This window comes from Neoarius graeffei, chromosome 1, assembly GCF_027579695.1.
Source record: "Neoarius graeffei isolate fNeoGra1 chromosome 1, fNeoGra1.pri, whole genome shotgun sequence".
Classification (NCBI taxonomy): Eukaryota; Metazoa; Chordata; class Actinopteri; order Siluriformes; family Ariidae; genus Neoarius; species Neoarius graeffei.
In genome coordinates, this window is record NC_083569.1 from 99818890 (window position 1) to 99879837 (window position 60948).

General features: G+C 42.6%; 1 protein-coding gene across 2 annotated transcripts; it reads right to left on the reverse strand.

Moving 5' to 3' along the window:
- Positions 1–29062: 29062 nt before the first annotated feature.
- On the reverse strand, positions 29063–59088 carry LOC132876766 (tripartite motif-containing protein 16-like). 2 transcript variants are annotated; one of them, XM_060913552.1, is made up of 6 exons: positions 58340–59088; positions 52479–52571; positions 51918–52151; positions 45531–45690; positions 41059–41118; positions 29063–29836 (listed from the first exon to the last, which is right to left on the reverse strand). In XM_060913552.1, the coding sequence occupies exons 1-6, from the start codon at positions 58907–58909 to the stop codon at positions 29292–29294; spliced, it is 1662 nt and encodes a 553-aa protein (XP_060769535.1). In that variant the 5' UTR covers positions 58910–59088; the 3' UTR covers positions 29063–29291. The 2 variants fall into 2 exon arrangements, with proteins under 2 accessions (XP_060769535.1, XP_060769527.1); XM_060913544.1 differs by having other exon boundaries at positions 52479–52574.
- Between the last annotated feature and the right edge of the window lie 1860 nt (positions 59089–60948).

Consider the following 60948-nt stretch of genomic DNA (forward strand, 5'->3'; position numbering starts at 1 on the left):
TCAGAGGGGACGCAAGGAGGAGAGGGATTTTACTGCTCATAGAACTATCATGTAACAGGTGAATTCAAGAACACACACACGCCCGCGCACACACTCATTGCGCAGTGCGCAAGGGCACTTATTTCTGAAAATTACGTCCAAAAGCAGTGTTTTTGAGGGTGCTGAGCTAGGGGGTGCTGAGCTCGTTTTTGGGGGTGCTTGAGCACCCCCAAAAATAGGCTAAACACGCCCCTGATGCATACCATCAATTATTCCATTTAATAATATATATCTACCCTCAGAGTCTGCAAAGTGGGAGACATAAGTGAAATTCAGGCTCCTATTTAACAGTATTGCTACCCCTCGTTTTCTCCCTGATGCATGAGATGAGAAATAGACTTTGTTAGCCCATGTTCTACCAAGTTTGCCATGCTCAGCATCTGAAAGGTGTGTCTCCTGCAGAAATGCTATTCCACAGCTACTTTGTTTCAGTTGATAGAGAATCTTTTTCTTCACAGGACTATGAAGACCATTCACATTATAACTAATTAATTTAACTCCCATCGCAGTGTACCAAAACCACAGAGACACAGCACTTCAACTGGCACCTTGAGAAATAATTGTAGAGCAAATAAAGGGGGGGGGGAGGGGAATGCATCATAATAAAAAAACAAACAACAACAAAAAAGTAATGATTTGCTGATTGTACATAAGTGCCAAAATTGTTTGAGCATAATAACAAAACAAACAAATACCCCAAAGAACCATGAGGTAGTAACAAAAACAACAAGAAGTAACATTTCTTCATGACAACAAATGAAAAGGAATTTCCAGGTAGCCTAAGCACCACCTGGGCCTTCAGCGTTAGATGTTCACCGCTGGGTGGGAGGCTAAATCCCACACTTACCACTATCAAGAGGTGCAAAAACCCTGTCCCATGACCATACCCACAATAAAACTGGAGGCTATATTGTGTAAAGTATGAAAAGTACAAAAGTGTTAGGCTATTAACTCTAATTAAAAAAAAAAAAATTAGGCCTAGGTTATAAGAAGAATGGACAGCTCGGACTCGGAATAAAAAAAAGTGTGTGAAAGAATGGGACTTGGCCATTAAGAGAAAATAATAAAATACAGTAAAGAATAGGCATAGCCAAATAATAATAGCCAATAAACAGAAGATGCTCTAATAAGATCGGACTGAAATCGTCTATATCAATTAACAAAAACAACAGCCCATTGGCCATACATAGCCTGTAGTAAGGTAGCCTGTATAACAACAATCCTAAATGCTGGAATGATAAAATAAGTCCCCTTAGTTCGCCATAACAAGTGCATTACAGAAAAGGAGAGTAAACAAGTTATAGTAACATTAAAGACACTACTGTACTTGTCCCTATTCTAGACTATTTGAAATGGTCTCACCAAGTCCGCCAAGAAATCCTTCCATCACATGAAGTAGTTTACGATCCACACGCACACGATTACTCCTCACGCCAGACACATTCCATCCCAAGCGGTGCAGGTCTTTCTCCAGACGTTCCTCTTCGGATAGCGCTGTGTTGATTCCCAGATGGCGTAGGCCGTCAGACGCTTCCCATGCAGCATTGAACGTTAGAGTTTCTCCGTTCGCGAAGACCTTCAGCATTGCGGGGTAAGGACTCTGGAATTTGATCTGCTTAGCTTTCAACTGTTTTTTGATGTCTGCGTACTCTCTTCTTTTCCTCTGTAGTGAGGGTGAGTAGTCGTGATTCATCGAGATACGCTCTCCTTTGTATGTCAAATTCTTCTCCTGCCATGCCTTCTGAAGTATGAACTGCTTGGTCTTGAAACTATTAAATTTTAGCACAAACGACCTGGGACTTGCAGTTGGATCAGTGGGTTTTCGCTGTAGGGACCCATGTGCTCGTTCTAGTTTTAACTCAAACTCGGCTGGCAATTTCAGGAGTTTGTGGAGAAATCCTTCAATCCACTGAACTGTATCGCCTTCTTCAGATCCTTCTTTAATCCCGTAAATTCTCAGATTGTCCCGTCGTTGCGCATTTTCCAAGGCCTCGCACCTATCTCGATGCAAGAGAAAAGAGACCAGCTGTGCATGCCAGTTGTGCCCATCTTCCAGAGTACTCGCGCGCTCTTCTGCCTCTGATACTCGGCCCCCTAGACCTCGAACAGTCTGGTCTAAACTCGTCATTTGTTCAGAAAGCATGTCAAGTGTTTCGTTAACCTCGTGACGAAATTTTCGAAGTTCAGTGATAATGGTGACACTAATATCACTATTGGGAGTCTGTTCGCTAAGCGGAGCATTGCTAGCATCAGACGAGGCTAATTCCCCCAGAGGAGCTCCACTGTTGTCTTCGAAATACTTGGACTTTTCTTCCTCCTGTGTTCTTGCCTGTCTTGCTCTGCGTTGAGTATGTGCCATGGCGATATTAGAAACTTATTTAGCGAACCAAAGGGGACAATTACTTAGTTTAAGTATATAAAAACGGTCATAAGGCAGGGAGCCACTCTCTCAAGCAGCCATCTGGTTCGTGACGTCACCGGAACTCCAGTCTTCTCTTTATGGTAGATTTGGATATTGATACGCCTACCTCCTGGAGAGTGTTGTTCTCTTGGTTGGCTGTTGTGAAGGGGTTTCTCTTCACCATGGAAATTATTCTGCGATCATCCACCACTGTTGTCTTCTGTGAGTGTCCAGGTCTTTTTGCATTGATGAGTCCACCAGTGCTTTCTTTCTTTCTCAGGATGTACCAAACTGTAGATTTTGCCACTCCTAATATTGTAGCAATTTCTCGGATGGTTTTTTTCTGTTTTTGCAGCTTAAGGATGGCTTGTTTCACCTGCATGGAGAGCTCCTTTGACCGCATGTTTTCTTCACAGCAAAATCTTCCAAATGCAAGCACCACACCTCAGATCAACTCCAGGCCTTTTATCTGCTTAATTGAGAATGACATAACGAAGGAATTTCCCACACCTGCCCATGAGATAGCCTTTGAGTCAATTGTCCAATTACTTTTGGCCCCTTTAAAAACAGGGTGGCACATGTTAAGGAGCTGAAACTCCTAAACCCTCCATCCAATTTTAATGTGGATACCCTCAAATGAAAGCTGAAAGTCGGGACTTTATGCCCATGTCCATTATATAACTATAACTTGAATATGTTTCAGTAAACAGGTAAAAAACCAAAATTTGTGTCAGTGTCCAAATATATATGGACCTATGAGCCTGGGAGATCATAATGGTGTTGGAGGTCTTGGAATGTGCGCAGGGTGCCATTATTGTAAATGTCATCAACTATGTGGATGCCTTTGGATGACCATATAGGGGATGTAAAAGGTTGTTTGCCTGATATTAAACAAGGGTTGTTCCATAAAGGAGAGGACAAAGTCAGTTTAAATGGCCCACCCAGTGTCTTTTCAGCATCACGCCAGGCTTTCAGAGTAGAGGAGATAATAATACCATATCTTAATGTACTTTTCCGTCCTGTCTGTATGAAAGGTATATCTGTGAGATGGTTGGGACAGGTCAACCTAGCTTCTATTGGTCGCCATGGAATCTTTGATTCTGGATCCATCCAAACATGTATAGATCGGATCTGAAAGGCCAGAAAGTAAAGTTTTAAATCAGGGACAGCTAGTCCACCCTCTTCTTTAGGCCGTTGTAATGTTGAGAGACGAATCCTGGCCCGTTTGCCCGCCCAAATAAACTTAGAAAATTGTGAGTGCGTAATTTTAAAAAAAGTTGGAGGTGGTTGCATAGGCAACATAAAAAATAGGAAATTAAAACGTGGTAAAATGTTCATTTTGAGAATAGTGACTCTTGCTTGCATTGAGATTTTTAAAGAGCTCCATCTTAGGAGATCTGCAGTTATTTTTTGTGTGAGATCAGAGTAGTTCTCTCGCAGGATGGTTGACAAGGAACCACTTATTTTAACGCCTAGGTACACAAAAGAAGTCACATTTGAAATAAATGAAGGTAAAGAAAGCTTGTCTTTTGAAGGACCAATTGGCATTAATGCAGATTTTGCCCAGTTTATCTTATAGCCAGACAAATCATGAAATTTATCAAATAATTGTAATACATGAGGGACTGTTTTATTCACATCTGAGAGATAAAGAAGGATGTCGTCAGCAAATAATGAGATGTGGTGAGATGTGCCTAACAATGAGATTGGGGAGATGGACTGGCTTTGCCTGACAGCCTGTGCGAGGGGTTCTAAAGAGAGCGCAAACAGTGAGGGAGAGAGCGGGCACCCCTGCCTCGTACCTCGCTGAAGCTCAAAAGGCTGAGATTTGCAAAAACCTGTCAACACAGAGGCAGTTGGCGAGCAATAGAGAGCTTTAACCATCCCAATGAATGATGCTCCAAAGCCATAGTGCTCCAAAAGTAGCCATAAGTAGTCCCAGCCGAGTCGATCAAATGCCTTGAACGCATCTAGTGAAAACACCGCAGTGGGCTCCTGGGAAGAATCAGCTAGATCAATTACATGCAGTAACCTTCTTAAGTTATCTGATGCCATTCTCCCTTTAATAAAGCCCGTTTGGTCATGATGAACAAGTTTGTTTACTAGGGGTTCAATTCTCGTGACCAATACCTTTGCAAAAATTTTAACATCAGCGTAAATTAGTGAGATGGGCCTGTAGCTGGAGCAATCCAGGGGATCTTTGTTGTTTTTTAATAATAATATGATAATAGCTGATTTCTGGTCTCTGTGAAAAGATCCTTTTTCAATAGCAAAGTTAATGGAGTCAAGTATTAATGGACCAACAATATCCCAGACAGCTAGATATAACTCAGGCGGAATGCCATCCATGCCTGGTGACTTACCCGGCCGAATCCCATTTCACCCCTTGGACCAACCCCTTAGCCCTTCCCCTCCATTTTGCGCGTTCACGTGAAGGGGTAGGGGTATCCCAATCCCAGTTAACGCGGAGGGGTAGGGGAAGGGGTAGGGCTTCTGTACCCCTCCAAACGGAGATTTTCCTGGAGCAGACTCCGAACGAAGGGGTTTGAGTGATTTCCCACAATGCCATGCGGATTTCAGCGAGATTTCATGCGGATTTCAGAAAGATGGCGTTTCCCGCGGCGAAAGATTGTCATAAATGTATTTTCTCCATTATTTACGTGTTTTAAGTTGTTATCCAGAGGAAACACGCCGCTTGATTCGCTTTCGAGCTGAGAATGAGCAGCGATTTCTGAAATCCAAGCTGCTGCTAAAAAGCTTTGGGAGTGAGTATTGTTTTCGGTTGCTTTACTGCGTACGTTTTGTTCTGTTATTCTCGCTTTTATTGTTTACATGAGTGTTCTGACACCTCATTCTGTCGGATGTGGTGCACGAAGCGCCAAAGATATCCCATTCAGTGGTGTTAGTTAACAAATCACACCCTGCCAGCAGAGATTTCTGCCTCTGGCTCTGACTGTAGCGGCTGGTCGCAGCCAATGACGCGTCGCGTTTTGCTAACGTAAACGCTGACGGAGGTACGCGATGACGTATGCGATCGTTGAAGGGCTATCCCAATACGTAAGGGTTGAATTTCAAGCCCTATCCCTTGTAGCTCAGTTTCAAGGGGAAGGGCCAAGGGGAAGGCGGAGGGGTAGGGGTAGAAATTAGAATTGGGATTGGGCCTTACCCCTCTGAAGTGATCTTGCTGCCTCATGCAGCTCATGTAAAGTAATCGATTTGTCCAAACATGCTCTATCTGAGTCATTTAATACAGGTAGATGAAGACCATTCAAAAAAGTCTTGCACAAGGTTTTATCTAGTGTAGACTCTGATGAGTACAGTTTGGCATAAAAAGACTTAAATGTGTTGCTGATTGCTATGGGATCTGTAGTTATATTGCCATCTGCTGTTCGGATTATGTCAATGCAGGATTTGGATTCGATTTCTTTTAGTCTCAGTGCAAGAAAGTGGCTAGGCCTGTCCCCCTGATAATAATATTTTTGTCTGGTCCTATGTACAATAAAAGATGCTTTGGATGAGGAATGTCTATTATATTCACCACGTAAAGCAGACAGAGAAATATCTACATTCTCACTAAAAGATTCAGATTGCTGTTTTTTTAGTGTTTTAATTTCTGATTCTAATTGTGACATCCTTTCAGCATTCTGTGATTTTAATCTAGAAGAGTATGCAATGCAAAAACCTCTTAAGAAACATTTCGTGGTTTCCCACAGTACTTGTGCATTGCAGCACTCAATTTGATTTATACTGACAAATTCTTGTAATTGTGTTTGAAGGTTCTCAATAAATTCACTATTGAATAATAAAGAGTGGTTAAAACGCCAACGGCGGAATTTGGGAGGTGACGTTGATGGCTTGATACGACATTGGAGTGGGGAATGATCAGATATTAATCTTGGTAATATGTCCGCTTCACATATCTGATCTAACAAACTAGAACTAACTAGTATGTAGTCAATACGAGACAGTGATTTATGGCGAGCTGAGTAAAAACTATAGGCTTTGGTGGTGGTGTTTTTTATTCGCCAGACATCTGTCAAATTTAACTCTGTGATAAATTGATTTAGGTCGACAGTGGAGGGAGGGAAACAGTCAGAAGCTGGTGATCTATCTAGTAAAGGGTTAACCGTAGCGTTAAAATCCCCCCCTATAAACAAACTACAATCACCAAAAGAGAGCAGCGTGTTTGATATACCATTGAGAAAATTAGCATCAAAGTCATTTGGGGAGTAAATTGAGGCTAAAAGAATTTTCTTACTACTGACACTGACGATAGCATAGGCAAAGCGTCCAATTGTGTCCTTCCCAGTTATATATATACTGTTAGCTGGACAGATCTTTTAACCAGTATTACAACGCCCTTGGATCTATTATTTGCGCAGGAAGATACTATTATTTTAAATCGCCTATTTTGAAAGCGATGAACATCCTCTTGTTTTAAATGAGATTCTTGAATTAGAGCAATATCGACGTTATTATGGTGCATAAACTGAAGACACCGCGTTCGCTTAATGGGGCTGTTTAGGCCGCGCACGTTCCAACTAAAGACATTCAGATCAACCATAGCGAAGACCCATGTAAAAAGATCGGATTATGCAATGCCACAAAACCAGGTACTTCCATGCCAGAAAAACCCAAAATGATTTAACAACCCATGATGTCCTGCACACAAAACTAAAAAAACAATACATACGATCTGCCATAAAACATAAAAATACAACCAACAAAGAAACTATATACACAAAATGAAAAAACCGCAAGGGAATACAGATCCCTTTGGTTTGGTGATAGGGAATAGCAAGAGACGTGACTCTCACATAGCGATGCGCTGTCCACCTGTGCTTCGTATTTAAGATAACAAACAGCAAACGTATTAAAATAGAGTGGTTGCCTAAAATGAGAACTGGCGGATGAAAAGTCCATAACTTAAAATGTTAAAGAGGTAGGCTAGGAACACAACCATATAGGCCTACGCTGTTTAATTTTCTCAAACGTTGTCTGCGATGATAAGCATTGCTGCGGCTTTGGCATACCTGAATGTCCGTTTACGTCAAGGCAGGAGGGAAAGAGTACGTTTAGGAGGAAAGATCTGGTGAGGTTGGTCGCGAGGATGAAACATCCATAGTGTCTATCAGTGTAGGGCCGTCATCCTAGTCAGGTAAGTCATGCAAGGTGTTGCTGGTGGCGTCTGATGGTCCAATCGGTTGAAGGAACCGTTCAGCCTCCTCTGGGGAGTGGAATTCCAGCTCTCGGCGGCGGTGGGTCACTTTGAGTATGGCTGGAAAGCGTAGGAAACACTGTATTCCCTTATTAATTATTTTCTTCTTAACGTCGGAGAATGCCTTTCTTTTCTTTGAAGTTTCCAGACTGTAATCAGGGTAAAAGCCGATCTTGCTTTCGCCGTGTTTGATAGATTCAGCTTCTCGCGCACCTTGTAGGATTAGCTGCCTGTCCCGGTAGTCCAGGAGTTTGAAGATCAGTGTGCAAGGCTTATCGCTTTTCCCATTGCGTGAGTACACCCGATGTGCCCTCTCTATCCTAATTGACGACTGACTTAGAGATGGGAGCCACTTCGGAATGTTAGTCTCTAGAAAAGAGATGGCATCGCCTCCTTCTGTGCCCTCTGTCAAACCAATGAGGCGGAGATTCGATCGGTGACTTCGGTCCTCCATGTCAGCTAGCTTGGAGGAAAGTTCGGCTAGGGTTGCCTTTAGAGCCCGCACAGTTGCTTTGTCAGAGCGAGCTGAGGCTTGAATGTTGTCACATCTAGCCTCCAGTTGTTTTATGGATTGTTCTTCCTGACCAATCTGATGGCCAATGGATGAGATATTGTCACTGGTCGTCTGAAGTTGAGTTTGCAGTTCAATTATTTGTGGCGTTAAAATGCTTTCAATAGCTTCTCCAACCGAAGTCTTAACTAGCTCATGTAGTTCTAGCCTCTGCTCAAGAAGGGCTAGCTTAGCTGCAGCCAACACAGCCTCGTCGAGTTCTGCCTTCGACATCATCAAGGATTGTTTGAATTTCTTTTTAGTTGGTGAGCGATCTTCCTCCCGCGAATGAAATAATTTCGTCTGCTTCGACATTACAGACAGACTGGCATCATTAATTATTGTTTACTATTGTAAAAATATGATATTAGGCGGATTGCAAGCGGAGCTCAGGTTTTAGCCATGCGTCGCCATCTGTAGGTCACGTGCACTCTCCATAGCCAGTCTCTTTTGTTTTATTTCTTTACTGGCTAGCACTGGCCACGAGGCAGTGTGTATGACTGGTAATTACTAACACTGGCCAGTAGGTGGTGTGTATGACTGGTAATTACTAGCACTGGCCACTAGGCGGTGTGTATGACTGGTAATTACTAACACTGGCCACTAGGTGGTGTGTATGACTGGTAATTACTAGCACTGGCCACTAGGCGGTGTGTATGACTGGTAATTACTAACACTGGCCAGTAGGCGGTGTGTATGACTGGTAATTACTAGCACTGGCCACTAGGTGGTGTGTATGACTGGTAATTACTAGCACTGGCCACTAGGCGGTGTGTATGACTGGTAATTACTAGCACTGGCCACTAGGCGGTGTGTATGACTGGTAATTACTAGCACTGGCCACTAGGCGGTGTGTATGACTGGTAATTACTAGCACTGGCCACTAGGTGGTGTGTATGACTGGTAATTACTAACATTGGCCAGTAGGCGGTGTGTATGACTGGTAATTACTAACACTGGCCACTAGGCGGTGTGTATGACTGGTAATTACTAGCACTGGCCACTAGGCGGTTTGTATGACTGGTAATTACTAGCACTGGCCACTAGGCGGTGTGTATGACTGGTAATTACTAGCACTGGCCACTAGGCGGTGTGTATGACTGGTAATTACTAACACTGGCCAGTAGGTGGTGTGTATGACTGGTAATTACTAGCACTGGCCACTAGGCGGTGTGTATGACTGGTAATTACTAGCACTGGCCACTAGGCGGTGTGTATGACTGGTAATTACTAGCACTGGCCACTAGGCGGTGTGTATGACTGGTAATTACTAGCACTGGCCACTAGGCGGTGTGTATGACTGGTAATTACTAACACTGGCCACTAGGCGGTGTGTATGACTGGTAATTACTAGCACTGGCCACTAGGCGGTGTGTATGACTGGTAATTACTTGCACTGGCCACTAGGCGGTGTGTATGACTGGTAATTACTAGCACTGGGCACTAGGCGGTGTGTATGACTGGTAATTACTAACACTGGCCAGTAGGTGGTGTGTATGACTGGTAATTACTAGCACTGGCCACTAGGCGGTGTGTATGACTGGTAATTACTAGCACTGGCCACTAGGTGGTGTGTATGACTGGTAATTACTAGCACTGGCCACTAGGTGGTGTGTATGACTGGTAATTACTAACACTGGCCAGTAGGTGGTGTGTATGACTGGTAATTACTAGCACTGGCCACTAGGCGGTGTGTATGACTGGTAATTACTAACACTGGCCACTAGGTGGTGTGTATGACTGGTAATTACTAGCACTGGCCACTAGGCGGTGTGTATGACTGGTAATTACTAACACTGGCCAGTAGGCGGTGTGTATGACTGGTAATTACTAGCACTGGCCACTAGGTGGTGTGTATGACTGGTAATTACTAGCACTGGCCACTAGGCGGTGTGTATGACTGGTAATTACTAGCACTGGCCACTAGGCGGTGTGTATGACTGGTAATTACTAGCACTGGCCACTAGGCGGTGTGTATGACTGGTAATTACTAGCACTGGCCACTAGGTGGTGTGTATGACTGGTAATTACTAACATTGGCCAGTAGGCGGTGTGTATGACTGGTAATTACTAACACTGGCCACTAGGCGGTGTGTATGACTGGTAATTACTAGCACTGGCCACTAGGCGGTTTGTATGACTGGTAATTACTAGCACTGGCCACTAGGCGGTGTGTATGACTGGTAATTACTAGCACTGGCCACTAGGCGGTGTGTATGACTGGTAATTACTAACACTGGCCAGTAGGTGGTGTGTATGACTGGTAATTACTAGCACTGGCCACTAGGCGGTGTGTATGACTGGTAATTACTAGCACTGGCCACTAGGCGGTGTGTATGACTGGTAATTACTAGCACTGGCCACTAGGCGGTGTGTATGACTGGTAATTACTAGCACTGGCCACTAGGCGGTGTGTATGACTGGTAATTACTAACACTGGCCACTAGGCGGTGTGTATGACTGGTAATTACTAGCACTGGCCACTAGGCGGTGTGTATGACTGGTAATTACTTGCACTGGCCACTAGGCGGTGTGTATGACTGGTAATTACTAGCACTGGGCACTAGGCGGTGTGTATGACTGGTAATTACTAACACTGGCCAGTAGGTGGTGTGTATGACTGGTAATTACTAGCACTGGCCACTAGGCGGTGTGTATGACTGGTAATTACTAGCACTGGCCACTAGGCGGTGTGTATGACTGGTAATTACTAGCACTGGCCACTAGGCGGTGTGTATGACTGGTAATTACTAACACTGGCCACTAGGCGGTGTGTATGACTGGTAATTACTAGCACTGGCCACTAGGCGGTGTGTATGACTGGTAATTACTAGCACTGGCCACTAGGCGGTGTGTATGACTGGTAATTACTAGCACTGGCCACTAGGCGGTGTGTATGACTGGTAATTACTAACACTGGCCACTAGGCGGTGTGTATGACTGGTAATTACTAGCACTGGCCACTAGGCGGTGTGTATGACTGGTAATTACTAACACTGGCCACTAGGCGGTGTGTATGACTGGTAATTACTAACACTGGCCACTAGGCGGTGTGTATGACTGGTAATTACTAGCACTGGCCACTAGGCGGTGTGTATGACTGGTAATTACTAACACTGGCCACTAGGTGGTGTGTATGACTGGTAATTACTAGCACTGGCCACTAGGCGGTGTGTATGACTGGTAATTACTAGCACTGGCCACTAGGCGGTGTGTATGACTGGTAATTACTAGCACTGGCCACTAGGCGGTGTGTATGACTGGTAATTACTAACACTGGCCACGAGGCGTTCCTCCGGGTGCACTGGTTTCCCCCACAGTCCAAAGACATGCAGGTTAGGTTAACTGGTGACAAAATTGACCGTAGGTGTGAATGCGAGTATGAATGGTTGTGTCTATGTGTCAGCCCTGTGATGACCTGGCGACTTGTCCAGGGTGTACCCCGCCTTTCGCCCGTAGTCAGCTGGGATAGGCTTCAGCTTGCCTGCGACCCTGTAGAACAGGATAAAGCGGCTAGAGATAACGAGATGAGATGAGACCACAAGGCGGTGTGTATGACTGGTAATTACTAACACTGGCCACTAGGCGGTGTGTATGACTGGTGGTACATGTACAAACCACAAAAAAAAAAAATTCGACTCGATGGGTTTACCATTTTTTCTTAGGTATGGTGCTCTGCTCGGAGCTCCGCTATTATTTCTTTGTACAGTTTTGCAAATTAACAACCTGGGACAACTTATAACGAACTTAATAAATGCTCTAGCTTAACTTTGACTTAATTGACCACAATGTCAGATGCTCGTCCAAAACATGAGCCCACAAAGCATCGCAACCTACTGAGCTGCATAGCCCAACCTCTCTCCATGACGCTACTAACACTCTTGATGCTACGTTACTACAATCCATGACTGATTCTCTTAAGAGTGATATATTCAGGAAAATCGACACCCTTTCTACGAATCTGCGTTTTGAAATATTGGCTGATATTTCGAAGAACTGAAGAACTCAACTGAACCACTTCAGCATACAGTGGATGCTCATGAGGTAACTATGCGAGACCTTGAGCTGGCGGCTACAGAACACAGTACTCAGATAAACGAGCTGGAGGCTACGGTTAGCACGCTAACCTTGCAAGTGAAATGTCTGGAGGACAAGTGTGAGGCCCTGGAAGGTAGGTCCAGGAGGAATAACATATGGGTGATTGGTCTACCAGAGGGACTTGAGGGACCCCATGCCACCGATTTTATCACTCAGCTACTGCAGGACTTGTTCGGACTTAACGAGAAGCCCCTACTTGACCATGCCCACCGGACCCTGAGGGAGAAACCTAAAGGGGGGAGACCACATCAGCCCTTTGTGGCAAGGATACACTACTTCCATGTTCGTAACCTGATTCTACAGAGAGCCAGAGAATCCTCAGCCCTCCTTTACAAAGGCAAGAGAATCTCCGTATTCCCCAACTACATGTCCTTTGTTGCCAAGAAACGAGCTGCGTTTGGTATAGTGAAACGCAATCTCCACTCCTACCCAGATATTAAGTTTGGACTTCTCTACCCAGCAACACTCAATCACTATGCCAGATGGGACATCACACAGATTTGAAGATCTGCACAAAACATGGACTGATCCAGTGCAAAATTATACACCGCACTCACCTCACAAAGGTTACTCTCTAAAATCTATAAAGATGTGAATCTAACTTGCAACAGGTGTCGCCAAGCACCAGCAAGTCATGTACATATGTTCTGGTCTTGTCCTGCTTTGCAATCTTACTGGAGAGAAATCTTTAGTTCACTGTCCAAAGTTACCAGAAAACTGATTGTACCTAATGCTATGACTGCAATTGTTTGGTGTTACGTTACCACAGTTCCACTTTCTTCCTTCAGCCTTTATAGCCAGACGCTTGTTACTGATTAAGTGGAAATCTCCATCTCCTCCTTCATATACTTTATGAATAAGGGAGATCCTTAATTTTGTCAAACTGGAAAGAATCAGGTGCATAATGAAGGGATCCCTGAGAAAATTTTATGAGATGTGGGACCCCTTTTTCAACCATGTACAAGAGCTGGACTTTCCAGATATCCCTGAGTGACTGATCAGGCATCTCTGTAACATTTGATTGGGAGATGACCGGCTGCAGACCGACCAGCGAGAATTTTTTTAAATTAGTTTTTTTGTTTTTGTGTTTTATTTTACTGTCATGATCCACATGTTGCTTAATTTCACATTCTCCATTCTAATTTGGGGTTTTGTTTTTGGCTTGTATCATGGTTTTTGTTTCAATCTCATTATTCACAACTTTGTTCTATTACTGCTGTATTGAAGTATTGTCCTTTGTTTTTCTTGTTTAAAAGAAGAGGCCTTGGGTCTGGTCGGATAATAGTCCAATTTCATACAGAAACTGGGCTGGCGGTGAGCCAAACAACGATGGGACCAATAACTGTGTGGAAGTCAATGGAGCAAGTGAAACGAATGCATGGAATGATGCAAGCTGCGAGTGGACGAGCCGTTTTGTCTGCTATAAAAGTGAGTAATGAAACAGAACATTTTAATAGATTTACTGCACAGGTTTAATTCACTCTCTTTCACATCTTTAGCTTTCTGTTTTTATGCACCCAAAACTGCACTCGAGATCAGACAGACAACTCGTGTACATCATTTTACAAGCAGCTAAATACATTTTTATGCACTATATTTTTATAATTTATTTAAATCTTTCCTTTCAAACATTTTTAAAAATTTCTTTTGCTGCTATTTACACATACTGTTTTTCCTTTACAAAATATTTTATATGGTTTATTCTGTTATTTATTCGTATTTGTGATTTTTTTTTTTTGTTGTTTTTATATTTAAATTTATGGTACTTACTTTGAGACTGTTATTAAGAGCAATTTACAGAAAAGCTTCTTAATCTCCATATTATTATTATTGCTGTTTTCACGACACAAATAATGTCCATGTTTGGTTCTTATGATCACTTTTATTGTATTTTCTTGTGAAGCACTTTAATCTGCGTTTGATGTATGAATGGTGTGAAACAAATACCATTTTTTGGAATAACAAATTAATATTTTTATTTAAAAAAATGATCATTGGTATTTTCACACTGATACGAAGCCTCAATTTGGGAAAAATAAATAAATTAAAAGAAATTTAAAAAAGAATGAAAAAACCTACAGATAAAAAGGACACTATAAAAACAATAGATGTGTAATATTTGTAATACTGGAAACCCATAAATATTTAACTATCCAAAATTATTATTAATATTACTACATCTTTTATCTCTCACTGCAGGACGAATTTCACTCATTGTGATTCATGAGAACAAGACGTGGCGAGAAGCCCTTTGGTACTGCAGATTCAAACATTTGGACCTGGTTTCTATTGACTCGCAGGAAATGCAGGACCGGGTAGAAGTAGTCACTAAACATGCCTCCAGTAACATGTGGATTGGCCTGTGTTGCAAATGCAATTGGGGCTTCTGGTACTGGGTGACTGGAAAGATGGTCTCCTACCAAAACTGGGCTCCAGGTAACGGAACCAGAGTGGAAGACTGTGGTGGTGTTGGGAGAAAAGGAGCGCTGCTGGCTGAGAGTAAGAAGTGGGTCTGCCTGCCACAGACTGACAAACTCCCCTTCATCTGTATCGACTTCTAGTGGAGGTCAGAGATCTATATATTTATCACAACTTACAATCATTCACAGAGAAATGAAACTGATTCAAGTTCTTTTTTTCATAGGCTACTAGAAGTGGAGGCATGAAATTCAGCTGGATCCGTTTTCTTTGTCTAAGTAATGTAATATCTGCACACTCATACCGTTAGTCTGTGCACACTTTACTAATTCCAGAGGTAGGTAGGAACGCGTTACTCTAACTCCGTTACTCTAACTCCGTTACTCTAACTCCGTTACTCTAACTCCGTTACATTTACTCCGTTACATTTACTCCGTTACATTTACTTGAGTAACTTTTTGGATGAATTGTACTTGTAAGAGTAGTTTTAATGCAGCTTACTTTTTACTTTTACTTGAATATATTTGTGAAGAAGAAGCGGTACTTTTACTCCGTTACATTGGGCTATATTCTGCTCATTACTCACTATTTTTATTGATCCGTGCAATGCGTGGTCTGTTTGTTTGTCTTGTCGAGACTACCAGCAGAGGCTCTGTCACATGACCGCATCTCACCGATCAAATGTAGCAGCCAGAGCCATAGTGGGAGGAGCTATGGTTTAACTCCGTTTCGCCAATCAAACAGAACCAAGCCGCCACGCTCGCCCGCACGCAAAATTCCCACGGCAAGACCAGTCCAGGTGGAAAAGAGCACGGAAGCAGAAGAAAAATGGCAGAGACAGCGGCCAGCGTTTCTCATCAAGCCGAAGAGGCACACCCCTGGCCACACATACAAACCATGTTCACTCTCCAAACAACAAAAAATAATAGTTATGTTATGCGGTGTCACATGTGTCTCCCCAAACCAGTGGACGTTTCAGCTCATAAAAACTCAACGTCGAATTTGAGGAAACACATTGCGGTAAGGGTTGTTTTACAATCAGGGTACAAAGTTTGTGTCACAGGGGTCCAAAATTAAAAAAAAAAAAAAAAAACGATGAAATCTGCACTTTTGGAAATTAATACACATATGAACATAGGCATGTGTAATAGTTTGTATTATAACAAGATTAAGTGTCGCTTTAAGCAGGGCTGGGAGAAACAAATGAAGTGATTCTCGGAGAGGGCTTTTTTTTTGACAATTCAGAATCCACTACTTCCATAGTGCTTTTAAATATAAGACTGTAAGCTTTGTATTAGTTGTCTCTAATATTTATGTCCCAATATCTTGACCACATTTTAGGATGAAAATAATCATTTTAGATATGTTATTTTATATTGAAAAATTAGCTGTCTCGGAGAGGACTTTTTTTTTGACACAATTACATACTAATTTGATCAAAATAGTCTGAAAACTTACTGGCATTCAACATTAAAACTTAACTATGTTTCCAAAGATATGGAACCAAATGTGTTTTATGGTATAAAGAATGATTTAAGTGCATCCCTTTTGGAGCTACCTGTGGTCAAAAAGCACTTTTTCTAAATGACACGAGTAATTTTGCTAAATATTGCCATACATTCACCAAAAATAATGTTATCACCAATTTTTTTTTTTTTTGCATGGTAAATAGAGCTATCACAGGGCTACAATAAACAACCAAGTTTATTTAGTCAAGCCTTTTGATATTGAAGATAAGTGTTAAATGTGATTTTTAGCTTGTGTACCCTGATTGTCAAACAACCCGTGAGTAGGCTATGTGCTTTTGGCTGTCTTCGTAGGCAGACGTTAGCCCTGTTGTAACCAGGGCTTTGAACCGGTTCAAGGAACGAAAACGAAAACCGGGAACTTTTTCTATTTCACATGGAACAGAAACGAAACCAGAAACTTTATTATTTTTTATGTTCCGGAACAGAAACGCTTATTAAAGATAATGGTAACCGGTTAATACCGGTTTTTATTTCGTTCCTCAAAGTTTCCGTAGCCTACAAATAAAAAAGTCATTCTTCTCCTGCGCAAGTTTCTATGACCCGCTGGGGTTCACTTCCTGTGTGACGTTTGCTGACTGAATGGAGAGAGCGGGAAGGTAGACTACTATCACGTCTCCACGTGATAATAAGTGAGTAAGTGCATTACTGAGTGTCTGAGCAAAGAAGAGCCTGAACATTGCAACCTACCTATTGGCTGTTTGTAAAAATGTATCAATTGTTGCCCTTCCCACGGGAATCATCGTGGGCTCGAGAGACGAGACCTGACGAGTTAGTTCGTTGGTAGCAGAACAAAATGTCTGGACACAAATCGGGTTTTCAGAAAAGGAAAGAAAATAAACGGAGGGTCGAAAATACAAAAAAGGAGGCAGAAAATGCAAAACGAGTTTTAAGGTCGGACAAATGGTTACTTTTTAAGGCAGCCCGCTGTGGCTGCAGGCTTTCAGTTGTCATTGAATGGTTACTTTTCTGAGGCAGCCCGCCGTGGCTGCCTGCAGGCTTATTTATTATAGCCCATTTAGTTAAAATAGTTGATATAAAATGTTTATAGTTATAGTTATGTGATGGTTGTCCTGATTTAGACTGGTGTTTTTTTTTTTTTGGGGGGGGGGTTGCGCGATGTTGCACCCGGGTCCAGATTAGGGCAGAACCGGCCCTGGCTACATTTCAGGTGTAGTTTGTTTTATGTATGTATGTACTTGCATAGATGTGTACTTGGTCTTCCAATATGGCGCCTAACAAAATCTCGCGGCGCGGTGACGTCATGCGGTAGCCCTCTATAGGGCCTGACTAGCCTTTGGTAACACACTAAACGAATTATCTTTCATTTTTGGCACTTTTTCTGTTTGTGTAGATGGGAAGACATACTGAGAATCCAAATCGCCAACATTTGAAATAATAATTGTCACATTCACACACATCACATTATCTCTAGCCGCTTTATCCTTCTACAGGGTCGCAGGCAAGCTGGAGCCTATCCCAGCTGACTACGGGCGAAAGGCGGGGTACACCCTGGACAAGTCGCCAGGTCATCACAGGGCCGACACATAGACACAGACAACCATTCACACTCACATTCACACCTACGGTCAATTTTAGAGTCACCAGTTAACCTAACCTGCATGTCTTTGGACTGTGGGGGAAACCGGAGCACCCGGAGGAAACCCACGCGGACACGGGGAGAACATGCAAACTCCACACAGAAAGGCCCTCGCCGGCCCCGGGGCTCGAACCCAGGACCTTCTTGCTGTGAGGCGACAGCGCTAACCACTACACCACCGTGCCGCCCATAATAATTGTTTTGAATTATTTCTTGTCTTATTTAATGAAGGTTGTAATAGAATTAGCCTACATTTGGCTTAAGCTGGATGAGACAGAGACATAATTTTATAGCCATTTGTTAAACAGCTGACAGGGAACGTAATTAACCGTTCCGGGAACGAAATTTTTTTGTTCTAACCGGTTCGGGAACGTCTATTTAATGGTGGAACCCAAAACCGGAAACGTTAAAATTCCGTTTCTGTTCGGAACGAACCAATAGGAAAAAAATTCTGGTTCAAAGCCCTGGTTGTAACATCATAAATAACTGTAAAATACATTGTTTTGTGGAAATGTATTGACGCACTGCGGCCTCAGACGGCAACACACACACACACACACACACACACACACACACACACACACACACACCAGAGAACCAAGAAATAAAACTACAAAAAAATCTTCCTAACAATCACTTTTTACTGATGTGAAACCAAAAAATGCTCATGAAAATAAGGTTGCTCGCCTAATGTCAGCTCCTCAATAGCGTTACAGTTGTACACAGCTCTGGTCAAAAACTGGGAATGGAAGACTAGTGAAAACTTACTAAATAACAAAACGCCTAACATATCATTTGTGAAATCTCCATTTTTTCAAGCTACTGTATTTGTTGTGGATTAGACTTCAGGCATTTTTTTCTGTGAGATTTGTTTTATTATTTGTCTACAAGTGCTTGTTCACAAAAGGAAGGGCATTAGCTTGTTAGCTTGACCGCTTGCTAGCTTGACTGCCTTTTTCTTCTTTTTCTTTGTAACCTCTACCCATTGTTTTGTTCTCATGTTACTTTGTAAAGATTTAATTAATTAATATTTAATTTATTATTGTTTTCACCTGTTCACGGCTAAAAGGTCACAGCTTCACAGTGCAAAATTGAGAGCCAGCTGCTGTTAAAGCTGAACAGTCACTTCATGGAGTGAACATGCACGTGTATGCACACACACACACACACACACACACACACACACACACACAGTGTTATGGTTTACAGTGGTGCTTGAAAGTTTGTGAACCCTTTAGAATTTTCGATATTTCTGCATAAATATGAGCTAAAACATCATCAGATTTTCACACAAGTCCTAAAAGTAGATAAAGAGAACCCAGTTAAACAAATGAGACAAAAATATTATACTTGGTGATTTATTTATTGAGGAAAATGATCCAATATTACACATCTGTGAGTGGCAAAAGTATGTGAACCTCTCGGATTAGCAGTTAATTTGAAGGTGAAATTAGAGTCAGGTGTTTTCAATCAATGGGATGACAATCAGGTGTGAGTGGGCACCCTGTTTTATTTAAAGAACAGGGATCTATCAAAGTCTGATCTTCACAATACATGTTTGTATTCATGAGTATCATGGCACGAACAAAGGAGGTTTCTGAGGACCTCAGAAAAAGCGTTGTTGATGCTCATCAGGCTGGAAAAAGTTACAAAACCATCTCTAAAGAGTTTGGACTCCACCAATCCACAGTCAGACAGATTGTGTACAAATGGAAGAAATTCAAGACCATTGTTACCCTCCCCAGGAGTGGTCGACCAACAAAGATCACTCCAAGAGCAAGGCGTGTAATAGTCGGCGAGGTGACAAAGGACCCCAGGGTAACTTCTAAGCAACTGAAGGCCTCTCTCACATTGGCTAATGTTAATGTTCATGAGTCCACCATCAGGAGAACACTGAACAACAATGGTGTGCATGGCAGGGTTGCAAGGAGAAAGCCACTGCTCTCCAAAAAGAACATTGCTGCTTGTCTGCAGTTTGCTCAAGATCACGTGGACAAGCCAGAAAGCTATTGGAAAAATGTTTTGTGGATGGATGAGACCAAAATAGAACTTTTTGGTTTAAATGAGAAGTGTTATGTTTGGAGAAAGGAAAACACTGTATTCCAGAATAAGAACCTTATCCCATCTGTGAAACATGTTGGTGGTAGTATCATGGTTTGAGCCTGTTTGGCTGCATCTGGGCCAGGATGGCTTGCCATCATTGATGGAACAATGGATTCTGAATTATACCAGCGAATTCTAAAGGAAAATGTCAGGACATCTGTCCATGAACTGAATCTCAAGAGACATTGGGTCATGCAGCAAGACAACGACCCTAAACACACAAGTCGTTCTACCAAAGAATGGCTAAAGAAGAATAAAGTTCATGTTTTGCAATGGCCAAGTCAAAGTCCTGACCTTAATCCAATCGAAATGTTGTGGAAGGACCTGAAGCGAGCAGTTCATGTGAAGAAACCCACCAACATCCCAGAATTGAAGCTGCTCTGTACAGAGGGATGGGCTAAAATTCCTCCAAGCCGGTGTGCAGGACTGATCAACAGTTACCGGAAACGTTTAGTTGCAGTTATTGCTGCACAAGGGGGGTCACACCAGATACTGAAAGCAAAGGTTCACATACTTTTGCCACTCACAGATATGTAATATTGGATCATTTTCCTCAATAAATAAATGACCAAGTATAATATTTTTGTCTCATTTGTTTAACTGGGTTCTCTTTATCTATTTTTAGGACTTGTGTGAAAATCAGATGATGTTTTAGCTCATATTTATGCAGAAATATCAAAAATTCTAAAGGGTTCACAAATTTTCAAGCACCACTGTATGTGCAGACTGCCTTGAGCTTCTTGTTGTTATTGTCTGTGCTGCCAACTCTCACGCAATGAGTGTGAGACACACGCATTTGACGGTCTTCACACACCATACCTCCGATTTCTCACGCTGAAAAAAATCTTGTTTATCTATTTGATCTCGGCTACCCATTGTGTCGCGCCAACCACTTGCAATCGATCAATTATGCCTTACGTGCGGCTAAACAGGCAGAGAGGTGTTCCCTTCTGTACACACTCCCCTATGATAGGTGGCGCATCTAATGATGATGCACTCGCCGGAAGTTGGATAATTGCGTACCGTCAGTTTAGAGGAAGAGGAGAGAGAAGAAGGTATCCGAGTTGAAGACTGGCGTGCATATGTACAAACCTGTCTGAGACACCCATGTGTGGCGTTACTGGCGTAATTATGAACTTGTATAAAGTTTCTGAATAGTTTTAGCCTATAAGTGTTGTGAGAATATTTAATGCCTTATCGAGAGCTGTGTACTAGGCATGCTAAATCATTATAGGCCTACTGCCGTGCCACAGCCTCTATCTTCCCCAACAAGCAGCACGGGAGAGCACCTCCTTAGCACACGTTTATTAAAGCACATTTTTAGTTTGTTTACTGTATGTTATCATACTTTATGACTTTATTTGAAGCCATACTGGAAATGTTGTAAAATAAAGCAAGTAAGAGATAATATTACAAATGCAAGAAGAGCCATTAGCCACCATACCTATTATTTATTTACAGGGTATTTATTTTTAATTATTTATGATGTATGTAATTGCTCAGTTAAAGCAAATAAAGCATGGTCACCTGTAATATCAAAGAACTTGAACTTGTTGTGAATAATTAATTAAAAAAAAAGACAGAGAACAATATACTGAGGAGACAGGGTTTCAAAGAGGGCAAGACAGGTTTTTAGGTTTATATAAGTATTATTCTTGACCAAGAAGGCAGTAATTTATTAAAATGGTGACAAAATTAAGGATTGGTTCAGTTAAAAATGACCTTCTGTCTCGGCTGGACATTGTTTGGGAACATTTTGTTTATTTTTTGATATGCATGTGTATTCATTCAGAGAGGTGTCTGAAAGATTCACCAAGGTCTGTTTTGGTGTCAGATCGACCCACACACACTCTGAAATGGTAGAATTAAAGTTCATGTTTGTTAATTCATGTTTAGTTAAAACTTAGGTTTATAGCTTCTTAAAAGCTTGAAATGTACTATGGTCGTGATTTGGATCCCGTAATTAATGAATGCATTCCGTGATTAATGTTAGTTTTATAGTTTTAGATTAGTTTCATAATGACATTATAATTATAGTTAAGATCTTATGATTCTAAGCCCATGTTTACATTAGACCGTATCAGCAGATCATCAGATTAACGTTTTTAAAACGATTAGTGTGCACACAGCAACACCAATACACGATTTGCGTGCACACAGCAACACCAATACACGGATACGCTCGGCTCCGCAGGCATCCTGCGCTCCAAATCACTCCGCCCTGAACAGCGAGTGCCCTCTGGAGGGTGCGCACTCCGGCCCTGCGCAGCTCACACAGCGCGCGAGTGAAGCACACTAGCAGTGTTTTCGGGACTGAGCCGCTGTGTGTGTGATCCCAGCGCATATCACTTACCACTTGCAAGTGGAAGGATGGCAAGCCTAAAGACAATCATAACTACACAATGGGCAGTATTTGCATCAGTATTTGCAGTATTTTCATACTTTTATACTCTTTAATGAAAGGTGATACAAGGCGGAAGTCCGCGCCGTTTTTCAGCAGTCGCGTCACATGACCAACGCCAGCGAATCAGGAAGGTGGATGTCACAGTGACGTTGTCCAATGACGACGCCAGCTAGAGCTCAGCACAGCGTATCCGCGTATCTCAATGTTTACACGGCACCGGAGCTGACACGATCTGGATTGAATACGTGGACCCTGGCGGATTCCCGTTTCCAGGCGGTTTAATATAAACGGACAGTGCATCCGCGAAGAAAACGAGACAGATACGGTCTAATGTAAACTTGGCCTAAGGGTTTTTAGTTTAAAAGCATTAACCTAATTTAGTTATGAGTTTAATCCTGTTAGTTGTTTAATTGTTCTCTCTCTTTCAGACATATTCTCATTGTTCTTATGTTTAAGTTGTTCTTATTTTTTATGTTTATTTTCTTATAACATTCTTTGTTTTAGCATTATTAAAGACATATTGTTATTTGTTATTTTGCTTATGTTGATGAAATCAAGATGTAATTTACTGACTTAACACACATTCATGTGTTAAGAAATTATGTTAAATTATTAGATCCTTTCTGTGCAAACTAATGTCTTTGACCTTCTCTGAATAGACTCTGTAGACTAGACATTCTGTGTTTAGACATTCCATGCTCTATGTAATGAATATTAACCATAATATTGATCATAAGCCAAGACTCTGATATCTATCTGTACCTTACTATCATCAGAAATATGTTATTATATTATGATTGATTCAAGATCATTACCCACGTCTACATAGACGCACACCCATTACACACACACACACACACATGAAGACAAAACATAAACACACAGATACTATAAGATGTTTCCAAGAATGTTTCCATTTTGACGAAGTGACTGTGCGAATAAACTGGCATGTGAACTCTCTGGTGTTCCCCTGTCTGTTTCTATCGACCTGTTTCATTCGTCCTCGGATCCGAGGGGGGCCCACGAAGGAATCGGGGTCTCTGACTGGGGTGAACCCCAACACAGGTAGAGAATATTTGTCAGATAACAGGCCCTGACGAATGCTCTATTACTAATTAGAAACATAGATAAGAAATAAATTAATAAGAAATATATTAATATAGCTTATTTAAGTATGACCAAAATTTTTAAGCCCAACTTTGTGTGCACATTCCCACCTATGGCCAAGGTTCAGCTTTTTGTGTTTCAATACTGTTCAGACTTAATCATTTTAATGTTTCTTGTAGCACATGCACATTTTGCTTACGGTTTAAGCATTATATTTGTTCTTTTGCTGTTGATATTTTTCCCCATGCCAATCTTCTGCTGAACCCAGTGGTGAGGAAAGCCCCTAAATGCATAATGAATAGTCAGTGAGGGACAATCTTATTTTTTGCAACAGTTATTAAAAACTTAACATTTAGTTTCAATTCAGAAGGTGTTTAGGCTTAGCTGATGAAATATTTTCAAACATGAACTTGCCTTTAAATCTGAAACACAGGTCTATAGGGCTACAGGAACATTGGCAGTCATCTGTAGTTTTCTAGTGTGGGGGCTTTTAAGCCAAAACTTGGTGCTTTTGTTGGCCACAAGCTGAAGGCCTGGCAAGTCAGGGTGTGTAAGAATGTAGGTATGGCACAGCAGGCCACTCCAAAAATCCACCAGAATGCAGGAACATCTACTAAATCCAAAATCTCAACCCCCCCTTCATTGTCCATCTCCAGCTGGGCGACCCACAGACAAAACACCAGAATGCAGGGGGACAAGTGAATGTCAAACTGAATACAAAATTCCCACTTACGGTGTGGTGTGCGGAAAAATCTTACTCCAAGGAATTTTGAAAAGTTGGCAACCCTGGTTATTGTTAATACACAGAACTACACACACACAGTTTATATGTGTGAAATGTATATGAAATCTCTGCCTATTATGACATCCTGATCAATAAACAAAGAAGTTACTCAGCAGTTAGTACATGAGTAGTTTTTTCACTTAGTACTTTTTACTCTTACTCAAGTAATTAATTGGACGACTACTTTTTACTTGAGTAATATTATTCTAAAGTAACAATACTCTTACTTGAGTACAATTTTTGGCTACTCTACCCACCTCTGACTAATTCATCCTTGCACTTTGCTGTCTATACATATATGGCCCTTTTCCACTACCCTTTTTCAGCTCACTTCAGCCTGACACGGCTCGCGTTTCGACTACCAAAAACCAGCACGACTCAGCTCGTTTCAGCCCTGCTTAGCCCCTAAAACTCGCACCGTTTTGGAGTGGGGCTGAAGCGAGCCAAACCGTGCCGACTGAGGTTGGGGGCGTGAGCAGACACTCCCCTGTGCACTGATTGGTGAGGAGGAGTGTCCTCACATGCCCACACACGCCCCGCGAGCGCGCTGGGATCTGTAAACACCGCAAACCCGGAAGAAGAATAATTATGAATTACGAGAATTTCTGAAGCCTTATGCGCCTCGCCTCATCTATACGCTCTTGCCAGTATCTGTTGGCGTTGTCGGTGACAACAAGCCACAGCACCGAGACCAGCAACACTAACGACTCCATGTCCTCCATGTTTATTGTTTACTATTCGGGTCGTGAGACTACCGCTTAAAAGCTCACTGAATCAGTGACATACAGAGCATCGTGCACGAGTTCGCGGAGCGCAAGGCTCGTTGTATGCCCTTCAAATAATGCGCGCAGTAGGCTATTGATGTTTTATTATGAGCCATGTACAGTATGTCGCCGAATGTTTTTTTTTGTTTCTGAGTTACATGTTCGTTTGAAGGACTTAATGTACAAACTAACATAGTTGCACCCCGTAGTGTTGAAATTGGTAAACACAGTGCATTCAGTGAGGTTTGCACCGCCCTCCTTTTATTTCTGACTCTTCCTGTCAGCGTTGCAACCTCTGAGCGCTCATTCGTATGCCCTTCAAATAATGTGCGCAGTATAGGCTATTGATGTTTTATTATGAGCCATGTACAGTATCCTAATGTTTTTTGTTTCTGAGTTACATGTTCGTTTGAAGGACTTGATGTACTAAATAACATAGTTGCACCCGGTAGTGTTGAAATTGGTAAACACCGCAGTTGCGGACATTTTGTAGCCTAAAATGATGTTATGATAAGCTTTAATAAAGGGCCCGGTCATTTGCCCCGCCCCCGGCCCGGCTCTGACTTGTTCCGCCACTGTCACTGATGTCACTGTTTGCGCTGCTTAACGGCATCACATGACGTCCACCCACTTTCGCTAACTCCACCCAATGTGTCCACCCACTTCCAGCCAGCACGGTTCAGCGCGGTTGTAGTCGAAATGCAACTCCAACAGCCCCGCTCAGCTCGACTCAGCTCGACTCGGCACGGCACGACTCAGCCGCGTTTGTAGTGGAAAAGCGGCAATATTTACCCTTCTACATGCACATAGCTTTTTGTTCTTGTCTACACTTTTTATCTGTTTGTACTAACACTATGTTCACACTGCAGGCTGAAGTGACTCAAATCCGATTTTTTCGCCCATATGTGACCTGTATCTGATCTTTTATTGACAATATGAACGACACAGATCCGATTTTTTCAAATCCGACCCAGGCCGTTTGGATATGTGGTGCTAATTCCGATTCCTATCCGCTCTTTTCATATGCGACTTCAGTCTGAACCGCCAGGTCGCATTCATCCGACTTACACGTCATCAACAAGCCACAAACGTCACTATTCTGCCCTGAAGTAGGCGGCGGGTCTCTCAAAAAAGTTACAACAACATGGCTTTGATGTTCCTTTGAACGGAGGTTGCAGTCACTACCCCGCAGAACGCCTGAGCCAAAACCCTTGCCCTCTTCCTTCTCAACCTCCTCCTTAACATCAGGCTATTGTACATGTTCTGGCTCCGTCGCAACAACAACTGCATCATCGCCAGGTACTCCATGCTGGCTACTGTCATACACAGGAAACTTTAGGTTACTTCCGTAAACACTGGCCATGCTCACTGCGTGTGACGTCGTCGTATCCTGCAATGCGCATGCAGAACACTTTAAGGTCGCTTTTCGTTCATACTGAGGATCACATACAAGTCGCATATATTTGTTAATGTGAACGACCTCACAAAAAAATTGGATTTCACAAAAAAATCGGAATTGAGCATTAAGCCTTGCAGTGTGAGCGTAGTGTAAGAGAGCGAAGTGAAACCGGAGTCAAATTCCTTGTGTGTTCACATACCTGGCAAATAAAGTTTATTATTATTATTTAGTGTTAATTTGATGATGGGGGCGGCACGGTGGTGTAGTGGTTAGCGCTGTCGCCTTACAGCAAGAAGGTCCGGGTTCGAGCCCCGTGGCCAGCGAGGGCCTTTCTGTGCGGAGTTTGCATGTTCTCCCCGTGTCCACGTGGGTTTCCTCCGGGTGCTCCGGTTTCCCCCACAGTCCAAAGACATGCAGGTTAGGTTAACTGGTGACTCTAAATTGACCGTAGGTGTGAATGTGAGTGTGAATGGTTGTCTGTGTCTATGTGTCAGCCCTGTGATGACCTGGCGACTTGTTCAGGGTGTACCCCGCCTTTCGCCCGTAGTCAGCTGGGATAGGCTCCAGCTTGCCTGCGACCCTGTAGAAGGATAAAGCGACTAGAGATAATGAGATGAGATGAGAATTTGACAATGGGTCCTGAGAATGTGTTATATTGCTGTCTAGTGTCTGTTTGTATGTATGTACGCATGTATTGTATTTTATTTTTTAATTTCTGAATAAACACGTGAAACTTCAGTATTTAGTGATGTTGGGATGGTGTTCCAGTTAATCCCAAAGGTGTTCAGTAGGGTTGAGGTCAGGGCCACAGGGTCTTTGGGAAACTATGGCAATGGCTTTTATGCCTGGATTAGCCTTCACACAACATCCGTTTGCACCGCAATTACATCATAAATTTATTTGTCTTTTAGATTTGTTGGTTATTGATGTGAAGGCGTTGTTTAATGGTATGGGGCACTGTGTGCTAATTAGTATCTCTTTAGTGTTAAATATTAGCTCAGGGTTTTAGTTTAGTGAGAGTGTTGTGGATTTTTGTTTGTTGTTTTAAGTCGGCGGTTAATTTCTGCCTATAAAGCTTGAGCAGTTTGTAAAATCGGTTTCATATCAGTTAACGCGAATTTGTTTGTTACATGAAATAAAGTTTGGTATTGGAACTGTAGTGTACTAGTCATTAGCACTTAGCATAGTTAAGGGAGCTAAAGGTAGATAATATAATACCAGGGCTCTCAAGAGTGACATCCCCCCATTGGGGGGGCCAGTTGGACGGGTCGCAGGAATGGGGGTCTTTCATTAATAATATTATTATTAGTGGTGGTGTTATTAATAACTGCTCAGACTTGCAGAATAAGGGAAAACCGAGCCGAGATTTTGAAACCTCATTCACGGCTGTAATGCAAATGGCTTCCTCCTCGGTATACAAGTGCACTTCCATGGCAGGAAAAAAAAATACATTTTGCCGCCTATGTAGTCCCCTATTTATACAAATAGGAGTCATTCAGGATTCAGCCTTGTTTTTGCTCGGCGTTAGCAACAGTTAGAGGTTTTTAGCTTTCTCCTGAAATGTTTTCTTTAATTTCTTCTTCCTCAGGGTAGTAAAACTTGCTTTCGCTGTGAACACTGTCGTTATCATTATCCATGATGTAAAATTAATGCTATTATACTGAGAAATAATATATATATATATATATATATATATATATATATATATATATATATATTTTTTTTTTTTTTTCTTTACCAAATTCTAACAGAAAACGAGAGCGCCCGAAAGGGAAAACCGAGCCGAGCCGAGCTACCATTTTGAATCCTCATTCACGGCTGTAATGCAAATTGCTTCCTCCTCGGTATAAAAGTGCACTTCCATGGCAGGGAAAAAAACCTGAGAAATGCTGGCAAAAATTAACAAGATTTTGATAATATTATAAATAAATCTTATCAAAAAAGATAAATGTTGACAAAAAATGCTACTATGTTTGTTGTTGTTGTGAACGAGTGAGTTGCCAGAGGTCCATAACTGGGGTCTGTAACTGTTAATAATTGTTAATACTTTTCCAACCTGTGTCCTCCCCCCCCAAATCTGTCCCTCTGAGTTACATGTTGGTCCTGGGATCGAGATGCTGACCTCTTCTGCTGCTCGGACCTGCCTGATCCATCCTGGTGCCCTGTGTCTGGTTGGAGTCTCATCGCATCGCTCCTGTGGAGGACGGCCCCATGAGGACAGTTGAAAGTCGCACTTGGAAGACGCTCTGGACTCTTACAGTAATGCTTTTATGGCTGAGGACTACAGTTGACGTGCTAACTTTAGGACTGCAGTTGTCATGAACAGTTTTGCACTCAAGTTCCCATCAATGAAGAGTTTATAACATCAACGAAACTGACTTCATGTTAAAACTGTTAATGTTATAGTCAGGCTGTCTGTTGTTGCCCAAATGAGGATGGGTTCCCTTTTGAATCTGGTTCCTCTCGAGGTTTCTTCCTCATGTCGTCTGAGGGAGTTTTTCCTCGCCACTGTCGCCACAGGCTTGCTCATTGGGGATAGATTAGGGATAAAACTAGCTCATGTTTTAAGTCGTTCAAATTCTGTAAACATTGCGACAATGTTTATTGTTAAAAGCGCTCTAGAAATAAACTTGACATGAGCAGGCACAAACTGCTGTGAGAAGATGAATAGTTTTTATTGAAGCTTCGTTCATGTGCAAACACAGGTGATGTCCTTCAGAGTTCAGTCTTTTTATCACGTTCCTGTACACCGTCCATGTCCTGTGAGATTTTCACAAACCATGCAGTACCATGATCATATCAAAAAGTAAGAAGAAGCATCATGAAAATCCACAATTATTCATCAAAGTTAATGATTTTTCACTCATTCTAGTTAACACATTATTTCATGAATGCATCTAGAAATGACAGCTTAATAGTTGATCCTGAACAGACCACAAACCCGGGATAAAGAGGCTGAGTGAATGTGGTGTGAACTCTGTGGAGGAGTGTCATCATGTCAGAGATGCTGTAGAAGGACAGAATTCCTGCTCGGTGATCCACATACACTCCTATCCTTGAGGATCTGGGCTGTACAGGGATTTTAATTTCTTTTTTAATGTGTCTGAATGAGTAGCAGGAAAGAGAGCAAAACAATCTCCAGGACTGATCATTTCGGCCAAACAAACATTCAGGACCTTTTCCTTTCCTGCTGATGTTTTTATACGACACTGCAAGAGAAACGCCATGGCGTCCGCTCCACTCGACCTCCCAGTAACAGCGTCCCCACACACTCTCTCGACACAACACCTGGAGATAATAGTCAAATCTGTCTGGATGAACAGGATACGATTGACCTGTTTCACTGCAGGTCACCACTGTGTTCCTCTCCGACAGACAGAGGTGTTTATTCGCAGTGTTGGGATCCAGTGTGAACGGACAGGAATCTGATGGAGATGAAACACAATCGGCCTTGTTTATCAAACTGGATACACACACTTTCATTCAGAAATAATTCGCAAGATCATTCACAAAATAAACATGGTAATCATGCAAAAATTGCTTATTCTATGTCTTGCGCATGAGTTTAGTGTAAATTTACATATAAACAGACTCAGTTATGTGAACGTCAGGTGATCGGCTTCAAAATGTATAACTGGTGATGAGTTAGTCTGAGTTTATACAGTGTCTTGCAAAAGTATTCATCCCCCTTGGTGTTTGTCCTGTTTTGTCATATTACAAGCTGGAATTAAAATGGATTCTTGGGGGGTTAGCACCTTTTGATTTACACAACATGCCGACCACTTTAAAGGAACAAATGTTAACTTTTTTGTTTGTGTAGGGTAATTCTGTGCCAAATCACCAGAAGGCTCCCGACTTACCATCTCAGATTTGCTTCATAATTTTTTATTTTGATGCCCTTGTAACTAATAAGTACTGTGCAAAATTTTAGGCCAATATCTCCACTAGTTTTGGAGATATTAAGCCTTCAAAAAGGGGGCGTGGCCCCATATTTAGCATAAAAACAAGTGTTACAATCAAACATCCATAGTTTGGTGGCTAATAACTTTTGAACTGTTCACACTAAATGGTTCAAATTTGCACACATGATTCTTTGATATAATAAGGCTCTGTACACAGAAGGAGAGCTTTGTATGTGACATATTTGCAGATTTATGGCGTGCCAAATATGGCTTCCTGGAATGCGCATTTGTCCATGGTAGCACTTTTGGCTCTCTATATCTCCAGATTTAATGAGACCAGATGTCTGATTCTTTTTAATATATGAGACATGTTATAGTACTATCAGGAAAACATGTTATATCTGTGACCAAAATTATACTTGTCTCATATATAGGCCCCTAAAAATGGAAAAAGCTTGTCGCGTCTGTATTTTGAATGCTTATAGCAAAAACCTAAGAAGGTCTACCAGAAAACAAATTAGATCAGTGAAAAGAGCAAGGTCTAATTGATATAAATACCAAATATGAAGTTGGTGCCATGAAGAAAACTATTTCATTCAAGCTGTTGAATATAGAAGGTTTTAAGACATGCGAAAATGCCATTCACAAGGTTACATCACATGCTACATCATTGTATTTTGCCTTCTAAAAGGCAAAATACATTGTAATTGCACGGTTTCTTATTATTCTTTTTGTTCTTCCGCTCTTTCCTTTGGCATAAAACTCCTCCCAGGATTTTAATCCTAGTTAGTGATCCATTATAGATTTCTGCTGGGGAGAGGTCAAGGATGTACAAGTACAATTTATGCACCCTCATGGTCCTGCAAAGTCTTATAGTTGGCCCAGAAGAGAAGATATCTTTTGGGTTCCACTGATACACATCATAAAGTTCATAGATGCACCAATCACATCAACTGGTAGACAATATGTAGTTCCGTCTGGTGTGGTGAAAGAAATTGACCAGTTATTCAAACACTTCAAATAGACATGCTAAGTCTACATAAACAGAATTAAATTTGTGTAATTGACTTTTGTGAGATTTGTAAATCATTTATCATATTTACAAATATACTACATACAGTATATGTATAGTCAAGAGAATTTGAATTAATAATGATGTAGCATGTGATGTAACCTTGTGAATGGCATTTTCGCACGTCATAAAACCTATATTCAACAGCTTGAATAAAATAGTTTTCTTCACAGCACCAACTTCATATTTGGTACATACATCAATTGGACCTTGCTCTTTTCACTGATCTAATTTGTTTTCTCCCCTCCTAGAACTGCCACCTTATTGTGGTGGAGGGGTTTGTGTGCTTGAATGATCCTAGGAGCTATGTTGTCGGGGGCATTACGCCCCGTTAGGGTTTTCCAAGGCAGACAGGTCCTAGGTGACAGGCCAGACCAAGAGCAGTTCACCAAAACCCCTTATGGAAATAAAAAAATCAAGGACCGTGACGTCGCCCGGTATGGTGCAGCCGGGGCCCCACCCTGGAGCCAGGCCTGGGGTTGGGGCTCATATGCGAGCGCCTGGTGGCCGGGCCTTTGCCCACAGGGCCCGGCCGGGCTCAGCCCAAAGTGGTGACGTGGGCCCGACCTCCTGTGGGTTCACCACCCACAGAGGTAGCCGGAGGGGGCCGGTGCAGTGTGGATTGGGCAGCAGTCGAAGGCAGGGGCCTCGACAACCTGATCCCCGAACACAGCGGCTAACTGTTGGGGCATACATTGTCACTTCGCTGGGGGGAAAAGAGCCTGAGCTTGTGTGGGAGGTTGAGAGGTACCAGCTAGAGATAGTTGGGCTTGCCTCCACACACAGCTTGGGCTCCGGAACCCAGCTCCTCGAGAGGGGCTGGACTCTCCACTTCTCTGGAGTCGCCCATGGTGAGCAGTGGTGGGCTGGTGTGGGCTTGCTTATAGCTCCCCAGCTCAGCCACCATGTGTTGGAGTTTACCCCAGTGAATGAGAGGGTCACCTCTCTGCACCTTCAGGTCGGGGAGAGGGCTCTTGCTGTTTGTGCCTACGGGCCAAATAGCAGTATAGAGTATCCAGCCTTCTTGGAGTCCCTGGGAGAGGTACTGAGAGGTGCTCAGACTGGGGACTCCATTGTTCTACTGGGGGACTTCAATGCTCATGTGGGTGACGACAGTGACACCTGGAGGGGCGTGATTGGGAGGAACGGCCTCCCTGATCTGAACCTGAGTGGTGCTTTGTTATTGGACTTCTGTGCAAGTCACGGTTTGTCCATAACAAACACCATGTTCGAGCATAGGGGTGTCCATAAGTGCACATGGCACCAGGACACCTTAGGTCGGAGGTCGATGATCAACTTTGTTGTTGTTTCATCTGATCTCCGGCCCTATGTCTTGGACACTTGGGTGAAGAGAGGGGCTGAGCTGTCAACTGATCACCACCTGGTGGTGTGTTGGATCCGCTAGCAGAGGAGGAAGCCGGACAGACCTGGCAGCCCCAAACGTATGGTGAGGGTCTGCTGGGAACGTCTGGCCGAGCACTCTGTCAGGGAGATCTTTAACTCCCACCTCCAGGAGAGCTTCTCCCAGCTTCCGAGGGAGGCGGGGGACATTGAGTCTGAGTGGACCATGTTCTCTGCCTCCATTGTCGACGCGGCTGTTTGGAGGTGTGGCTGCAAAGTCTCCGGTGCCTGTCGTAGTGGCAATCCCTGAACCTGGTGGTGGACACCAGAAGTAAGGGATGCCGTCAAGCTGAAGAAGGAGTCCTATTGGGTCATGTTGGCCTCCGGGACTCCTGAGGCAGCTGACGGGTATCGGCAGGCCAGGCGTGCCGCAGCTCGGGCAGTTGCGGAGGCAAAAACTTGGAACTGAGAGGAGTTTGATGAGGCCATGGAGGAGGACTATCGGTCGGCTTCGAGGAAATTCTGGCAAACCATCCGGCACCTCAGGAGGGGGAAGCAGTACTCTGCCAACACTGTTTACAGTGCAGGTGGGGAGCTGTTGACCTCGACTGGGGATATTGTCGGGCGGTGGAAGGAATACTTCGAGGATCTCCTCAATCCCACTGTCATGTCTTCCACTGAGGAAGCGGAGGCTGATGACTCAGAGGTGGACTCGTCCATTACACAAGCTGAAGTCACTGAGGTGGTTTGCAAGCTCCTCAGTGGCAAGGCACCGGGGGTGGATGAGATCCGCCCTGAGTATCTCAAGTCTCTGGATGTTGTGGGGCTGTCTTGGCTGACATGCCTCTGCAACATCGCGTGGCAGTTGGGGACAGTGCCTCTGGAGTGGCAGACCGGGGTGGTGGTCCCTCTTTTTAAGAAAGGGGACCGGAGAGTGTGCTCCAATTATAGGGGAATCACACTTCTCAGCCTCCCCGGGAAGGTTTACTCCAGGGTACTGGAGAGGAGAATTCAGCCAATAGCCGAACCTCAGATCCAGGAGGAACAATGCGGTTTTCATCCTGGTCGTGGAACACTGGACCAGGTCTATACCCTTCATAGGGTGCTCGAGGGTTCATGGGAGTTTGCCCAACCAGTCCACATGTGCTTTGTGGATCTGGAGAAGGCATTCAACCGTGTCCCTCATGGTATCCTGTGGGGGGTGCTTCGGGAGTATGGGGTTTGGGGCTCTTTGCTAAGGGCTGTCTGGTCCCTGTACGAACAGAGCAGGAGTCTGGTTTGCATTGCCGGCAGTAAGTCAGACCTGTTCCCAGTGCATGTTGGACTCCGGCAGGGCTGCTCTTTGTCACCGGTTCTGTTCATAATTTTTATGGACAGAATTTCTAGGTGCAGCCAAGGGCCAGAAGGAATCCTGTTTGGGAACCACAGGATTTCATCTCTGCTTTTTGCAGATGATGATGTCCTGTTGGCTTCTTCAAACCAGGACCTTCAGCATGCACTGGGGCAGTTTGCAGTCGAGTGTGAAGCGGCTGGGATGAGAATCAGCACCTCCAAGTCCGAGGCCATGGTTCTCGACCAGAAAAGGGTGGCTTGCCCTCTTCAGGTTGCTGGAGACGTCCTGCCTCAAGTGGAGGAGTTTAAGTATCTCGGGATCTTGTTCACGAGTGAGGGAAGGATGGAGCGTGAGATCAACAGGCGGATCAGTGCAGCCTCCGCAGTGATGCGGTTGCTTTACCGGTCCGTCGTGGTGAAAAAGGAGCTGAGCCAAAAGGCGAAGCTCTCGATTTACTGGTCGATCTACGTTCTGACTCTCACCTATGGACATGAGCTTTGGGTAATGACCGAAAGAACAAGATCATGGATACAAGCGGCTGAAAGGAGTTTCCTTCGCAGGGTGGCTGGGCGCTCCCTTAGAGATAGGGTGAGAAGCACAGTCACTCGGGAGGAGCTCGGAGTAGAGCCTCTGCTCCTCCACATCGAGAGGAATCAGCTGAGGTGGCTTGGGCATCTCTTTCGGATGCCTCCTGGACACCTCCCTGGGGAGGTGTTCCAGGCATGTCCCCCCAGGAGGAGGCCCCGGGGAAGACCCAGGACACGCTGGAGGGACTATGTCTCATGGTTGGCCTGGGAACGCCTCGGTGTTCTTCCCGAGGAGCTGGCCGAGGTATCTGGGGAGAGGGAAGTTTGGGCTTCCATGCTTAGACTGCTGCCTCCGCAACCCGGCCCCAGATAAGTGGAAGAAAATGAGATGAGATGATTTGTTTTCTGGTAGACCTTGTCAAATTTTTGCTATAAGCATTCAAAATACAGACGCGACAAGCTTTTTCCATTTTTAGGGGCCTATATATGAGACAAGTATCATTTTGGTCACAGATATAACATGTTTTCCTGATAGTACTATAACATGTCTCATATATTAAAAAGAGTCAGACATCTGGTCTCATTAAATCTGGAGATATAGAGAGCCAAAAGTGCTACCATGGACAAATGCACATTCCAGGAAGCCATATTTGGCACGCCATAAATCTGCAAATATGTCACATACAAAGCTCTCCTTCTGTGTACAGAGCCTTATTATATCAAAGAATCATGTGTGCAAATTTGAACCATTTAGTGTGTACAGTTCAAAAGTTATTAGCCATCAAACTATGGATGTTTGATTGTAACACGTTTTTATGCTAAATATGGGGTCACACCCCCTTTTTGAAGGCTTAATATCTCTGAAACTAGTGTCTGTGAAGATTCTCAGTCATCCAGGTCATAGTAACTGTGGGTGGTAAAAGAGAGCGACTGGACTTGCTTGAAAATTCTTGAAGACGTTTCACCTCTCATCCGAAAGGCTTCTTCAGTTCTGTCTGACTGGTAGGGAGTATCAGGTATTTATCTTCTCATGGATGAAAAGCTCATCTCAGGTGTCGTTGAGTCATCCTGTTGGTGTGGGTCACTGGGGGTTGAATGTGAATGGCCTCGAGAGTCGTTAGGGTGATCAATGGAATGCTGATTCTCTCTGTCCTCCTGTGAGCCACTGAAAACAGCTGGGTTTTGGTGTGCATTCAGTTGTCTGGGACGTGTGCGGAAAAGAGAAGGAGCAGAATCACATCAGGAAAGCACTTCAGAACTGTGGGTATCCCAACTGGTCTTTCTTCAAGAGCAGAAAAAGGAACATAATGGACAAGGAGGATAACAGGAACAAATGCAGGAACATTGTCATTCCCTACATTTCTGGTCTATCTGAGAAACTCAGGAGGATCTTCTACAAACACAACATTCTGGTACGTTTCAGACCCAGTAACACCCTGAAGCAGAAACTGGTCCACCCTAAGGACAGAATACCCAGACACAAACAGGACAACGTGGTGTATGCAATTCAGTGCAGTGAGCAATGCACGGACTCATATATTGGTGAAACCAAACAACCGCTTCACAGGCGTATGGCTCAACACAGTAGAGCCAGTTCCTCAGGCCAGGACTCTGCTGTCTACCTTCATCTTAACAACAAAGGACACTCATTTCAGGATTGCAACGTACGCATTTTAGCCAGAGAGGATCGTTGGTATGAGCGAGGAGTTAAAGAAGCCATTTTTGTCAACCTGGAACGGCCATCACTGAACAGAGGTGGGGGTCTAAGACATAATTTATCAGCCACCTACAATGCAGTCCTTGGCACACTTCTCAGACAACTGAATGCACACCAAAACCCAGCTGTTTTCAGTGACTCACAGGAGGACAGAGAGAATCAGCATTCCATTGATCACCTTAACGGGCAATCCATTGATCACCCTAACGACTCTCGAGGCCATTCACATTCAGGCCCTGTCCACACGGCAACGGATTCAGGTGACTCCGATACAATTGCTTATCGTTTAGGCCTGGCGTCCACACGGCACCGGCGTTTTGGGTGCCCAAAACGCAATCTTTTTGAGAACGGGTTCCAGAGTGGAAAGATCTGGCAACGTTGCCGTTGCGAAGTCGTCTGGATGAGTAGAACGGATTTGTTTACGATGATGTCACAACCACATGACTGACAGTGCTTCACGCCGGGTAGAAGTGTAACGAACTTGATGCGAGTTGTCAACAAATCCTATAACTTGGTTCATGAAACGTGCTTACAAAATATTTTCACTGTGAATATTTATTGTGTAATGGTGCAGAGAGAGAGAGAGAGAGAGAGAGAGAGAGAGAATAGCCCTTAGGGCAGAGTCAATCCCGCCAGCAAAAATAGGGAAAAAAAGGAGCGATCTCAGCTCTTCAGATGTTGGTTTAAGTCCGACAATACATTCCTCAAAAAGGGCGTAGAAGAGCAAATTAATCCATCAACGTGTAGCATTCAATTTATTCCGGACCATTAAAGACGCCGCCTTCCGCATAGAATCATACGTCATCCTCGCCGCCATATTGGATAGGTCAAAGCGGAGAATAAAGATTCATGTGCTGCGTTTAACTGTACCAACAGGTTTACCGTCCAAACGAGATCACATGGGATTACCTTTCACAGGTGAGAAACAACAAATTAATCCATCAATGTGTAGCATTCAATTTATTCCGGACCATTAAAGACGCCGCCTTCCGCGTAGAATCATACGTCATCCTCGCCGCCATATTGGATAGGTCAAAGCGGAGAATAAAGATTAGCTGCGTTTAACTGTACCAACAGGTTTGCCGTCCAAACGAGATCACATGGGATTACCTTTCACAGGTGAGACTGGAAAAATACTTTTCATTGTATTTGGTCATTATAATGTAATTTTACGAACAGATTTTCCTGACTTTGTGGCTAATATGAAGTCTCGCGCATAACAGTTTATGCGCATGTGTCCTTACTTCTTCTATTGTTCTGGTGTCTCCGAAGGGACCATGTTACAGCGCCCCTAGAGGTGTGGCATGTGTATTGCATCGTTTTCAGCAAGCGTTGTGTTGCCATATGGACCTGATATTTTACTGATCGTTGCCCATTTGGACGCGATATATTTTTAAATAACATCTCGTTGCCGTTGTCATGTGGATGTAGCCTCAGCCCCCAGTGACCCACACCAACAGGATGACTCAACGACACCTTAGATGAGCTTTTCATCCATGAGAGGATAAATACTCCCTACCAGTCAGACAGAACTGAAGAAGCCTTTCGGATGAGAGGTGAAACGTCTTCAAGAATCTTCAAGCAAGTCCAGTCGCTCTCTTTTACCACCCACAGTCCGAAACTAGTGGCGATATTGGCGTAAAATTTTGCACAGCAGTTATTAGGAACACGGACATTAAAATAAAAAAAATGAACAAAATCTGAGATGGTCAGTCGGGAACTTTCTCTAAAATCTGGTGATTTGGCATGGAATTACTCAATAAACAAACAAAAAAAAAATCCACCCCCCCAAAAAAAAAGTCAATATTTGTAGCGGCACCTTTTCCTGCAATTACAACTGCAAAACAACTCCAGTTATATCCCAAAATAGTTAGTTATTTACATGAATCAGTTTGATTTGAAAAAATAAGTAGGTAAAGCTATGAAAATTCACTTCAAAGTCTCCTGTGAATCATATCAAAACTAGCAGACAGAAAATTTTGCTGAATCGTCATCAGAAATGGTGAGAGTGAGAGAACATAAAAGATATCAATCAGATAAAAGTTATCTGATTGATATTGACGAGTAATCCAGTGGGAAACCAATCAGAAGAGAGAGAGAACCAGCCTGACCGCTTTCCTGTGACTCAAAAAGAAAAGCACTGGCAGTTTCCCGACGTCACGCGAGCAGAGTTTTTACTCTGTTGTACCGACTTAAACCTGCCATTACTCCCAAAGTACTGAACAGATCTTAATGAGAGAAATTTCTTTGGAAAGCAGAGATTATAAGCTTTTTAATGATAGTATTCATGATAGAAAATATTCAAGACTTAAGTAATGACAGATTTGGAAACTTAGATGGGAGTCTACATGGACAATTTTCACAGCATAGCTAGCGAGTGTCTGATACGCCTATTATTAAAAAGTGGCCACTGAGTGTAGCTTATGTCCAAATCCTCCTTTTTCCTGCTGTGGAATATTGAAGGCCTCATGTCAAAATCAACCTGTGACATGAAGTAAAGTTTGGAAGCAAGTTTGGGAAGTCATACTGCATGGACAAAAAAACGTTTAGCACACTTTTTGTTGTTTCCTGTTGAAAAACACCCACTGCGTCTCAGTCATATCCTCCTGGCAAAGCCGCTTGTTGGATTGTGACATTTTCTTTTTAATAAAGACATGAGCAGGCACAAACTGCTGCGAGAAGATGAATAGTTTTTATTGAAGGAATTAAAATAGATTTTTGGGGGTTAGCACCTTTTGATTTACACAACATGCCTACAACTTTAAAGGCACAAATGTTTACTTTTTTGTTTGTGTCACAATAAACAAACAAAAAATCCCCCCCCCCCAAAAAAAAAAGTCAATACTTTGTAGCGGCACCTTTTGCTGCAATTACAACTGTAAGCCTCTTGGGATATGTCTATTAGCTTAGCACATCTAGCCACTGGGATTTTTGCCCATTCCTCAAGGCAAAACTCCTCCAACTCCTTCAAGTTAGATGGGTTGCGTTGGTGTACAGCGATCTTCAAGTTATGCCACAGATTCTCAATTGAATTGAGGTCTGGGCTTTGATTAGGCCATTCTAAGACATTTAACTGTTTCTTTTTAAACCACTCCAGTGAAGCTTTAGTAGGATGTTTAGAGTCATTGTCCTGCTGGAACGTGAAACTTTGTCCCAGTCTCAAACCTCTGGCTGACTCAAACAGGTTTTCCTCCAGAATTGCCCTGTATTTAGTGCCATCCATCTTTCCTTCAGTTCTGATCAGCTTTCCTGTCCCTGCAGATGAAAAATATCCCTACAGCATGATGCTGCCACCACCATGCTTCACTGTAGGAATGGTGTTCTCAGGGTGTTGGGTTTGTGCCACACGGGGCATTTCCCATGATGGCCAAAAAGTTCAGTTTTAGTCTCATTTGACCTGAGAATCGTCTTCTGTATGTTTGGGGAGTCTGCCACATGCTGTTGGGCAAACTCCAAATGTGTTTTCTGCAGCAATGACACTTTTCTGGCTACTCTTCCATAAAGCCCCACTCTGTGGAGTGTACGGCTCAAAGTGGTCCTATAGACAGAGCCTCCCATTTCCGCTGTGGATCTTTGCAGCTCCTTCAGTGTTATCTTTGGTGTCTTTGTTGCATCTCTGATTAATGCCCTCCTTGCCCGGTCTGTGAGTTTTGGTGGGCGGCCTTCTCTTGTCAGGTTTGTAGTGGTGCCATATTCTTTCCATTTTGCTATAATGGATTTAATGGTGCTCCGTGGGATATTCAAAGTTGGGGATATTTTTTATAACCCAACCCTGATTCATACTGTACTTCTTCACGACTTTGTCTCTGACCTGTTTGGAGGCTTCTTGGTTTTCATGTTGCTTGCTTAGTAGTGTTGCAGAGTCAGGGTCCTTCCAGAATAGGTTGATTTATACAGACATCATGTGACAGATCATGTGGCACTTTGATTGCACACAGGTGGATCTTAATCAACTAATTATGTGACTTATGAAGTGAATTGGTTGGACCAGTTCTTATTTAGGGGTATCATATAGAAGGGGGTGAATACCTATGCACACTCCAGATTTCGGTTTCTGCATCTTTGTGTCACAATAAAACAACAGTTTGCATATTTAAAGTTATAGGCATGTTATTTAAATCAAATGGTGCTAACCCCCCAAAAATCCATTTTCATTCCAGCTTGTAATGCAGCAAAACAGAACAAACACCAAGGGGGATGAATATTTTTGCAAGACACTTTATACACTGTCAAGATGAAATCACGTATCACACACTAATCCACACACTGATTTAATGAACATTTTGTGAAAAATCAGTCATTTTATATTAATGCCTTCAAAGTAAGCCAGGACGAATTAGTGTGTTTCTGCACAGGCTGAGCTTCATTACTGAAGATTGAGCACACGTCATGCTCAGGAGGTGATCTTTCACTCTTTAGTTGTCATCATTTTCAGCTCCCTCTGAGCTTCACCTTTTATGGATTTTTGCTGCCGTCCCTAAATGTAAATGATCTTTGCTATGAACATGCTTGGTATCTTGTCACTGGTTGGCATCTAGTGGGAATATTTTTAGTCCTGTTTAGCCAAAAAATATTTCGACACAACCTTCCAAAAAGACAAATGACACCCAATTTCAGGATTTAAAGCACAATATTGATGTAAAGCTTCACTTAAAAAAAAAAAAAGTAATTCCTGGAATCGCATTGTTCCTGTGTGCGTAATGTAATGGCATGTACACAGTCTGTGTTTGTGATGTGTTGAAGAAAGAAACTTACACTGGAGGAACTCTTCTCTGCTTTTAGGATCAGGAAGTGGAATAATCTGGATTTCTTTTACTGCAACAGAAACACAAACACAATTTTAGTGCCCTGATGATTTAAGCATGATTTATACACTTACTGATTGACTATACCTACACTCTTAGAGGGGAAAAAAGGTTAAATTTAGTGCCCTTTAAAGGATTTTCAGCTTTTTTTTTTCCTCAAGGAACTGTTACAGTTTCTACACAGAACCCTAATTACTTTACAGAAAAGACTCCACATAGTACCCCTTTAGAAACTCAAACAATGAACCATCCAAACTTGGTGAAGAACCATTTGTCCTAACTATATATTCTGTTCAACAACCATTTATCAAACCAAGAAGTCACATCAACCTCAATAGACCTTTAACCCCAAGTCAGAAATATTCCTTCTCCTATCGAGGCTTTGCACGGTCACATGTCTCCATAGCAATGGTAACTACACTGGCAAGACAGGAGGCACGCTTGTAGTGCTTCATTCAACCGAGTTAATTGTTATTGACCGGTATGGAAAGGTTTTGCTGCGGTTTTGGATGTGCAAATCATTTTGAACAAAACAAAGACAACAGATTTTTTTTTTAATTTACCAAAAAGTAATTGATCATCAGGGGGGAAAACTAGAGAGATTTCTAAACATAGAAAACATTCAGCGGGACTTGGTGTTCAACGGAGAGGTCAAAAACCCTACGGTATGCTCACGACATTTCCACAAAGGTAAGAATTCCAAAAAAAATGTAATGTCAAAACTGCAACGCAGTGCTCATTCTTATACACCGAAGTGAACATGGGCATCAACACAGCGGCTTGGCACAGCCTCACCTTCACTGGGACTTAAAAAGTGCTTTTACATTCGGGGATCTTTCAGAGTGCGTTGTACGTGCGTTGAGACCCAGTCGTCATGGGAAACACCTGATGCGTGTTTGAGTGCAATCAGCACGCACATATAAGGACGCTGTTTTCACAGAGACTTTGTGAGATATTCTGTCAGATATGTAGCAGTAGATGGGTTGAGGTGCAGGAACAGTGTTTATTAGCAGGCGTAATACAACCCCAATTCCAAAAAAGTTGGGACAAAGTACAAATTGTAAATAAAAACGGAATGCAATGATGTGGAAGTTTCAAAATTCCATATTTTATTCAGAATAGAACATAGATGACATATCAAATGTTTAAACTGAGAAAATGTATCATTTAAAGAGAAAAATTAGGTGATTTTAAATTTCATAACAACACATCTCAAAAAAGTTGGGACAAGGCCATGTTTACCACTGTGAGACATCCTCTTTTCTCTTTACAACAGTCTGTAAACGTCTGGGGACTGAGGAGACAAGTTGCTCAAGTTTAGGGATAGGAATGTTAACCCATTCTTGTCTAATGTAGGATTCTAGTTGCTCAACTGTCTTAGGTCTTTTTTGTCGTATCTTTCATTTTATGATGCGCTAAATGTTTTCTATGGGTGAAAGATCTGGACTGCAGGCTGGCCAGTTCAGTACCCGGACCCTTCTTCTATGCAGCCATGATGCTGTAATTGATGCAGTATGTGGTTTGGCATTGTCATGCTGGAAAATGCAAGGTCTTCCCTGAAAGAGACGTCGTCTGGATGGGAGCATATGTTGCTCTAGAACCTGGATATACCTTTCAGCATTGATGGTGTCTTTCCAGATGTGTAAGCTGCCCATGCCACACACACTAATGCAACCCCATATCATCAGAGATGCAGGCTTCTGAACTGAGTGCTGATAACAACTTGGGTCGTCCTTCTCCTCTTTAGTCCGAATGACAAGGCGTCCCTGATTTCCATAAAGAACTTCACATTTTGATTCGTCTGACCACAGAACAGTTTTCCACTTTTCCACAGTCCATTTTAAATGAGCCTGGGCCCAGAGAAGACATCTGCACTTCTGGATCATGTTTAGATACGGCTTCTTCTTTGAACTATAGAGTTTTAGCTGGCAACGGCGGATGGCACGGTGAATTGTGTTCACAGATAATGTTCTCTGGAAATATTCCTGAGCCCATTTTGTGATTTCCAGTACAGAAGCATGCCTGTATGTGATGCAGTGTCGTCTAAGGGCCTGAAGATCACGGGCACCCAGTATGGTTTTCCAGCCTTGACCCTTACGCACAGAGATTCTTCCAGATTCTCTGAATCTTTTGATGATATTATGCACTGTAGATGATGATATGTTCAAACTCTTTGCAATTTTACACTGTCGAACTCTTTTCTGATATTGCTCCACTATTTGTCGGTGCAGAATTAGGGGGATTGGTGATCCTCTTCCCATCTTTACTTCTGAGAGCCACTGCCACTCCAAGATGCTCTTTTTATACCCAGTCATGTTAATGACCTATTGCCAATTGACCTAATGAGTTGCAATTTGGTCCTCCAGCTGTTCCTTTTTTGTACCTTTAACTTTTCCAGCCTCTTATTGCCCCTGTCCCAACTTTTTTGAGATGTGTTGCTGTCACGAAATTTCAAATGAGCCAATATTTGGCATGAAATTTCAAAATGTCTCACTTTCAACATTTGATATGTTGTCTATGTTCTATTGTGAATACAATATCAGTTTTTGAGATTTGTAAATTATTGCATTTCGTTTTTATGTACAATTTGTACTTTGTCCCAACTTTTTTGAAATCAGGCTTGTATTTCCAAAAACAAAATACAAATGAAACTGAAAACAGAGTCATAAACATGACTAGAAACAAACTTGACAGTGATGATAATACTTCAAAAAGCCTCTGTGTCCTTATACGCACGTGCTGATTGCACACAAGTCAGCTTCAGGTGTTTCCCATAATGACTGGGTCCAAAGAGCGCACACAACGTGCTCCGAAGGATCCCTGAATGTAAATGCACTTTAAATCTCGGTGAAAGTTAGGCTTTGCAGAGCTGCTGTGTTGACGCTCATGTTCACTTCACTGGATAAGAATGAGCACTGCGCTACAGTTCTGATAAATATATTTTTGAATTCTTACCTTTGTGGAAATGAAGGGAGCACAACATAGGATTTCTGACCTCTCTGTTCAACATTGAGTCCCACTAAATGTTTTTTCCCTTCTATGTTTAGAAATCTCTCTATTTTTTCCCCTGATTAATTACTTTTGGTAAATTAAAAATAATCTGATTTATTTTTTTCGCGATGTGGTTTCCATCAAATCCTGCATTCTGATTGGCTGGCGAGTGGGTCCGTATCCTACGGTACGGTCCCTGGTTACGGACCTCTGGCAACTCGCTCGTTCACAACAACAACAAACATAGTAGCAATTTTTTGTCAACATTTATTTTCACATTTCTCAGGAGAATAGCATTAATTTTACATCATGGATAGTGATAATGACAGTCTTCACAGTGAACGTGAGTTTTACTACCCTGAAGAAGAAGAAATAAAAGAAAACATTTCAGGAGAAAGCTAAAAACCTGTAACTTACTAATGCCGAGCAAAAACATGACTGAATCCTGAATGACTCATTTTTGTATAAATAGGCGACTACATAGGCGGCAAAATGTAGTTTTTTTCCTGCCATTGAAGTGCACTTGTATACTGAGGAGGAAGCCATTTGCATTACAGCCATGAATGAGGATTCAAAATGGCGGCTCGGCTTGGTTTTCCCTTTCGGGCGCTCTCGTTTTCTGTTAGAATTTGGTAAAGAAAAAAATAAATATATTATTTACCAGCTTAGGGCGGCACGGTGGTGTAGTGGTTAGCGCTGTCACCTCACAGCAAGAAGATCCGGGTTCAAGCCCCGTGGCCGGCGAGGGCCTTTCTGTGCGGAGTTTGCATGTTCTCCCCGTGTCCACATGGGTTTCCTCCGGGTGCTCCGGTTTCCCCCACAGTCCAAAGACATGCAGGTTAGGTTAACTGGTGACTCTAAATTGACCGTAGGTGTGAATGTGAGTGTGAATGGTTGTCTGTGTCTATGTGTCAGCCCTGTGACGACCTGGCGACTTGTCCAGGGTGTACCCCGTCTTTCGCCCATAGTCAGCTGAGATAGGCTCCAGCTTGCCTGCGACCCTGTAGAAGGATAAAGCGGCTAGAGATAATGAGATGAGATGAGATTTACCAGCTTAAGGTCGGTCCACATGGTGAAATACCATGACCTCGGCCTTGAATCCTGACCTCGGCCCAGAGGGCCTTGGTCAGTACTTTCAAAACCTCGGTCACGGTATCTCACGATACAGACCTCCCAGCTGGTAAATAACATAATGTCTTTGTTTCATTCAGGACGATTTGCACATGCAGCAAAACCTTCCCATACTGATCCATACCAACTAACGCGGATGAATGAAGCACGACAAGCATGCCCCCTGTCATGGTGGCGTAGTTACCATTGCTGTAGGGTCACATGATGGTGCAGAGCCTCTCTTGCATGGAAAGCTCAAAATTCTCATCAAAATGACCTTTCATTTTCTGTCATTCCAGAAAATTCCAGTGAATTTTGTACCTGCATTTGATACCATTCTGAACTCCTCATAGCACATTTTTTCCACTTTGTCCCTCAGTTTAGACACAAATGCTGTTACATCTTCAAGAAAGACAAGAGGACTGAGCCTGATGGAGCACAGGTCTGCAGATCCAAGAGTGTCCGAGAGAGACGGGAAACTCTACAATCAAAACCAAAGGAGTTAAAATGGTGACCACGATTTATCTCATATACTGTATATACACAGTATATATATATATATATATATATATATATATATATATATATACACACACACAGTATGTATATGACCAGTCAAAAGTTTGTACACCCCTTCCCATTCATATGTTTTTTTTGTATTTTCTACATTGTAGAACAATACTGAAGACATCAAAACTATGAAATAACATCTGGAACACGTATGGGATTATGTGGTAAATTTAAAAAATTTTTTTTTAAAGTATCCAGCGTTTACCTTGACACTTTGCACACTATTGGCATTATCTTAACCAGCTTCATGGGGTAGTCACCTGGAATGCTTTCCAATTAAGAGGTGTGCCTCATCAAAAGTTAATTATTGGAATAGTTTATTGCCTTTTTAATGTGTTTGAGATCAAACAGTAAATAGTAAATAATAAAAATACAGCAAATAGCCCTATTTCACACCACAACTGTAGTAATCCATTTTATATCAAGAACTGCTCAACTAAGTAAAGAGAAACAACATCCATCATTACTTTAAGACAGGAAGTGACTTTTAATTAATAAAAATAAAGAAAACTTTAAATGAGAAGGTGTGTCCAAACCTCTTACTCGATAGAAGGTAGATAGAGTTTGAGACCAAAAGATGAATATGAAACAGTTGGTTAAAATTTCAGCTCTTTTTTTCCCCTGATATTTACATCTAGCTGTGTTAAACAACTTACAAAATGGACCCTTTTGGTTGAACCCACCCATTTTTCAAGTAAGCAAAAACATCAATATCAATACCAATTTTAGGTGATCATCAATAACGATTTGTGAGCCTGTTCTCGAAGCAGCCATGCAAACCCAAGCCATGATGCTACTTCTACCGTTCTTCACCAGTGAACTTGTATGTTTTGGATCATGAGCAGATCCTTTCTTTATCCACACTTTTGTCTTTTCATCACTTTGTTTAAAAGTTAATCTTGGTTGCAAAAATTTTGAGGCTTATCTCTGTATTTCTTTGGAAATTCCAATCTGGCCTTCTGATTCTTATGACTAATGAGTGGTTTGCACCTTGTGGTATGGCCTCTATATTTCTGCTCTCTCAGTCTTCTTCAAACAGTGGATTGTGATTCCTTCAGCCCTGCCCTGTGGATGTTGTTGGCAATGTCACTGACTTTTGTTTTTCTTATCTGTTCCATGTCTGGTATTTAGTACACCAGTGTTTTTGTTTTTTTTTTTCCCCAGAAGACCCCAAATTGCTGTACTAGCTCTGTCCAGTACTTGTGTTATGGCGCTCATTGATTTTCCTTCTTTTCTCAGTTTCAAAATGGCTTGCTTTTATCCCATAGCATTTGCATTTCTCTCTGGTCTTCATGTTGGTTTATCCTTTTGAGCAACAAATACAATCTTCACAGATGAAACCCAGGGATCAAACTAAGAGTAGACATTCAGAGCTATTAGCTGTTTAAACAATCTATTAACAGAACACCCCAGGGCAACAAGAATCACTTGGCAATCACGTTACGATATTTTGATCACTTGAAAAATGGGTGGGTTCAAACAAAAATGTCTAAGTTGTTTAACACATCTAGATGTAAACATCAGGAAATGAAAGCTGAAATTCTGATCTATCATGTAATATTCATATTTTGATATCAAACCCAAATGACATCAGTATGTAGTAAAAACAAAAGATTTAGCCTTGTTGTTCCAATACTTTTGAATATACTATGCAAGTACGGTAGTGCGGTGTGGTTAATGAATGTGGAATATTATGAACGATAGGGTGGTGTGATGTGTCCCAGCTTGAAGTGGAGTGACTGTTACCACCCCAAGAGTCAATTATTATCTCATCCGGCCGACAGGTGATGAGTTTATGCCATCATACGTTGTTCGTCGTCTGTCGTCCACATTTCACGAAAATTGTTTCTTCTCTCTCAATTCTTCACTGATTTTTATTCTTTTTGGCAGGAAGGTAGGGCTGCCCGGGGTGCATATAGCTTCTACCCAAATTTGCATAATTGGAATTAATAATGAAGATATCAGAATCAGAATTACTTTATGAATCCCCGGATGGAAATTCAAATTTGCAGCCAAGCCCCTGAATCAAAGAAGTAACATCTAAAAATAGAAGATAAAATCGTCTGAAAAAGGAATAAATAAAAATAAAATTAATTTAAATAAATTCAATAACTTAAGTAAAAGCAAAATGAAGTGATTTTATATACAATGATTCCTATATACATATATTGCCCCTGAGTTAAGGATACAGTATACATGGTAAGACAGTGTACCATAGTTATACAGTGGCATTGTACAGCTTGACTGCAGCAGGTAGGAATGATTTCCTGTGTCTCTCAGTTGTGCAGCGAGGAAGAATCAACCGTTTACTGAATGTACTCCTGTAGCTGATCAGCTCCTCATGTAGAGGGTGGGAAGGACAGTCTAAGATTGTTTTTATTTTGGACAGTGTCCTCTTCTCCAACACCACTATCAGAAAGTCCAGTTCCACGCCTACAACATGGCCGGCCTTCCTGATGATCTTATTGAGCCCGTTAGTGTCCTTCGCCTTCAAGCCGCTGCCCCAGCAGACAACAGTGTACAGGGTGGCGCTGGCCACCACAGACTCATAGAACATCCGCAGCATCCTTCAGCAGATGTTGAAGGACCTCAGCCGTCTCAGAAAATAGAGACGGCTCTGGCCCTTTTTGTATACGGTGTCCACATTTTTGGACCAGTCCAGTTTATTATCCAAGTACACCCCCAGGTACTTGTATTCCTCCACCACCTCAACTATAAAAATGAACGTCTTGCCCCGTATTAACTTTCTGTTCTTTATGATTCCTCTTCCCCCTCCATCCAACTATATATCTGAAATGCACTCTCTCATTTCACAATTCATCTGGGGAGGAAAGCGAGCCAAAATTAAACTTGCAACTTTACAAAGAAGCAAGCTCAATGGAAGCCTGGTGGTCCCAAATTTAAATTTCTCCTACTATGCCTTTCAACTTAAGACCACTGCAGGTATGGAGACACCAAGATTCTCAAGTCCCATGGCAGGCAATAGAAGCGGCATGTGTGAAACCACACCGGTTAGAGGACTTGCCCTATACTGGCACAGGCTGCAAAAACATCCAGCTACGTTATGGGAGCATCATAGTTAACTCTCTTAATGTTTGGAAAAAAACTGAAAAACTGATGGGTGTAACAAACATGTTTCATAAAACAACTCCACTCTGGAACAGCTATCATTTTCAGTCAGGTGGGAAGCCATTTGTGTTTTCCCCATGGGCCCACAAAGGAGTCTATATTTTTGGTGACTTATTTGATAATACTGCTCTGCGCTCATTTCTAGAAATAAAAACTAATTTTGATCTGTCAGGTACTTCATATTTCCTTTATCTAAGACTGAGATCTGCTATGAAGGCGTATGGGGAGCCCCGGAGTCAGCTGATTCCAGAACACCCCATGGAGAAATGGGTCGAACCAAAGCGGAGCTCTAGAGGGACCATAACAGTCATCTACAATGCTTTAATCTTTCATCATTCCAAAGGTCTAGCTGTTGAAAGGGTTTGGGAAAGGGACTTGAACACATCTGGTATAGAGCCATCATGGGAGGATATATGGGAAAACCTAAACAGTGCTTCCAAAAATCTTGCACACCAACTGATAGCTACACTTTAAGCTAATACACAGGGCTTATGCAACTCCCATGAAATGCTTTAAAATGAAATTACTACCAGACCCTAATTGCACTCACTGCCCAGGTCAGGCGCAAGGTACAACAATGCACATGTTCTGGGAGTGCATCCCAATCAGACACTTCTGGACTGAGATTTTTTCTATAATTTCATTACTACTTAACATTGACATACAATCCAACCCCTGTCTTTGTCTTCTTAATGATGATTCACATCTGTCCCTCACTCTCATTCAGCGCAGACTGCTCCTAGCAGGGCTCACAGCAGCAAAAAAAAACATATTAAGGCTTTGGTTCCAGCCTAATCTACCTCTGAAACAATACTGGCTAACTGCCTATCATTGACATTACCTCTCTTGAGTGCACAACTGCAAGCCTCAACAGTGCCAAGCCTAAAACTATTCAGGCTTGGTCAGATATTACTCTGTCCATCCAAGACCTCCTTAAGAGCCAACACCCTGGGTTAATTCTGACGTCTGATATTAGTTGACCCCCCCCCCCCCCCTTTTTGGGGGGGAATGTCATGTTTTGCATGTTTACATTATTTTAACTATGTGACTCCTCTCTGTTATCTGTCATGGTCATTATGAGTCTTTTGTTTTTTCTTTTTTTTGGCATGAGATGTATACTGTGTCGTACTGTTGTTTGTAGTTTGCGTTAAACTGTAAGTGTAAAATTATTTGCATTCTTTAATAAAAAAATGTTAATCACAAAAAAATATTCCTCCATCACGTCCACACTGACTCCTTGGATGTTAACAGGGTTCACCGGAGTCCTGATTCTCTTCAGATCGACCACCAGTTCTTTCGTCTTCGTCACGTTGAGCTGTAGGTGGTTCTTCCTGCTCCACGTGACAATGTTGTCCACCACCGTCCTGTACTCGCTCTCATCACCACCGGTAATACGTCCAACCACTGCAGAGTCATCAGAAAATTTCTGGAGGTGGCAGGTCTCCGTGCAGTAGTTGAAATCAGTGGTGTAGAGAGTGAAAAGGAAAGGAGAAAGGACAGTCCCTTGCAGAGCCCCAGTGTTGCTGATCACTCTGACACACAGCACTGCAAGCACACATACTGTGGTCTGTCAGTCAAATAATCTACAACCCAGGACACCAGTGGGGCATCCACCTGCATCGCTGTCAACTTCTCATCGCTGTCTATGGAGTAATTAAGCCCTAATGAGCAGTTTCCACACAAATCACTTCTTCTCTCTCAATCCTTCACTGATTTGGTTCTTTCTGGCATGAAGGTAGGGGTACCTAGGGTGCATATAACTTCTACCCAGATTTGCTTAATTACAATTATTAATGAAGTTATGGACTCATTAAGCCTTAATGAGCAGTTCAACAAAAATAGCTTCTTCTCGGTCAATTCCTCACCGCTTTGGGTTCTTTCTGGCAAATAGGTTGGTATTCCTAGGGTGGATACAGCTTCTATATATAGCTTGTATATTACTTGCAACATTTATTGTGCAAGGGGGCCCACTTTAGATCGTTCCTTCTGGACTAGACGGGGCCGGAGTGAGCTGCGCCGTCATTGACGGTCTCGTTTTAGTATAATAGCATGCTCTTACACAACAGCAATCTTCCAACCATGACAATATTTTATTGATTAAAAAATAGCAATTCGTTAGCCTGGCAAGCCAGACTAAATGTGAATATTTAGTCTGGTCTCGGTCGTAGACATTTCCGAAGGGTGTGGGTAGGAACAACCCGTTGTCTTTCAAACTGTCTCTGTGCGTCTAGGCCAACGCTCTGACCAATCAGCGCAACAGTGACTGTGACGTAGTCAGAGCGACAGAAAGCAGTGGGGGAGGGTAAACAAACAGCATGTGGAGATAGCCATAGCCGGTCGGCAAAACAGCGAAAACGTCCTTCTTGAAAAGGAATGAGCGGAGAGCCTCTTCCTGCTCATGTTTCAACGAAAACTCCAAGTCTAAAACTGATTCCAAAGCGGAGTCAAACGAGTGCTGTTCAATAGCTGTAGCCATCTTTCCTGTTGTGCTTTCTCCAGCGTCGCGCAGCTTTGTTGTCACTCCTGCAAAAGCCCGCCCAAAGAATCCAAACAAAAACCTTGTGTTGTGATTGGCGAGCACGATTTGATGCCCGGGGTGTGTTGTTGATATGGTCCGAGGCTAGACCCACTCGTAGGCAAAAATATTTTTGGCCGCTAGGCGGGTGGGTCTAGTTTACTAGGCTAGCAATTCATGATTCTCTTGAAGTTGATAAGAAAAAAAATGCACAAAAAATACTCTTGTTGAGGAACACTTACTGACTGTTACACAGTGCTGACACTGGAGACTCTGAACACTGATGTATCTGAATGATCAGATTCATATAAACCTGTAAAGTGTAGCTACGCTATTGTCCAAGCTGCTTTTATAGAAAAATAATCAACACCATTTAACCAATCAGATTGCAGAATTAAACAATGTTGCACTATAAATCTAGAGCTTATAATGTTTTGAATAGTAGTTTATTGAGAAACTTGACAAATGTGTGTGTTGTCAAATGGTGACGTTACCTGGAGGAAATGGACAGGATCTTCTGTGTGTGAAAGCTCCTCCAGCTCAGCGTCTCTCCTCCTCAGCTCTGCAATCTCCTGCTCCAGTTTCTTCAGGACTTCTTCAGCTCGACTCACTGCAGCTTTCTCCTGAGCTCTGATCAGCTCTGTCACCTCAGAGCGTCTTCTCACAATGGCTTTGATCAACTCAGTAAAGATCCTCTCACTTTCCTGCACTGCTCTTTGTGCAGAGCGCTGTTACGAGACACGAAGAAAAAGAGAGGAAGGAAATCTAATGCAGGTCATCTTCTCAGAAAGAAATACCAGAAACACCAGTTTTAGTAGTAAACTAAATGTGAAACAAGAATTACAGAATTAAACCTGTAATTTGGAACATATTAATCATTACTGTTATAACTGAATAGTCTTTGTGAGAAATAATTTGACTTCTTGGTATGAATAAGAATGATTTTTAAAATGGTCGTGATTTCTAACTTTGCAGAAAATAATTAACTGATAGATTCTGATTGAAGGAGAATCCTGACTGATCTGAAAACAAGGTTTTCCTAAATCTAAACTCACCTCATAAATCTTCACAGCTTCTCTTAGCTCCTGATGCTCCTTCTGTCTGTCCAGGAGTCTCTGTTGGCAGTTTCTCTGTGTCTTCAACAGCTGCTTCTAGATGTATATGTATATAAAAAATGGATATAGGACAAAACAGGATAGTCACTACCTGCACTTCTGTCTGTGACCACAAGAGGTCAACCTTGCCAGAGTTCTGAACTCCTTGCACACCAATACATTACATCACCAGCATTTAGCAGACACTCTTTTCCAGAGCAAAATCTGCTTCTCCATGGCTTCCATCACACCAGTTTGCAATTCACTTAATTTAGTTTCTCTGCTTCAACTAACTTTTAAAAAGTCAAAAGTAAAAGTCCTTCCTGTTCCAGGACCTGATCTTCCCAGGCAGTCTCCCATCCCAGTACGAACAAGGCCCTGAAGGCAGCACTGATCTCCGCTTCTATAGACCTCGGCCTCTCACCTATACAGCTAGGGTTACAGTGGGGGGCTAGTCCTCTGGTAACCGTGAGAGTTTGACTCCCCACTTGCATCTGCATTGCAGCATGACTCACCAGATGGCAGCAGGTACCATTTTTATGATGGTCTTTGGTATGACCCAACCATAAGTAGAACTCGCAATCTGTCAGTCAAGAGGCGGACACGCTAACCACTAGGCCAGCGTGCGGTCAAACTAACTTTTAGATAGCACTATTTATGGAGTCTTCCCACTATTGCCACATAAATCCTCGAAGGTTTGCAGTTTCAGCAATCTCTTGCACCATCCACAGTGTGGAAACGAGCGATACTGCAGGTCTTTCATACCTGTGTCTGTAATCTTTTATATCTACCGCTCTCAACAGACTGTCACATCAAGATTTTGACCAATTCATCCACCCACTGTGCCTTTGTCCAGTATTAGGACTTATTACAGGCTACAGCCACTGGTAGACTGGTTTACTACACTAACCCTACGTCTCACCATCATCCTTTGGCATCTCAGGCTGGGTTGTTTTTGCACAACAGATCACCATGGAGCACGGTCCCGCATGACTAGCTTCAAATCCTCTATTTCAATCCTTGTCATGTCAAGTTTATTTGTATAGTGCTTTTAACAATAAACATTGTCGCAAAGCAGCTTTACAGAATTTGAATGACTTAAAATATGAGCCAATTTTATCCCTAATCTATCCCCAATTAGCACGCCTGTGGCGACGGTGGCAAGGAAAAACTCCTTCAGATGACATGAGGAAGAAACCTCGAGAGGAACCAGACTCAAAAGGGAACCCATCCTCATTTGGGCAACAACAGACAACATGACTATAACATTAACAGTCCTAACATAAAGTCAGCTTCGTTGATGCTATAAACCCCCCACCGACAGAAACCCGAGCGCAAAACTGTTCATGACAACCGCAGTCCATATGGGGCCGCCCTCCGCCTCTCCTGCGATGAGACTCCAACCAGACACAGGGCACCAGGATGGATCAGGCAGGTCTGAGGAGCAGAAGAGGTCAGCATCTCGATCCCAGGACCGACATGTAACTCAGAGGGACAGATTTGGGGGGCGGGAACCCCCACAAGTTATTAGGTATGCCCAATGTCACCTGAATAAGTAGGAACAGTATACATATTGCACAGAGTACAAGCAGGGACTCCAGCAACTAACTATGACAGCATAACTAAAAGGGGAGAGCCAGAAGGTAACACAGGCATGAGGGAGCCCTGGGACATAAAGCAGCAGCCACTACACCATCAACAAACTCGAGTGAGCAAGTGAGTGGGGGACTGACAGCATCCATACATCCCAGTTTACCAAAACACTCTATGTCTGAGAACCCTCCAGATCTACACCTTTACCTCATAAACACCATTAAAAAAAGGCTTGATTAAACAGATAGTTTTCAGCCTAGACTTAAACACTGAGACTGTGTCTAATTCCTGAACACTACTTGGAAGGCTGTTCCATAACTGTGGGGCTTTGTAAGAAAAGCCCCACAGTTCCCTGTGTCCCTTGATGTCAACTGAGGGAGCATTGTCTTTCGACAGCAAATGGGGAGGTTTTGGGTCCATAACAGTAGTGATGATATGACATTGTTCTCTGGCCTCGAGCAGTGTCCAGCTAAATGAAAGCACCTGCTCCTGAGCTTCTCTGAAATCAGTGGTAGCTTTCTGTATATTCTTTTCCATGTCATGTGCTCAGACCAGTGAATGTTCTGCACTCTGCAAAGAAGATTTGCGTATGTTCCATCCAATCGTTTCTGATCTTTATGTGTTAGAGTCCAGGTTTCTGAACCATAGAGTATAACTGGCTCTTCTAGGTACTGGAACAAGTAGATTTTAGAATCAGTTTGCAGGTTTGAATGCCAGACTTTTCCAAGCCTGTTCGAAGCTGCCCAAGCTAGTGCCGTTCGCGCTTTGAAGTCCTTTTTCGAGTCAGTGATCCAGAATCCTAGGTATTTGAAATCCTCTACTTGTTAGATGTTTGCACCAGAGAGGGATTTCAGGTCTTTGGGATTCTGGCCAGCATTGATGTACTCCATCTTGCTTGCATTGCAATGTAATCCAATCAAAGCAGCTGCTTTTTCAAGGGACTGGAGCAAGGCCTCTGTATCTTCAACTAATTCTGAGACCAGTGCTAGGTTGTCTGCGAAATCGAGGTCGGTGAGACGTTGCGCTGGATGTCTTCGGCTACATCTAAGTTGGATCTTCAGACCTCAGTTATTTAGACTGTCAAGTGACAGGTGCAGGATGAAGTTGAGCACAAGGATAAAAATAAAAGGAGCGAGCATAAATGGAGATCCAAGCAGTACTGTTAGCTTTGTACTTTGTGTATGTGAGCATAACCTGGTACTGTATATTGCATGAGCTTTTTGGTTTACACTTTTGCTGATATAACAGTTTTCTGTATATCTTTTATTTATATCAATGCACAAAGCCAATCCTCTGATATATTGCACTAGTATCATGCTGCTACACAGTTTCTACACGTACTGTCCCATTTCGATTTGTATACTTGTACTGCCAGTGCTATTGTCAATGTTCAACATTCTCACTATATGTGTGTGTCATTTCCTGCCTTAAGGGGTTAATAATATGAGCCTTTCCTTGTCATTCACTTTCCCTCCTTTCTGTTCCCTTCCCTGAATAACTGGAGACTTGAAGTGTCCACTACTAATAAGTAATAAGTGTAATAAGTGTACCTACTTATTCAGGTGACATTGGGCATACCTAACAACCTGTGTTTTCTCCCCCCCCCCCCAATCTGTCCCTCTGAGTTACATGTCAATCCTGAGATCGAGATGCTGACCTCTTCTGCTCCTCGGACCTGCCTGATCCATCCTGATGCCTTATATCTGGTTGGAGTCTCATCACATCGCTCCTGTAGAGGATGGCCCCATATGGACAGTTGAAAGTCACACTTGGAAGACACTCTGGACACTTACAGTCATGCTTTTATGGCTGAGGACTACAGTTAACCTGCTAACTTTAGGACTGCAGTTGTCATGAACAGTTTTGCACTCAAGTTTCCATGAAGGAAGAGTTATAACATCAACAAACCTAACTTCATGTTAAAACTGTTAATGTTATAATCATGTCTGTTGTTTTCCAGGTGAGGATGGGTTCCTTTTTGGGTCCGGTTCCTCTCGAGGTTTCTTCCTCATGTCATCTGAGGGAGTTTTCCTTGTCACCGTTGCCACAGGCTTGCTCATTGGGGATAGATTAGGGATAAAATTGGCTCATGCCTTGGGTCATTCAGATTCTGTAAAGCTGCTTTGGGACAATGTCGATTGTTAAAAGCACTATACAAACAAACTTGACTTGACACTAGAGGGCGCTAGTTTGTGCAGCATTTAAAACCTTTTAGATGATACCACTGTGTCTGAAAAATAAATTGTGTGTATTATATTTTTATCATCACCTTCACACAAACCTTTAGGATGCTATTCTGTGCAGCCAAGTTGTGTTGTGTTTATACAGTACTGTGCAAAAGTCTTAGGCACACTATTTTTTTTCACACAAACTTTGTTATAGATTTCTATTTTAAGACTTCTACATTACTGAGTTGATACAAAAACATTTTAGAGTTCCGAATGTTCAGTTCGTTTTCCAGCACAAAATTAAATGTTACAGAAAAAAAGTTTGTATCTGAGCAACATATTCCACAAACCCGCAAGCTGGCCTAGTGGTTAGTGTGTCTGCTTCTTGACCGGGAAATCATGAGTTCTACTCATGGTTGCGTCATACCAAAGCACATCATAAAAATGGTACTTTCTGGCAAGGCATGCTAAAAGACAGATGCAAGTAGGGAAGTTGAACTGTTGTCCTCTGGTTACCACTAGCCCCCCACCATAACCCTAGCTGTATAGGTGAGAGGCCAAGGTCTAAGGAAACTGAGATTGGTGCCGCACCCATGTGCCTCAAAGAGCTGGTTAGTACTGGGACAGGAGACTGCCTGGGAAGACCAGGCATTTTTGGTCTACAGCATTTCTTTACCTAAGACTTTTGCACAGCTGTATGTAATTCACATAATCAAAATCTACAAACTTCAAACTGTCATGGTTTCCAGAGGACTAGTCCCCCACCATAACCCTAGCTGTATAGGTGAGCGGCCGAGGGCTATAGAAATGGAGATTGGTGCCGCACCCATGCGCCTCAAAGAGCTGGTTAGTACTGGGACAGGAGAGTGCCTGGGAAGACCAGGCATTTTTGGTCTACAGGGCATTTTTGGTCTACAGCATTTCTTTACATGTACCTAAGACTTTTGCACAGAACTGTATGTCATTCATGTAATTAAAATCTACAACAGTGTGATTCAACTGGACAGGAAGTGTGGGCCTTTGAGATTGAATATCTTTGTATTTGATTAAATTATAGACTATGCACCAAAACGGGACCCATGCTTGAAGCAATCCTTAAACAAGCCTCAAAATTGCGACTGATGATTTCATTACCACCAGGAAAACCACCAGTATTAATATGGAGCTTCATTGGAAAGGACCCTACCTTCTTCATATACACACTGACACTCAAATTCCCAGCAGAACATCACTATTAATTTGCATTACGAAACTGTGTATGACTTAATTCTGGTTTACTGTTAAATGAAGAGGGGCCGCAGAGTGGTATAGTAGTTAGCACTACCGCCTCACAGCAAGAAGGTTCTGGGTTTGAGCCCCGTGGCTGGCGAGGGCCTTTCTGTGTGGAGTTTGCATGTTCTCCCCGTGTCCGCGTGGGTTTCCTCCGGGTGCTCCGGTTTCCCCCACAGTCCAAAGACATGCAGGTTAGGTTAACTGGTGACTCTAAATTGACCGTAGGTGTGAATGTGAGTGTGAATGGTTGTCTGTGTCTATGTGTCAGCCCTGTGATGACCTGGCGACTTGTCCAGGGTGTACCCCGCCTTTCGCCCGTAGTCAGCTGGGATAGGCTCCAGCTTGCCTGCGACCCTGTAGAACAGGATAAAGCGGCTAGAGATAATGAGATGAGATGAGAAAGAAAGGCATTATATCTTGTATTTGCATTTTCTGAAAGTTAGAACTATAACACTGCACTATAACACTTCACTTTGTGTCATTCCACATAAACACCTTTTACCCTGATAACTTTATTGATTTGACGAGATGGTTCTGAGATAACATAATAGATATCACATCAAGCCCAACTTATCTTTCTGTCCAAATTTTATCCTACAATTTAATTTCACATTATGTGTATAATGCAGCATATATGGGTGTATATAGCATTATATTATATGCTCATAAACCCTACTGTATGTTTGTCGCTTGAACATTCAGATCAGGTCCTTCAACATTCCTACCTTGATACTAACCAATACTTCACATAAACAGCTCTAAAGGGTTGGTTAATTGTTGTTGTTTTACCTGTTTCTCAGCTCGTCCTGCTGCGGCTGATACCATATCATGTCCTTTATGTTTATCTAACATACACAACATGCAGATATACTGCTGATCAGTGTGACAGTAAACCTCCAGCAGTTTGTCATGCTGAGAGCAGATCTGCTCCTGGAGTCGTCTGGAGGCGTCGATCAGCTTGTGCTTCTTAAAGGCAGAAGATTCATAGTGAGGCTGGAGGTGAGTTTCACAGAAAGAAGCCAGACACACCAGACACGACTTGATGGCTTTGTATTTTCTCCCAGTGCAGGAATCACACTCCACATCTTCAGATCCAGCTGCACAGTGAGCAGGACGTGTAGATTGGAGTCCTGTCTTGAGTTTCTCCATAACTAAAGCCAGAACAGCACTTGTACTCACAGCAGGTCTTGGAGTGAAGGTTTCTTTACATTGAGGACAGCTATAGACTCCATTCTGATCCTCCTGATCCCAGCAGTCATTAATACACACCATACAGAAAGTGTGTCCACAGAGAAGAGTCACTGGATCCTTGATTAGGTCCAGACAGATTGGACAGCTGAACTGATTCGTCTCTGCCATTTTACTTTGCTCAGGTAAACAGAAAAAGAAAAGGCAAGAGATATAAAAGCGAGGATATGATGTCAGTAAAAACGAAGAGGGAAAAGGTCTTCAGACAGTGAACTCAGTTTCACACACACCGAGGGAAAGGATCCATTTAAGTTTCATTTCTGTTGAAGTTAAGAGGAGTGTCTGAGAAGGAAAAGGAGAGGAAGAGGGAGGGCAGGAGGAAATGGGAGAGGCGTGTCCCAACCAGAATAAAAGTGAGCACTAATATCCACTGTGTATCTGCTCGGCCTCATAAGAGCACACACATGCTGTAACTCATTCATTACCTGCATCTATTAAAGAACTGAATATCTTACCAGATAGTGAGTGGTCAGGTTAGTTCAGTCGGGTCGAGTGGGGACAGATATAACACTTTTTGCCACCTTTTTTTTTTTTTGTCTTGTCTTATAGGTAAACTCCAACTATATGACACATGATAAGTTAAGTTCTGATAATAAACAAACACCAGTTTGACGATTATATCAGCGGTCACTCGAGTCACACTGCAGCTCATGAAGGTCAGATGTAATCCAAACCTACATGTATGATTTAATACACAAGGCCACTGAAACCTGAGTGCCATAAATAAGTTGTTGGATTGCCTTATTGCAGTGGTTCTCAAACTTTTTTCACCAAGTACCACCTCAGAAAATACTTGGCTCTCCAAGTACCACCATAATGACCAACATTAAAATACAGTAGCATAGTAGGCCTAAGTATTCATTAAAAACAAGGCGGAGGTTTTATTTAACAAGTATATTTAATATTGTTGGCCACTGTAACATTACACACAGTACTTTGAACAGTAACACTGTGTTTAAATATAGGAAAATAAAACACTGTACTTAAATAATGAATCAAATAAATTGGCCAAATCTGCAACATCTGTAGTCTCATCAAGCTGTATGGTAAAATATCTACTGTTCTTAATGCGCTCAATCAGTGTCTTTTTAACATCGTCAGCCATGTCGTTTATCCTCCTTGACACGGTGTCATTTGAAAGCGGCACCAAGTTTAACTCTCTGGCAGCTTTCTCTCCACACATGATACGTGTCATCTCTCTGGCTAATGGTAAACACAGCAGTTCCCCGATTGTGTGTGGCTTACTGGCTCTGGCGATCAGGAGGCTGGTATGATATGAAGCTTCCTGTGCTTTGGCTACGGGTGTACCATAGGACAGAATGGTAGACTTGGACTGCTTCAGTTCATCACGTTTTCGTAAAAAAAAAATCCATTGGTTTGTCCTTTAGTGCTGTGTGTTTGGTTGTAAGATGCCGTTTGAGATGCGACGGTTTCATGGACTCATTGCTCAGAACGTCGCCGCATACAACACACTGCGGCCTGGGCAGCTCCTCTGTCCCGCTCCAAATGAATCCCAGTTTTATGTATTTTTCGTCATACTTCCTCCTCACTGGTTTCTGCTGTTTGCTAGCAGTTCTGGGGCTGGTTTTGCCACTGTCGTTAGCATCTGCGCTCGGCTCACACACGTCCTCTTCAGTTCTCCCTCTCTCCTGATCCACGCTCCCATTCGCGGATTTAAGCCCCGACAGTAATTTTGTCGTACTCGTCATAATTAGCAAAGCCACCTCCACCTTTTCCCATCACAGCCTAGTCTACCAATGGCGGATAACCGTCTGTCAGCGGAACCGGCGGGAATGTGTACGTACACTACCTATGGCTACCCAGAAGCACTTGCAAACTTTTTAAAATTATTAACTTAATTTGTATTTCCTTTCATTTTCTTGTCATCGGTTGATAAGATATTTTCATCCATTCAGATATTATGGATAGTATTTCACGTTTTATTTTATTTTTTTTAATTTTATTTATATTTAATTAAATGATTCTTTGGCGTACCACTAGAATGGAGCCCGCGTACCACTAGTGGTACACATACCACAGTTTGAGAATCACTGCCTTATTGCATTTCACATAATATTTTCACGATTCCATTTTACACCAAAAGTCATTTTTATGCTTCCTTGCACTAAATCTCATGTGCAGATATTTGT

What these genes read in the sequence shown, in the direction of transcription:
- LOC132876766 (XM_060913544.1), bottom strand. Translation starts at nt 58,909, where the DNA reads ATGGCAGAGACGAATCAGTTCAGCTGTCCAATCTGTCTGGACCTAATC. An exon ending in ATCCTGTCCATTTCCTCCAG is followed by an intron (nt 45,691 to 51,917) that starts GTAACGTCACCA and finishes TTTTGATTGTAG; the next exon opens with AGTTTCCCGTCTCTCTCGGA. An exon ending in CAGAGAAGAGTTCCTCCAGT is followed by an intron (nt 29,837 to 41,058) that starts GTAAGTTTCTTT and finishes CATCTCCATCAG; the next exon opens with ATTCCTGTCCGTTCACACTG.